The following is a 72,089-nucleotide window of genomic DNA, read 5'->3' as shown; positions in this document are numbered from 1 at the left end:
TACCTTCAAGGAGTTCAAAAGTTACAGCGAGGACACAAAATCGTTAACGAACGGACAGACGAAAGTACGGACAGACGGGCACCAGCGTCATAACATAATACGTCCGTTTGGACGTATAATAACTAGATGCCCACTTGCAACATGTCGAGCCCGCCAGCTATCAAAAGGACATGGAGTTGCACACAACACTCTGTCTCATTGAGGCAAACATTCATGCCAAATTAAAAAAAAAAGATTGCTTTATGCATGGCAAAATTATGGCCTGGACAAGCTTTAAAATGACTTTTGACCCCTAACTGTGACCTTGACCTTTGAGATAGGAACCTGAGGTTTGCACATGACACTCCGTCTCATTGAGTTAAACATTCATATCAAATATAAACAAGATTCCTCAATGAAAGTCAATTATGGACCGGACAAGATCTGACATGACATTTGACCTCCAACTGTGAACTTGACCTTTGAGATAGGAACCTGGTGTTTACGCATGACACTCTGTCTCACTCAGGTTAACATTCATGCCAAATAAAACATGATTGCTCCGTCAAAGGTATGATCCGGACAAACAAATTCGGACGCACGCACGGACGCACGCACATACACCGAACATACAAAACTAATAAATCAAACCTAAACAAGTTTTACGAGACTCTTCTACATATACAGGGTGGCAAACTCACATGACTTCGCGAATCGTTCGATTCAGGAAACATTTTGCTTATAATTTCCTTGTTGCTTGACAGATTTAGATAAAATAATGTAAAGTTAATATTTTTACAGAAAAACACATAATTCATAAATAAACTGATTACCGAACCCACTGGCACCAGAGCAGAAAGAAAATGCCTCTGTACATGTTATACCAACCCCCTAGGTATTCTATAAGAACCATAGTCATGAACGGGAAAATATACTAACCCGTTTCAATCGTAAATTTCTCAACTTAAACGCGCAGTTCGGTGAATGGGTACCTAGTATATTGAACAAGCGATAATTTATCTTCCATCGTGCACCAGTCACATTGTGTCAATATTCCATATTGCTGAGATGATCAGCATATTTTATGCTTTCGTCAACATTACAGAAAAAACTTGCTTGACCTTCCCTAATGAGCATCCGGTCTAAAGGTCACGGCAGTGTGCACATGTTTGGCGAAATGTAAACAAACAAAAACAGAATTCAACAAGAAATATCTTTAAAAATGATGGTCGGCGAATTGTAATAAGGAAAGAAGTTTATGAATTTTTCATCTAACATTCATCTTTCATCTAACATTTTTCAAATTGCAAAACTAAACACCGCACTTTAACAATTTAAATGGTTCTCTTTTAATTTTTCGCAAAGGTTTCGTAGGTTGCAATTTTGTTTCGTTTATCCTTAGACGAATAATTACAGCAGTAGTTTGATGAAGATTCATGAAGCGGTTCATGAGAAGAGGTCATTAAACGTGTTTATAATTTTAGCTAAATTGGTCCCTATCCCCATTTGTAACAAAATAGCAGGAGACCTTACGATATTGTTACACATCGAGTTTGATCAAAATCCATTACATTTTAGTGGTTAATGCGAAGAAAGGCATATCTACTTTTAGCTATAGTGGTCCCTTATAGGGCCCAAGTTCCTATATAAATAAATTTGGAAGAGGACCTTATAATGATGCTCCAGACCAAGTATGGCAAAGATCCACCAAGCTGTTCATGAGACGCTGTATAAAGGCATTTCTAGTTTTAGCTCAAGCAGTCCCTAAAAGGGGTCAAATGACCCAGCTGAACAAAGTTGGCTGCGGGCCTAATAAAGATGCTAAAAATCAAGTTTGATTAGAATACATGAGAAAAAATCAATTAAAGGATTTTTTTATTTATTATTTTTATTTATTTCTAAAATAGGCCAACTGACCCCGCTTTAACAAATAGCATATCCGCTATTCATGAATCTTTGGACAATGACGTCACACCTATAAAAAAGTGAAGGTCAAGCAAAACATACAATTGTAATTATTTCAATATTGCTGTATCATAAGCAAAGTTTGACCGTAGTCATATCACATAGATAAACTGTATGCAGCGTACCTTCGTTTCAGTGTAATGAGATTCAGTCATTATATAGAATATATATAATAAATCAGATTTCAACTGAGTTCAATATTTGCATACCATACTAAAGAAAAATATTCATATATAATAAATCAGTTAAATAATTTATAACAAATATATCAAAGCAAACAAGTACTCATTTTAATATGCAATCTGAATAAGTCACAAAAGCAAGAAACCTTTTCATATACAGACGACAATTGTAACAAGGAAAATCTTTTAAAAAGCACTTCTCTACATAAAAGACTCTTATCACACCCTTATTCACGTGATACGCAGACCGTATTCAGCTTTTTCTTTAATTTGATATATGTTGGTATTTGAACAGGTTTTTGTCATATTTATTAAACTTACTTATCATTTTGAGATATATCAATATTCTTGCTAAATATACTGAGCCAAAGTTAGCTTTAAAACTGTGAACAGCGTCGTTTAGGATAAACGCTTTGTCTACATTTCACTCAGCGTAGCACAATCAACAGAGTGAAAGAAATTGACACTCTCGTCCAATCAGGCAGAGTGTTGCATAAATCTTCCATTTTGATAAATTATCTATAATGCGTTATCAAGTAGTTTGATTTGCAAACTGAAGTCACGTGGCATAGGTAACGAAAACGAATATAGACGGCGTCGCCGAAAAAATTCACATTTGTACAATAAAACACGAAATGATGAATGAAATTCATCTTGTATATGATCTTTAATTTGAAATCGTGCATTAGTCTGCATCTGTTCTGTTTATTTTATTCATTTTGTACATTTATGCTGCATTTTCACATTTTAGCGAACACGTGTAGTAAAAGGACCACAGTGTAGAAACAGTGAACAACCCAAACGGAAATAGCGATGTGATTATACGACATACACAGTATCTGGGTTTACACGCCGCTGCTATTTTCATTTATTTTTACACTATAGTGGAGTTTAGGCGTCTTTATCTGTAAGTAGTCAATAAATTATACATTGAAGAGATAATTCGTCTTAGATTTCATCAGTATGTGTGTTAAATACCGTCGTTATGCTACCGTAATCAAAAGTAATCACCGATTTCTGTTGAAACTTCAGAAAGTGTCACACGAATAAACAAAGTTTTCCCTTCTAGTTGATAATGGACGTGTATAAGATTCATATTAAAGAAGTCCTGCATTGTCAATAAATTGTTCTTAAACTCATGCGTTACAAGGTATTTATCATTTGCGTAGAAATATACCGATATCTGTAGTCAATATGTCATTTCATATTGAACGATTTATTGGAAACTGTCTACAATGATGTGAACGATTTGTTGCGATTTTATTGAAAATTTATAGCGATTAACTGGGAATAATTATAGTAATTCTTTTTCATTTAACTGTTGAAACTGGAGAGATTTTGTAGACAGTGCCAGTGGCATTGGGCGTGAAAGAACTTAAAACATTTATAATGCAGTTTTAGCAAATACAAATGTACATACAATAATTAATTTGTGCAATATGTGTTTGAAACTTGGCAGCTGTTAGGTTTGAGCGACAATTATTCATGACTATGTTGGGTATAGTTTAGATATAGTTATAGTTTACTAAATATGTAAGAACAAAATCTCAATTAGATTTTTCGGCCATCTAGTTCACTTTACATTTTACATTTCTGTGCTTTAAGTCCATTGCCTTCCATAATTTTTGTTATGAGAGAGTATTTTGTGTGTTTGTCATCAGGCTATTTGTTTTGGGATGAGGGCTTAGTGGCTTTCTTTTTCTTCCCGGGTTAATCTTTTTAACACATGTTTTAGGTTGAGGGCTATAAATAAGTGGCATTCTTTCTCTTCCTAGGTTGATATTTTTGTCAAATGACGGAAACACGCAATGTAGACGCTGGCACTACCTCATTCTCGTGTAATATAGCCTTCACTATGAGTGGTATTACAACATAATTATACATCATGCTTTGCATTTTAAAAATCTAAGTAGTTTTAAAACACTTTCTCACCTTTTTTCCTTTTCTCATGTTATTCTGACTAAGCAGCTTTTGTTCGAGTGTTGTTAATTTAGACTACATAATTTACCTAAGCGGGGCCTCCGTGGTCGAGTGGTTATGGTCGCTGACTTGAATCACTTGCCCCTCATCGATGTGAGCCTCACTCGGGACGTTGAATTCTTCATGTGAGGAAGCCATCCAGCTGGCTTACGGAAGGTCGGTGATTCTACCCAGGTGCCCGCTCGTGATGAAATAATGCACGGAGGGGCACCTGGGGCCTTCCTCCACTATTACAGCTGGAAAGTCGCCATATGACCTATCATGTGTCGGTGCGACGTTAAATCCAAAAAAAAAACTTGCCTTAGCCTTATTTTTCACTTTAAACATATTTTATTCCCAGTAATCCATGTACAGATTAAATACATACATCGTAGTTTATACAAAATAATTTAGAAAGGATAATAATGAAACACACATTCTTACAGAATTCTTCTCCTTAATAATTTTTTCGAGTGTCATTATTTTAAATTTGGATTGCTAAACTTGCTTAAGCCTCTGTATTCGTTTGCTGAGCACAATTATTATTTGGTACTTTTTTCAAGGGCGATTCTAATTTATTAGCGGATTCTTTTTTATTTTTATTGTTGTTTTTTCTTTAATTGGTATCATCATTATATTGCTATTGTTAACTTCTTTTGGGATTACTTTGAAATCTTTCGTGAATAAAACTTTCTTATTGTCAATGTTGTCGTGTGTTTCGATTTTAATTTGTATGTTTTCGTCAGTTTGGAATAAAGTTGTGTTTAATTATGTTTTCAAAGTCTGGTGTCGTTTCTTTATATTCAATATGGACAAAATCGTATTAAAATATTTGCAATAAGTAGTACAATCGTGTGTGTAAAATCGAAATAAGTCGTTCACTATCATTTCAGTAAGGCGTACAATACAATACAATACACAGCACCGTAAATTTGAGTTTAAAACGAAATACGGGATGAATTAAGGTTGAAATCGTTATCAATGAAAAAGAAAATACACTAAATTCTTATAATGTGACATGCATTCAGAAATTTGCTTTATTTTTTTATAAAACTCATTTAATGTTGGTATGCATGATCTAAACATTCACCGTGTAATCAACTGATTTCACCTTACCTACCGCTCATGTAAGTCATTCTGGACTTATATTGACTGGGGAAATTTTGAAACATGCCTTTCGAAACACATCTCAAGGAATAAACATACCTTTATTTGACATTTATCCAAATATCAATCGAAAAAGTTAGACCACGTTTATCATAGTTCAACAAATGATTGAAATCACATCGCTATTTCCGTTTTGGTTGTTCAATCGTTTCTACACTGTGAGGACGATTGACATACATTGTCACATTAGTCAATCAGAATGGTTTTGTAATCTAGAACGGAACTTCACCAGGGAAGTTCAAGCAAGTTTTTTGTGTAACGTTGAAATTACTATAAACTACGCGTTGTTTTTCTAAGATAAGATGTATTGAAGAAATGTGACCGGTACACAATAAATTACCACCTGTTTGATATCCATAGTACACATTTACCAAACTGCGTGTTTTAGGTATGAAATGCACGATTGAAACGGGTTAGTATATTTTCCACCTCATGACCATGGTTCTTATAGAATACCTAGGGGGTTGGTATAACATGTACAGAGGCATTTTCTTTCTGTTCTGGTGCCAGTGACCGAACCCTATACGACAGGCTAGGCGTCCGGTTACAGTGATGGTGTACGCGTTACTTCACTTCAGTGATGGTGTACAGGTTACTTCGCTTCAGTAATGGTGTACGCGTATGTTTGCTTCAGTGATGCTGAAGAGGTAACTTTGCTTCAGTGATTGTGTACGTAAAACAACGCTTCAATGATGGTCTGGGCGTAAGTTATCTTCCTTAATAGTGTACAAGTAACTTCGCTTCAGTGGTGGTTTACGCGTAAGTTCGTGTCAGTGACGGTGTACACATAACTTCGCTTTAGTGGTTGTGTACATGTAACGATGTACACATAACGTCGCTTCAAGCCTCCGTTAAGGAACCAGCGTGGAAGCCATCTGGTCGGCGGACAGGTTTTTGAACACTAATTTTTACTTGGCATGGTCACAGAGGTCTAAATTAAAGCTGGTTTGTGTTTAAATTTCATTGTGGGTGTATTTTTGACATTTTGGAAAAATGGGAGAGGAGGTTGTATTTGGTGAAGTGAAACTCAATCTTAGTATGAGTAGTAGGCCTACTTCCAGGTCACAGCAGTGTGATTTTGATGTGATTTTACAGTAAGCAAATGTGACAAGAGAAATCTCTCTTAGAGGATACATAACCCCTACTTTTCTCTTCATTTTATATCAGTTTTATCATAACTCTTTAAAATGAGGTAAGGATTTGTTCTCTGAAATGGGTCTAGCTATGTTTAGTAGCTCTTTAAGAAATGTCAGTTATATATAGAATATAAAGGGAATAATATTTGCTGGTGTGTAACCTTCAGTGACGATGTGTATGTAACTTCGCTTCAGTGATGGTGTACAGGTAACTTTGCTTCAGTGATGGTGTACGCATAAGTTCTGTTCATTACGGGTGTAAAATAATTTCGCTTCAACGATGGTGTACCCGCAAGTTCGTGTCAGTGACGGTGTACACATAACTTCGCTTCAGTGGTTGTGTACATATAGCGGTGTACATGTAACTTTGCTTCAGTGACGATGTACGCGTAAGTTCTGTTCATTACGGGTGTAAAATAATTTCGCTTCAACGATGGTGTACCCGCAAGTTCGTGTCAGTGACGGTGTACACATAACTTCGCTTCAGTGGTTGTGTACATATAGCGGTGTACATGTAACTTTGCTTCAGTGATGGTGTACGCGTAAGTTCGCTTCAGTGATGGTGTACGCGTAAGTACGCTTCAGTGATGGTGTACGCGTAAGTACGCTTCAGTGATGGTGTACGCGTAAGTTCTCTTCCTTAATGATTTACAAGTGACTTCGCTTCAGTGATGGTGTACGCGGTAGTTCTCTTCCTTAATGGTTTACAAGTAACTTCGCTTCAGTGATGGTGTACGCGTTAGTTCGTGTCAGTGACGGTATACACTAAGCTTCGCTTCGGTGGTTGTGTACATGTAACATAGGAAAAATATTTCTTCTTGTTTGTTGATGATTTCACTACGGAAAATGTTATTTATTCCCCAGGGAAATCCGAGATTTGATCTTTATGTTGTTTTCCTTTCTGACTACAGACCAATTAAAGCTTTAGCTTAAATCATGCATACTTTTATCATGCTAAGAGGTAATAAGTGCACAGTTTTCAGGAGATGAAATGTACCTATTAACCTAAGTTTACAGTAAAGTTTTAGCGGCGGTGCCTCCATTTTTTCTCCGCATTTTTACGAAAGCTCAAATAACTCTTTTCTTGAAACTGATCCTTTAATCATACTTTTTCAGATGTGCACTTGAAGAACTTGAAAAAAAAAACAGTGTCCTACTTAAAGTTTGTATTTTAAGTTACACTGGGTAAAATATAGTACTTTAATTTTCATTTCACTTACATTTATCAAAGATCGTATTGCATATTTAGGATAATGATCAAAGAATTCCCTGCAATGAGAAAGTCATATACCAACGGACACGTGTGGAAAGTTGGAAGGTTATCGGCATTTGATATTGTAACTTCTAAGATAAAATTCATTTAATATATAAATAAGAAATGAAGAAGCGAGAAAATTGTCAGCCTTTTCCCCATTCTCGTTGCTATTTTTCTACTCTCACTAAATTATGCATTAACAAAAATTAGCAGATTGAAGTAGTCGTTAGTGTGGGCATAATTAAATAGAAGCACGAAGCAAGCCATAAAAATGTCACGCCAAAGGGAATATTTAGCACTTCTTCTTCCATAGAAACTGTCCCGATAACATCCTATCATGTTACAATAGATTAGTATGATAATAGTTTCTGTAAAACCCTCCAAAACTCTTTGTTTATACATGTTATAGAAGATGTTTAGAAAGAGTCCTAGGGATATGTTTACATTTAACATTGTAACACATTTCATTTTCCTTGAGTTTTTGTTTTTGTTTTTTTTTTAACCTTTTTTCAGAAAATTGAGCAATTGGCAAGCTGAGCACCCCACTAACATATCGCAATTAACCAAGAGAGACTCTTTATAAAGGAACGTTGTTTGTTTTGGATCATATGCCGTTTATATGATTGTAAAAAACTTGTACTGTGTTGGCTTTGGTAATGATCGTGTGACAAAAATTTTGTGAAAATATCTTGATTACAGTGAATACTTATGTCAGACATATAAATCTGACACTTTTATAGATAAAAAGTTTGCCTTCAAAGACTATTTACATCAAAAAAGGAATTGATTATACGGTGTTACATGTGAGGTCTCAATATTTAATATTGTTAATATGAAAACAGAAGAAACTTTATTAGAATGATATAACCTAAGGAGTTCCATAGAAGAAGTTTAGGATACGGAAGGCTAGTACAGACAGATAGAGAAATGTCGAGTTCCACAGATGTTGTGCAAGTAGCAGCAGCTGCGGCTGGTGTTCATAGATCAGATCTTTGACGTATGTTGTCGGAAGCCTGAGAGAGTTTGCAACACAATTTGTTTTAACTTAGATTTTGCTTTTGTTCAGAAATAGCACCAGAGGTGAGAATGAACTAGATGTTTTCATGCCTATGAGCTGCACGGCAGTTAATGAAATATTCTTGTCAAGTAGTTTCTGAACCAACAGTTTCAACTCTCAGTTATTGGTAAGTATTTTCCTTGACAACTCTTAAGGTTACATTATTTCTCGACAAACACTCTTTCTGTCCTCAAACGGTTATCTTTAAATGTATGTCTTTTATGAACCATTCACATTTTTTTCTACAGTCCTGCGAGAAATGCGGTAGGGTGATTCGGGTCTAGAACATTCCTTTGTTCGTTTTGTACCATAGAGATAGTGCATTTAAGATAACATATTAAATATTTTAGAGGCGTTTTTGAAGATTTTTCGATATTTAAATTGAAATAATTGGGTTTGTTTTCATAAAGAATATAAGACACGAGTAGACTCTCTGATAGCAACGAGGATAGCAAACACATCTGATGCCACACTTTGCAGACGACAACAAGAAGAAGCAGTGGAAAAGTATAATAGGGGTGACTAAACATTTCTAGAATATGATTAACTTTCATTTCAGTCCAGAATCAATCTTCCCCGATATTCTTCAAATCCACACAAATTCACCATTCATTCATGTTTAGTAACTGGTTTCATTTTAATACATACATACATACATACATACATACATACATACATGTTTATATTTAATTAAGAAATAATTTATAGCAAAAGAGTGCTTTAACGCTATTTATGCACGATGGGTGGTTATACGTCGGGCGTAATAATTTCACGAGGACGCAGCCCGAGTGAAATTCTTTGTACTACGTATTACCACCCGAGTGTTAAAACACGGTTGTGCTATAAATTATTTCGATTCTAATAGGCCCTCAATCTAAACAAGAGGGTCATGATGACCCTGGATCGCTCACTTGAGTAATATGAGCTACATGTTTCAAATGTCAAACTAATGATAAAAATTTTAAGAAAGTCAGTAGGTCACATTCATGGTCAATGAAATTCAGTTTTACGATTTGTGTGCAAAACCATCTTAGGCACTAACCTATTATTCTATTTATCTTGTCATTACTTCATTTTCCGATATTTGGCAATTTATTTTACAAAAATAAGTGTGCGACAACCGCTTTAATAACGTCATATTCGTAATGACGTCACTTATATAATGACGTGATTACCGTCAAAATCGCAATAACTTCTTCGTTTTTGAATGAAAACTCATTATTTGACCACTCATTTTCTTAGTTCGGACATTTCCAACACATTGATGATGGTTTCGTTGGAAATTTCTTATGACAACAATATCGATCATAAGGTCACATGATCAACTGACCGTATATCACTGGTCACATGATCAACTGACGGTATATCAAGAAAGATGTACGGCACCCTGATATCGGGTCGAAAATACTGCAAGTGACAGGATAAAACAAGAAAGTAGGTCTGTAGGTCAAGGTCACAGTCAAGTGACATCATATTACTTTGGGTCATCTGGTAATTATAATTAAACAGTCTTGGAAATAGGATCAGATGATTTTTTAAAGTATTTTTCCTATATAACTCACATAATAACTAAGTGACCCCAGGGCGGGGCCTCTTTTAACCCGAGGGGCATAATTTACGCAATTTTGGTAGAGGACTACTAGACAATGCATCATACCAAATATCAAAAGCCTAGGTCGTATGGTTTCAGACAAGAAGATTTTTAAATCTTTTTCCTATATAAGTCTATATAAAACTTGGGACCCCCAGGGCAGGGCCTCTTTTCATCCAATGGGTACAATTTGAACAATCTTGGTTGAGGACCAAAAGACAATGCTACAAACAAAATATCAAAGGTCTAAGTGTTGTGGTTTCAGACAAGAAGATTTTTAAACTTTTTTTCACTATATAAGTCTATGTAAAACTTGGGACCCCCGGGGCGGGGCCATGTTTGACCCTAGGGGGATAATTTGAACAATCTAGGTAGAGGACCACTAGATGATGCTACATACCGTACCAAATATCAAAGCACTAGGCCATGTGGTTTTGTACAAGTGTTCCCTATATAAGTCTATATAAAACATGTGACCCCGGGGCGGGGCCATATTTGACCCTAGGGGGATAATTTGAATAATTTGGTAGAGGGCCACTAGATGATGCTACACACCAGATATCAAAGCCCTAGGCCCTGTGGTTTTGGACAAGAAGATTTTTTCTTTCGGTTGCCATGGCAACCAGGGTTCTGAATGGAATGAAATTCTTATAACAATTTTGAAAGGGGTTTTCAAGAAGAAGATTTTTTTAGAAAATGTTGACGGACACACGACGGACGACTGACACCATGCGACGGACGACGGACATTGACCAGTCACAAAAACTCCTCATGAGCCTTTGGCTCAGGTGAGCTTAAAAGTAAATAAAATATAGAAGCGCTCTTTCTTGGTCGCAACAAAAACTTTGACGTCACCGCACCTTAACGTGACGTCATTCTAGCGCAAGGGTGTTTTAACAGAGACAAACATATTAGAATTAATGTTAAACATCCGTAAAACACGTAAATTTATCCTTTACCAGTTTATTTTTCTTGTATCTTTTCGACAAAATGAAATAGCATTTAACAGTAGTATAGGGGTCTCTTTGGGGTCACGACTGCGCATGCGTGAGAATGACGTCATGCGCGGCGGCCATTTTGAATTTTATTTTTAGAATGACATCATCTTCCTATTTTAAGGATGACTTCACTCTGCTATTTATATCTCCCAGAAGTATATAGAGCTGACTTATATACCTATCTAGGGCGTGTTCACGCACATTGAGGGTCAGGTGCTCAGCCCTAGACGGGGAGATATCATGAAAACAAAATATTTCAAGAAAATCAAATAAATATTATTTATATTTGAACATATAGATTTATCTATAACCTAAATGAATAAATACATTGTATGGTAAACAAAGAACTAATTAATGATAATTTAAAGCATTATATTTAAACCATTAAGCTTTATTTAAAATAGCTACGTTAGAAATAACGTTAACTGAAAATAAAGTATTATATTTTTGTCGACGATGTTTCCTCCTTGGCGTCTACTGACAAAATGACTCCAATCATAAGCGTATTTTCCCTAAATGCGCATGCTCGGACCTATTTTTACAATGACTTCATAAGCTATATTTAGATAAGGTCATGAGTGCATCAAACGTGATCATGGTCAGAATGTCTAGCGTGTGTTGATTTAGGCCGGGATAGACGGATAATAAAAAGTAAACATGTCAAAGTTAATCCCTTTAAAGTCGCCACAATGTCTGGCGTTTATTTATTTAAGAGCGGATGCGTGAACAATAGCCTATTCAACTGTCAAAGTTAATCCCTTTAAAGTCGTCGTAGTGTCTGGCGTGTATTTATTTAAGAGCGGACGCAGTATAATGGATATTGATTTTATCAATAGAAGTATTGACATAAAGATTTAATCCTCTAACAAAGAGAATTGTACTTTTTTCAACTTGTCCATTCTGTGACGGTTCATGTTTGACTAGTTTAAACCAGTATTACTATTTTAACTGCCCAAATCGAATTAAGATAAATGACGTTCTTACTAAAAATACAAGCCTCGTTTTGAAATGCTTTTTTGGCGAGTATATAAGAACGCGCTCGAGTCAGTTTAATCATTCTAACTTTAGAATTCATACCGGCAACATGGAAAATATAGCAGCGACGTTTGAGATGATAGTGAATACTTTCACCGACGCAGATGAGCTTATGAATTTTGCGGCGACGTGGGGGATACAGGATTCCCCGGGGGTGCGGTTCCGTTTGTTTCAATTGAGGAACCCGCAATATGGTAATGACTTTGTCGAGGAAGAGCTGAATAACATACTTCAACATTTGGAGAGCCAACTGACCAGAACACAAACGATATGGAGTTGGCCCTGGAATACGTAAGAGAGCAGAAAAGTTGAAGAGTGTATTAAAGCGTTACTATTTGATGACGAGATGGAAGAAACGGCGGCTGCTTGTATTCCCAAGATGGGGATTGGCGCCCTACATCACCAGGTTACAGATAGGTGGCGGAGAAGAACCCCAGCCGGTCCGTCTCATAGACCCGACCCCAAAGGGACTCCAGTATACCATACGAAAGAAAAATGAGAGAACATATGCGAAAAGTGCTGCAGTCGATCGTACGTATCAAGTCAAAGTGGACGAACAATATAAAGGACAAAATTTAATAGATGTGAGACAAGGTCTTCACCAGATGTTTGACCACGTGTTGGAGGAAACCCGGGGCGATTTGGCGGGGAACGATTTAGGGCGTGTTGTTATTCATCATCAAGGACTGCACGACCCAATTGTCATTCCCCTCCAGCCCTGGGACGAACTGAATGCCGATAAAGTGATGGGAACTATTGAGAAAGTGCTGAATAGCAACAAAGACTTGTCCATCGACGAAAGTTTTGACATTTCAGTAGGATCCATTGATTTACCTAAAGGAGGAGCTAAAACGAAGAATCACTAAACTCAAAGGAAAAAACAATTCGTTACAGTTGAAAAAAATCTATAGTCACCATAGAAAATGACGACCAGATGTGTATGGCCAGAGCGATTGGAGTCAGCTGGGCCAAATTAAAAAGATGTACGCAAGAAGAATGGAAAGAAATAACCAAAAACAGACAAAAGAAGAGTAATCTACAGCTCATACTAGAAAATCAGAAAGTACCAGAAAGTTATTATATGAACTTAAGAAAAAAGAAAAGAGACGAACAACGACAGTTGGCGGCTGCAATAAGTCAATTAGCTCAAATACCATTGGATAGACCAGCGAGTTTAGAAGATATCACGGCGTTTGAAGAAGTCCTGGGAGTACGTGTGATAGTAGTTAGCGCCATGTTGGGTAACAAATTCATTACAAGTCCCAGTTCCGACAAGCGTCCATGCATCTACATATACTTAGTGGACGACAATCACTTCCATGACCAGTATAACGGGCTTCCTCAGCGCCATGTATTTTTGCGAAAAATGTCTTAAACATTACAACAACAAAGAAAGACATCAGTGCGAAACACACTGTCTCATCTGTAAAAGAGCCCAAATGTCCCAAAACTGAAAATGAAGTGACTTGCGGAGATTGTAAAAATGGACTGTAGATCAGAAGAGTGCTATCAAAAACATAAACAAATACCAGTACATAAGAAAGGAAAAATAAAGGAAAACCCAGGGGAACCTCACAGTGCGACAAATGTGGAAGTCCCCCTTTAAATGCTATAAAGTGTTAAGATTAGATCAACGCAAGAAAGAAGAACACCAGTGCGGAGAGTATATGTGTAGTTCGTGTAATGAATATGTATTGGAGGGGCATTTGTGTTATTTAAGAGCCACCCCAGCAAAAGAAGATCACATACCAAAGTTTATATTTTTTGATTTTGAATGTAGCCAGGATGAAACATCAATGTGTGAAAATGGATATGTACCAAATAGGAAATTGATTGTAAAGACTGCCAATCGCAACAGGTATGTAAATCTTGCTCCAAATGTCAAAATTGTAAAACGTCATGGTGCGGTAAGAACACGCATCGTCCCAATTTTGTAGTAGCCCATACGGTGTGTCCAGAATGCATTAATAAAGACTTACGTCCGAGTCTAAAATGTAAAAAATGCGGTTCCCGTTGCGACGAATGTGACAACTCTGAGTTGCCTGCTAACGAAGATGAAGGGCCATGCCCTGGAACTTGTGGGTTTAGAGAAAGTCACGTTTGAAGGAATGGATACCGTGAACAAATTTGGCGAATGGTTGTTTTCCTGATCAACATAAATACTTTAAAGTTGTTGCCCACAATAGAAAGGCTACGACGTTATTTCCTTTTAGAATACCTTATAGACCAATCCCTTAGACCCGACAAAATCATTTATAGCGGATCCAAAATTATGTATATGACGTTGGAGCAAGATTTGCATATTAAAGTGATTGACAGTCTCAATTTTTTACCCATGAAATTATCTGCATTACCGAAACCCTTTTGGGATTAGATGAATTGAAAAAGGGGTGGTTCCCTCATTATTTTAATACAAAAGAAAACCAAAATTATATAGGACCCTACCCAGGGGCTAAATTTTACGGACATGATTTTATGAGTGAGAAAGAGAGATCTGATTTGTTAGCATGGTTGAGTGAGAAAAAGAATGATGTGTTTGATTTTAGAAAAGAAATGTTAGAATATTGTAGAAGTGATGTTGATATTTTGAGACAAGCGTGTTTAAAATTTAGAGAATTATTGATGAATGCTACGGTGAAAGAGAGTTTGAAATAAATGAGAAAGGGCAGGAAGAAGAAAAGTTAGTACGGTCCGTAGATCCATTCGATTCCGTGACTATAGCTTCCGTCTGCATGAACGTATTTAGAACCAAATTTTTAGAAGAAAATGAAAGTAAAATTAGAGGATGAAACTGATTGGTACCCGCAAAATTAGTAGATGGAAAGCTGTATGTATTACACGAAAATGAATGGATCCACGAAACCGAACTGACCGGAAAGGAAGTGAGAGAAAAAAAATTTGTACGTACAATGATAGCAAAAATTCCTCCTGGTGGTTACAATGATCAATATAGTAAGGTCTCTATAGAATGGTTAGAATGGTTGGCACATACTAAAAATATCAAAATTCAACATGCATTAAATATTGGCGAAAAATCTTTACCAGGTACACAAAATAAATTAGATGGGTATTGTGAAGAAACAAACACAGCGTATGAGTTCAACGGGTGCATCTTCCATGGATGCCGAGATTGTTTCACTGATAATCGCGAAAATACGTGTCATCCACTCGCCAATCAATCTTTAGACGAACTATTAGCATTGACATAAAAAGAAAGCTTACATAGAACAATTAGGAATGAAATATGTTTGTATTGGGACCACGAATTCAGAAAACAAAAGAATCAAAATTCTGAGATGAAGCGTTTCATTGATAATTTAGATTTAACAGACAGATTAGATCCTAGGGAAAGTTTCTTCGGGGGGCGCACCAATCCCAGTAAACTCTACTACCAAGTTGATGAAAGCGAGCAAGTCAAATATGTGGATTTCACTAGTTTGTATCCTTGGTCAACAATATTGCCAGTATCCTGTAGGTCACCCCGTCAAAATAACGAAAGATTTTAATGACTTAAAGGAGTACTTTGGTATTGCCAAAGTAAAAATAGTACCACCAAGAGGTCTATACCATCCCGTCCTTCCTTATGGGTCAAATGCAAACTGAAATTCCCTTTATGTAGGACCTGCGCAGATAATGAAAACCAAAACCCCTGTGATTGCCCGGATGATGATAGAGCGTAACTGGCACGTGGTGTACTCCAGAGATCCAGACCGCTTTAAGATTAGTTATACCATTATGAAAAAAATGAAGTATACCACTGGAGGAAACCACTCAATATGATCCTAAAACCAGTGAAGGGGACTGTTTGCCAATTACATAAACACATTTTAAAGTTTAACAAGAGGCAAGCGGCTCCCCTGACGGGATACAAAATGAACACGACATGAAGAATTACATAACTCAATATATGGAGAAAGAGGGTGTTTCATTGGATCGGTCAAACATTAGGAAGAATCCGGGTTTGAGAGCGCTGCTAAACTATGTCTCAATAGCTTTTGGGGTAAGTTTGGTCAACGTCTCAATATGCGTCAGACAGAGTTCTTTCACGAAACGCAGGCAAACCTTTTCTTCCAATTGTTTTCCGATCCAAACGAAACAACCACTCAATTTTCATATCCTTTCCAATGACATGTTACAAGTAGAATGGCAATTCAAACAAGACTGTCAACCCGAAGATAATAAAACAAACATCTATTTAGCTACTTTTACAACTTGTTGGGCCAGACTTAAATTTTACAGTGTGCTTGAAAAGCTCAATAGAGGTCTGTATTATGATACAGACAGTGTGATATATGAAAGTCCCCCGGGGACAGTATGAATCCTCCATTAGGTGATTACTTGGGGGAGCTTGCGGATGACTTGACGGGGGAGTACATTGTAGAGTTTGTGTCTGGTGGCCCTAAAAATTACGCTTACAAAACCAGTAAAAATAAAGAGACGTGTAAGGTTAGGGGTTTTACTTTGAATTATAAGAATAGTCAGTTGATCAATTTTGAAAGTGTAAAACACATTGTTACCGATCCGAAAGGTTGTCCGAACATTACAGTGACTAATCCGCATAAAATTTGTAGAGATAAGAGAAAAAGAAAAATAGTCAATCGAGAAGAAAACAAAAAAATCAAGAGGTGTACACAAAACGTAGAAAAATAGCAGATTTTGACACTGAACCATATGGATATTAAGTTAGATACAATGTATTGATTTTTAATAGTGTTAAAATTTAATTTTTGTCATCTGCTTTACACGTTTTTTGTCATCTGCGTTACAGTATTTGTAATCCGCGTTACAGTTTTTGTCATCTGTGTTATTGTTTTGTCATCTACATTTCAGTTTCTGTTACCTACGTTTCAGGTTTTGCACTTTAACATGTAATTTTCCATAGGTCTTTTTCAGTTTTGTCATCTGTGTTACCGTTTCTGTCATCTTTGTTACAGTTTTTGTCTTCGTGTTATTGTTTTTGTCATCTTTGTTACAGTTTTTGTCTTCTGTGTTAATGTTTTTGTCATCAAAAATTTTAAGTTTTGTCTACACTGTTTCAATTTTTGTCTATGATGATTGAAAGAATTGTATAACTATGTTATTGTCTTATATCATGAAAAAAAATTTTTGTAAGAACAACCTATCTTCTCGATTTTATTGTTCCAATTTGTACGTAAGAATATGAATACTACCGAGTATCATGAGCCTGAAAGGGAAGCCTTTATATGTTTTCCTGACATCCGAGGGTGATCGTTGGCATTTATTAGGAACTCGTGTTCCACAAGCGAAATCGTCTACTTTTGCCAAATGATCATTGTGTATGTAATAATCATCACCTCGATTGTCAACCTATCCCTTCGAAACGGCACTAGCGAATTGTGGATAAGTTTACTAAGCAGTTGTATCGGGTACGCATTGCCAAGTCCTAAACTAAAGAAATAATGAAATCGTCTCTACCTTTCGAACCTTGTTCCAGTATATGTATTAGTGGTTTCAAACTGGAAGCGGTAAAAACGCAATGGTGTATAACTTTTTGAAACATTTAAAAGACATGTATTCGAGAGATCCACCTTCGCACGTATTATACTGTTACGGTATACATCAAGACTAGTCTGCTGACTTGGAAAGGTCTATTCCAAACTTTTATAGTAAACAAGGACTGCTAACATGTGAAGAAGTGGATGACTTTACCCGTGACAAGAGGCACAAGTTGATTATTATTGATGATCTCATACACGAAGTTATGCAAAACAAAGACACGGAGTTGCTTTTCACGCAAGGTTGTCATCATAGGAGAGTATCTGTCATACCTATTACCCAGAACATATACCCCAGAGGTAAGCACGCCAGAACGATTGCTTGAATACATGGTATATGCTGCTTATGAAAAATTTGAGAGACATATCACGGGTGGGCATTCTAGGTCGTCAACTCTACCCTGGTAAACAAAGGATTCATGAAAGCCTATCAAGATGCGTTAACCACAAAACACGGTTACTTTTGGTGGATATAAAGCCCTCACGCCGAGGATAAATATCGTCTAAAAACCCCATATTTTTCCGGGAGAAGACCCTATCGTTTATAAATTAACGTAAGAAGGAAGACGAAATCAGCGTAAGAGTAACCATGGTTGAACTAATCAAACAGCAACGTCATTTCTTAAACTTACTTGTGTACACTACAGCGTCGCAAAGGAAGGCACTGTTGAGTACGTTACTAGAAATCAACTGAAAGCCCTCACTCAGATTGCCTACAATATTCTCAGTTTAAAATACGTCTGACACCTTCTGAAAAAGCTCGTCTTAAACGTCAAAGACGGTTCATTCATCTTTGGGAAACAGAAAAATTGGATTCAAACAAAAGAAAGAAGCAATTCAACATAAGGTACGAACGGTCAATATTTTGGTGAAATTGCTTTTGTCTATTTGGAACCTGTGCTACAATAATGGAGAAAGTTTATTTTGGTTCCCTATGAAAAATATCAGCGTATGCAGCAGTTCAAGTATACAGGATCTGGAGAAACAAAGGATGATGAGCCCATATCTCCTAAAGTGAGCAGAACCTCATTAACTCCACCGGGGGAACGCGCGATCAAGAAAGAGAAAAAAACTAAAAAAACAATATAGACTGGATCTCGTTTTAAAACAAAGACAATATTTGTTTTTGATTTCTATTTTATTGTTATATACATACAAAATAAACGAATATAATAGATTCTATAGTTTGTTTTTGTTTACAATTCTGTCAATGTAGATATCATTCCATTTTCTATCATACACATTTAAAGGTTTGAACATGTCTTTAAAGTCATTCCTGTACATCTAGTCATGACGTAATACACGCAATAAAGTCCACGGGTGTCCGATTTAGAGTCTTGAATAGGATCACTAATCACTCAGTATTTGTTTGTCAGTATGGTTTCAAAGCCGGTATCGTAGTCGTTAGGCATTTTTCCTAGAGAACCAAAGAAATCATAAGGTCCTTGTATCAGAAAGTAAAAGTCACCCAGTGCTTTCCTGCTCCATAACTCGTATCCGTGTTAGAAATAACAAACTGTCCTTTTTGAACTTTAATTTGATCAGAGCGCATACAGTTACTGGATATCCTATAGTAAACGTTCAAGTTCTATATTATTCATTTGAAATAGACTCCCCTGGCTTCTGTTGATATGGAGTACTTCTGGGAACGTGCGTACATAATCAGTGTCACACTCTCTGTAATGCCTCAGCAAATTTGATTTCTAGTCGACAATGTCCCTTCTTTTTAGTGCTAATGAGTAGTAAGGATCTACATCAAGAGCGTACAGACAATATCCCTTCTTATAATCTTGGTTTGAAATGTTAATGTCGTTTCTAAACAGAGTCAATGCTCTGTAACACTCCATGTATTGATCCGCCGAATAATTTGATTGCATCGGTTGTGAAGGCACGGATTGTCCATCGACGTATAGCCGAGGGAACTACAGTTATAATGCTTGAAGTTGAATGGGTTGTGTGCATAATCGCCATTAAATGCCACACTAGGAACGAGGCCTACTATCAATTTACATGGTACAAGTCCATTGAAATATATCGTCTGCGCTGTAACTAAATTGACCCAAGCAATGGACGTCGTCTTGATCTCTGTACGTAAGTAAGGGTAAATGGCTGACATGTCTTGAATGAGATTGTCGTGCGCTACTAATACGTCACTTTTCATCCGCTGAATACAGAGTTTGAAATAAGCGTCCGCTATTTTCACGCGATAGTCAGGAGAAGGGCTGTCAGTGATTAATGTGAAGGCGTCACGGTTAAGATGTAGTTTAATGCCTACAGCGACTCCATTGATGAGTAATCTGGGTTGTTGAAACAAATCAATATGTAATGGTCCTTCCATTTCCACAATTTTACTACCTTTAAATAGCGCACATCTGAGAAACAACCCGTTATTATTTCCTGTTTTACCGTCATTGGTGCCAACGTTTCCGGTATCTTTATAATACTGTTGACTTGTTAACAGATTTTCCTGTATGTTTCGGTTTGACTTTAAAATCGTGTCTATGTAGGCTTTGTAGGGGTAATTGATTCCTGTATGTGACAAAGGGGTCTGCTGTAAAGATACATCAACCTGACTGAAAACGGTGTGAAATGGTAGATTGATTGGACCAACTATTTCGTCGGCGCTAACAGCGGCGCCATCGCCTTTCACAATTTGCAGTTTAAGGTTCAACACGCTTCTTTTCAGATCCAAATACGCCGAAGACTGACCGGGTATGTTAAATTCAAGTGCCGATAAGGTGGTGACTTGATTTACTGGACGATAAGTGATCCACTCTCTCGATTGTACTGTCGTGGCTGCTGGGGGTGAAGTGAACAAAGATAACTCTTCTTTATGAAAATCTTCCATGTTGTTTTAGAGCTGAAAGTCAGGATTTGCAAAGTTTGATCTCTTTGGCTTAGTATACGTTATTGGTGACGTATTCTTACGTTTTTTCGTGTTTCCACTGCCCTTCTTACGAGTTTCACCCTCTTCTTCCTTCTTACGTTTTACTTCTGACTTGGCGATTTCGGTCGCCTGTGCTACGGGGGATACCAGTTGTACTGCTGGCTGCTGTTTCATTTCGGCCATTTTCCTAAGATGAGCACCGCTACCCACAATGTAACGACCCATATGATCAGGCCGTACGTATCCTCCCTGAGGTCTTTGAAATGCTGTATCCATTTTTCGGGTCCGGTTTACTGGTACCCATTTTTCTTGTTTATAATCGTACACTTCTATGGAGCCCATACCTTTTTGAAATGTAATACGCAGTGAAGATCGTTTGCTTTAAATTCCACAGGTTGTAAATCTTCGTCTTCAAATAGAGTCTCACCGATTAAAGTAATTCACAGTCACAGGTAGGTACACAGGACGAATATATTCTATATATTTAAGCTTCTTGATCTGGTTTCTATCTCTATGTTTCTTTAGTACGGGTATAAAGTGTCTCTAACGTAAGATTCTCGCACCAAATCGCAGCACAAATACAGTCGTTTACTTCTGGTGTAAAATCGCAGGGAAGTGAAATTTCAGTCACAGCGCATGTCCCAGCGATCCTCTAAAGTGTATGACTTGGGAAACTGAATGTAAAAATCTGAAGGTTGGTTGTTCTTACGTATGTTCTGAGAGTCCCTACTGCTAAGATAAAGGTAAAAGTTGGTCATGTTTTCATTTGTATTCGTTTGATATTTGGCTTCTTACGCTTCTCTGTTCGTCCTGACTTCGTCCAGAATAGTGTCAAAAAGATGGGGAGCTCTCAACAACATAGGTATAAGTGAGTGATGGCGTCTAAACAATGTTTTCTTTCTAGTTAATGATACGTTTCCAGAAGACAGGGACCGTAGCAAAAGTCTTTTCCTTTCAAGTAACTGTACATATCTTCTTGCTGGATTAATCGTTCCATTAATCACTCTCCTGGCCACTTGAGCTATAGCCTGCATTTGACTCGTCGTCATATTGATGATCATGTTTTTTCTAACTGCTACAGTAGCATCTTTCAGTTGGAGAAGATAGTTGAGTTTAAGGTACACTTGAGACTGATTCATGTTTGTTTATTGGTTTCGTTACTCTCACTCCTTCTTACGCGTGTAGAGTTCCAGTTCAATTAATACTGGGTAGACCACATCATCTAGTTGAGTGTGATCTTTGATTCCAGTAATGACCACTTTACCACTGTGAAAACAACAAAAATTGACTCCATCATTTTTTAAATTCACCGCTGACAATAGTTCGGGTTCATACACGGTCTGTCTTTCTTTTACCAACTGATTTAAGTCTAGGGTGGTACTTAAGGTGTGACTGGCTGACACGGTTATGCATTTGATCTCTTTCAGACACACTGTGTACCCTAATCGCTGTATACGTCTGGCATAACGTCTTAGTCTTTGACGTCCCTGTTGAATACTGGTCGCTTTTTCCATTACAGTTGATAACGCCGTTGGAGAAGACTAAGCAATTTCCTCCTATGGTCTTGTGTTCCAGATCAGTCCAGGAATGTTCTAGGATCGTAACGACGTTTGATAACGATAACACAAGCGCCTCAAGTCAATAGCACAGTCAAATGGGCACTGTACACAACGTTGGTGATAATCATGGTGTTGACTCTCCAATAGCTCGGCTAAAATGAAGATAAATGAAACTTATCTGTCATATAAATACAAGTCGATCACGTGGTCTAGGAGTACTGCGTCACGTCTTTTTCGGGAATCCAACTATCGTATTTCGTTGGCCAGTGTAACCACCTTACAAGGACTTGTCTTTGTTTGTTTCGAACTCTTTCTTTAGTATTTTTTCAACATGGTACTCTGTGGTTTCGTCAACGTTGACCGCTTGTATTTCCTGTTCACAAAATGTCCTGTCTACCTGATCGTCATTATCCCAGTCAGCTAGAGTATACACAGGTATACCTTCTCTTTTGAAACGCGTTTTAATCTTGAATATTTCACCCGTCCACTTTTGTGAATATTCCCTATCGAACACACTTTTCACGTGAGATACAGCGTACCGTTGACCTATTTTGACTTGTACTTTTTCTGATTAGTTTTGTTTTACCCCCTTTGGTTCTAATTAAATATTGCTGAAGCCTACTTTCTCCTTCTTTCTCTTTCGTATGTTCTACGGGTCTCTTTCCGAGGCTCCTGTGAATTGTGGCGGTTATATCCTTTTAATGTTTTTTGGAGGACACTTATATAGCGCTGTGTTCTGTTATGTAACATGTACCTGAATAGCCTGTGCTTTAGATTTTTGATTAGTATTTCCGCGTAGTTAGCCTTTGTCTCAGTGTTTAGGGCGTAAAAATGATGAATTCCTTCATGTTGAAGATACTTATTGACCTCCTTGCTTCTAAATTCCATACCCCTGTCGGTTCTCACCGTATTAGGTTTTCTTGGGCCTGATAGTATTCGCTCTAGTGCGTTCACTATTTCCGTACCTTTTTTACTTTTAATTGGATGACAATAAGCAAAACGGGAGAAAATGTCTATGGACACCAACACGTATTTGTAGCCTTCATTTTGTTTGGCTAAGTCAACCATGTCCATTAGATCCATATCCCATTGGCTGTCTATCCCTTGGACAATTACACGAGATCGAGGAAATTTACGTCTGGCCCCTCTAGTCAGGGAATAAGACTGTTGACTTTGAAGCCATTTCCTTATTCTATGTCTTCCGATTTTATATTTACCTTCGGACTTGATATATTGGTACACTTTTTCAACACCCGAAAAACTAGCGGGGTGTTTGGGGTCAAAATACAGAGAAGATAAGTACTCCTTCCAGTTAGACATCTTTTATTATTGATAACATATAACAAGTTTATTCATACAAAGTTACAACAAATGTAGAGCATATTCTTACAAAGTTGTTATTAATATATTATAATACAGTAGAATACAGAGTAGGTGTTGTTCTACAGTTTTCTAAATACTGTTCCAAAATATCGAGTAAATGTTCAGCAGCTTCACAATATTCTTGTCTAAACTGATACTGTCTAATCCAGCCATTTATCATTGTCACAGTCATATAAACAAATGCAAACATATCTTGTTTTTATAAGTTTGTTGCGTTATTTGTACTGCATCTATTATTGACAAATAAATTTGCCCCTGTAGTAGTTGAACTGAATGCTCCAAACCCACCAGATGGTCTCGTTGCTGTTATTGTTCCAAAGCCACTATACTGTATTTGTTGAGGGGCTCCCACTATTCTTATATATTCGCAGTTTGGAGACCATTTAAAGTGTTCCCTCAATGCACAGTCCGCCCTTTCCCAAGCGCTCAACTTCACGTGACATCGAAAACATTCACACATGTCCGATTTTCCGCTGTAAAACAGTCCGGCACTTGCCAGCTCATACTTGTTTGGAAGCATTTGTTTCGGGTAAGTTTCGAACGTCTTCAGCCTATTTTCATAATATTCCATATTTTTGTTGAGGGGTGTGCAGTCGATAACGTTCATTTTGTCAATGATACAGCCTTGTAGTACATTCGTTTATATACATTCAAACCGATTTCTGATTGGTGTCTTATTTTAGAACTTCTGTCTCACTGGTTGCTATTTTTTAGACATGGTACATCATTGTTTTTTTTTAGAATATGACCTCAGTAGTTCCCATAATCATTTGGATTACATTCTGTACATTGAAGCGCCCCTAACTGATTCATATGATCGCTTTGTAGATAACAGGGTACCACTGCGTCTAATTCAGGGAGCGTCCTTCCTATCTGTGACACAACTTCTTTCAAACAGACATACTCTTTTGGTCGCAAACATATACCTTTCTTTGTCGGTACCACTTCATTTTCGGGCTTCCAGTACTGTCTTATGTCCACGCATACGCTGTTTTCTGTAATGTTACAATAAACATTACCTCCAAGGTGACTCCAATAGGACTGCTTATCTTGTAACGCCTTATCCGCATAGGTTAGTTGGTCTACAAAATTCCTCCATCGCATTAATGTTAAACTGATACCTTTCTTCGTTGGTTTGTTGCCTTGCCACTCCCTAATGTCAACTCTCATTTCCCCTTTCCACTCGTTCACCTGCACATAACGATCATTTCCCAAAGCGAAATAACATCTGGAAGTTGCCATGTTTCTTGGTTGAGTATCAAAACTCTAATGACGAGAAGAAATATTACAGCGTATTATATACAATGAGCCCGCATTTGATTGGTCCATAAATACGAGTATTTGATTGGTTGTCTATTTATAGGTATTCCGTTCTTTCATTGGTGGATATCTTTAGAAACCGATGTCATATCTATTTATAAAATGACAAGTTCAAACATGTGCTGGCAATAAAATCAGGCAATGGGATAGGCCGTAATGACAAAAAGTACCTTCTTTGTTTTGGTGTACACAACTTTTATTTTGTGAGTCGGCTGATCTGTGTATCCCTGAATTCCAATATCATAATTAAACCGTTTTGTAAGTTCGAAACGTTTTCCACGTTTAATCACAACATCAGGTTCTTTCAAACAGCTCTCAATTGCAGTATACATAACACGCTCGTTAAAAAAGACAGAAGCTTTTAAGTTATTTACATCCAAATGCTTTTCTACCGCATGAGTAGAAAGTTTTAACGTAGTCATGTTGAAGGGTAAACAACAAGTAATGTGTAATGGACCTAATTGAAGGATTAAATACATTAGATAACCAATCAAAATGACGATATTTATGCCAGTTACAACAAGTAGGTTTAAGAAAGTTCTCAAGCGTAACATTATTTGACGTCTCAAACAGAGATATTAAGGTCAGTTAGTCATTTAATAGCTAAACAATTACTCAGTTGGGTCAAAAGAAGTATTTAAATGTCATAATTTGTGCATGAATGCAATAAACGTTTAGTTCTCGTTCAGACCTTCATTTTAATACCAAAACCAAGAGAATCGGTTCATAAATATGCAAGATATAACATTTTAAAGATTGAAACCATAAATTTTGAATTTACCGCCAAAACGTGACGTCACAAATGTGTACTACCATTTTTAAACCTGAATATTTTGGAAACAGTAGAAGATAGACCCTCTTTAGTTAATATATTTGGAATCAGAATGAAAAGAACTTTCAAATGAAATTAGTTTTAAATTAATCTGAGAACATTTAAAAAAAAGTGGTTTAAGGGCAATAACTCAAAAACGGTCAAAAATAAAATCGACAACCCCACATTTATTTTGAAGATTATGACTTATTCTATCGATTGAGGGTAACAATTTTAAATTCGATATCATAAACGGTTGTTCTAGAGACAAAAATCTGTTCTGGAGATTTAAACGTTCTTTTCATCAAATATAAACTATACTATCGTAAAGCTCACACAATTCTGCGAATTTTGGTGTATCATACTTGCCCATACCTATATCAATGACAAAAATATAAAGAAACAGCAATTTGGGTATCCAAACTCATATATAACCCAAGATATGAAACATTAAAAATTTCACTAAAAGTTGCAAAATTGATCAAAATTTAATCCATTACTATAGTTATATTGAAAGCATTCTGTCAACATTGGCCAGCTCCCTTTATGATTTATCTTAAGCTGATCTCAAGTCAAAAAATATTAATACCTAATGTCCGTAGAAGGTTGAATTTCATGATTGATCATGTAAAATCTTGTTCAATCTTGTGAAAGACATTACTCAAAAAGGAACGACTTTTTAATTCAATTTAATTATTTTAGATAATGATGGATATCATTAATTTTACTTCAGCACTTTTGATTGCACCTTTAATTACCATAATTGTAAAGTTAAGGGATGCAGTGGATTTTTTGGGGTTTTCTGGGGTTGGTAATAATCATTTTGGCCAGGTAAGTGTATCTTTAGTCTTAATGTCTGAAGACAATTTAATAGTAGAAGAGCAGGTGCAAGCTTGTGATTTAGTGGTGTTTTCTGAAGATGAATTGTGCTCTGTTGACGTGACAAAGACAAATAACGAGAGTGCCTCTGGAAAAGTGGACTATTTAAGGGCCATAACTCTTTGTAGAAGTACATTACAATATCTTCTACCGTTTTTGACAAAAAGAAAGACGAGTATTACAACATTAAAAATAGAACTTTTAAATGGTTATAGTTCTTTAACAAATGCATATGGTGTTACCGAGTTTCATCATGATAACACTATCGATATTAAATTGGACATTCAAAAACATCATTCCGAGATGCATGTAATTGGAACTCTGTTACATGAAATCGCGCATGCTATGTTACCTTACTGTATGCAACATAACAATCTTTGGTTAACGACATTAACTTGTTTGATTTCAATTGTAAAGTCATCTATATGTATCAAAGTAAAAGAATATGAATATCAAACACTTTTGGCCTCTGTGATTGGTTGCAATTTTAAAGCCAAATTGTTTTTAGGAAACAACATTACATCCACTGCTTGCAAATTTTACTGCTTTTAGAAAACTGTACATGACAACATAAATCCACTGCTTCGGAAAAGTGGGATATTACAAAATAATATCCACTGCGTCTGAATTTTCACTGTTTTAGAAAATTGTATATAACTGACTTGAATTTTAGAATAAACTCGTTCCTTTTTCAATAAATGTATGTGCGTGTGTGTGTGTGTGTGTGTGTGTGTGTGTGTGTGTGTGTGTGTGTGATACAAACAAAAAGAAATTACTGCAATAGTGATTTAATATGGAGTAGCAGTCCTGTATATGACATTGGTAAGTGTGATTTTTGTTTATATTTACTTGTTAGTCAAAATATACATTTCTTTATATAAGCGTAGCATATATCATTAAGAGTAATTAGACTGATAATAACATAATGTGTTGTTTAGAAAATACAATCTTATAAGACCTAGTAAAACATGATTAGTTAGGAAACAACACTCCAACGTTTGACCATCTTTTTAATAGACCATTGGACCTTAACATATGTCAGACATTGTGACTAGTTCAAAAAGGGAATTTATTTTGACAGTTAAATAGGTATTGTTAAGCATCCGCTCTTAAATAAATACACGCCAGACACTACGACGACTTTGAAGGGATTAAATTTGACAGTTGAATACGCTTTTTTAACGCATCCGTCCATAAATCAACATAAGCCAGACATTTTGGCGACTTTAAAGGGATTAAATTTGACAGTTGAATAGGCTATTGTTCACGCATCCGCTCTTAAATAAATAAACGCCAGACATTGTGGCGACTTTAAAGGGATTAACTTTGACATGTTTACTTTTTATTGTCCGTCTATCCGGCCTTAAATCAACACACGCTAGACATTCTGACCATGATCACGTTTGATGCACTCATGACCTTATCTAAATATAGCTTATGAAGTCATTGTAAAAATAGGTCCGAGCATGCGCATTTAGGGAAAATACGCTTATGATTGGGGTCATTTTGTCAGTAGACGCCAAGGAGGAAACATCGTCGACAAAAATATAATACTTTATTTTCAGTTAACGTTATTTCTAACGTAGCTATTTTTAAAAAAAGCTTAATGGTTTAAAAAATAATGCTTTAAATTATCATTAATTAGTTCTTTGTTTACCATACAATGTTTTATTCATTTAGGTTATAGATAAATCTATATGTTCAAATATAATTAATATTTATTTGATTTTCTTGAAATATTTTGTTTTCATGATATCTCCCCGTCTAGGGCTGAGCACCTGACCCTCAATGTGCGTGAACACGCCCTAGATAGGTATATAAGTCAGCTCTATATACTTCTGGGAGATATAAATAGCAGAGTGAAGTCATCCTTAAAATAGGAAGATGATGTCATTCTAAAAATAAAATTCAAAATGGCCGCCGCGCATGACGTCATTCTCACGCATGCGCAGTCGTGACCCCAAAGAGACCCCTATACTACTTTTAACAATACTTACACAAATAATTTCATAAAAGTATCAAATAAGAAGTCTATTTGAGAACATGACTTTTGTATAGACTATACGCAAACCAGTTACTAGTAAGTGAAAAAAATACATTTTTGCTACAAACCAATCGTTTGAAACGTAGTGTTTTAAAAGTGAAAAAGACAACGAAAGTTAAAGTGAAAAGGTAAAAATTTAAAGATTTCCCAATGGTTCGATTTTACAAAAAGAAAATGAAAACAAGAAAATATCGGTAAAACCGATAGATGCCTCCGAAAGTATGATCACACAAATGCGCCGTTCATAGACTGGACACATAACTCGTTTTACTAGTGAAGCTTCCGCAAAAGTTCCATAGAAATTCGTGGGCCTCCGTGGCCGAGTGGTTAAGGCCGCTGACTTCAAATCACTTGCCTCTCATCGATGTGGCTTCAAGCCTCACTCGAGGCGTTGAATTTTTCATGTGAGGAAGCCATATGACGTATAATTGTGTTGGTGCGACGTTAAACCCAACAAAATAAATTCATAGAAATCCTGCGTGTAGTTATTGAAAAAGGCACCCAAAAGATATACAACATCTTGTGAATTAGCTTCCTATGAAGTTTCGCTGAATATTAGACAGTGGTTTCTGGGGTACTATCCGGACAAGAAGAGCACTATACTTTACAAATGCTGAATTATCAAAGGGCAATTTTTATGTGAAAAATCATCCGGTTATCATCACTTCAACGTTTTCAATTTTTCAGGAACGGACTCATCTGGTTTAATGGTTTGATGCATATGTTCCCTGATATTATCTTGAGAAAACCAGATAAATCTCACGGATACTGAATGCAGAGGTTGCTCATAGAAAAATAACTTACAAAAACTTTTTGTTGATTCAGGTCTTGAAATTTGGAAACGGGTTCTTTTAATTTGAACATTCAGCATGCTCAATGATGAGTTTAAAGTCGGCGAATGTAACGGTAATGGCAAAAATCGGTGGTGCTGATGCATGTGTGCACCATTGATCATAGCAAAGGGCAGAGCAAATCATTTTTCTTCAGTGCTTTAATGTTCGCGAGACACCCGATAATTGTGTGTGGTCTTTCCAATAGCATGACTGGATCGGTGATGAAATCGGAGGAAAGCGGTTTTTAGTAAGTTTTTCTAATATAATGTGGACCAGAGAGGCCAGAGTTTCTAATATTAGATGGCCATGGCTCGCATGAGACTCTAACAATTATAGAGCGGGGTGTTGCCAATACCATAATCATGATTTCTCTACCCCCACCTTGCACACATGCAATACAACCACTTGATCCATGGCTTTTGGACGGCTCATGGTGTCATTCAATGAACCGTGTTCTGGCTTCTTCGTAGAATATTCATTTCACGCTGTCAATAAGTGAACATTTCTAACCCTTTGTAAAGTATCTTAGAGCAGTACGTTATTAGTAGATACCATCAAAACGAGTTCCACGCATACTGCATAGTTCATTTAAACCTAAATGATGTCCATCTGTTGGCGTAAACCAACAGATATAACGAAGCTTCGGGCTACTCTCAGAATACAGACGTCACCCAAAATACTTCTGAGGCAACTGTTCAACATGCAAATTTCTCATCCATAGCTCGCCGCCTGTGGAGAATTAGATACTAGTAGTGATCTCCTAATATCTAGTGATCTCCAGCAGGTGCTACAATTAATGAACAACGGATAATTTCTTGCAGAAGACATCTCTGCACTTATTGAGACTTCAGACAACCAGTAAAGCTTCTGATATTGCTCCTGGAAATCAATCAGGAAATCAATCAGGAGTTCCAGTAACGCTGGAAAGTTGTGTCACGTCTCTCTTATTGCACCCAGTTTTAGAAAATCTGTCGACAAAAATACAAACATATTGGCAAGTCACAAAAATTACTGTTGATTTCCGTTTATAAAACAAACAAAAAATTGCTTTAACTCTAGTAACGGAACAAAAGACAAGTTTTTTTGTATGAATAATGTCAGTTACAGTTAAAAACATATTGTCTTTACAGTCATGGTATTTATTTGTAAAATGCCATAAATATAATTAGTTAATTGCGTAATTATTTGCTCCTTATACAACAGCATACATTTCTTAGCGACGTTCTTCTAGTTCCCGGAAAAGAGCTCAAGTTGCAGCCGCCATCGAAAAGGTAACTTTCAGTTTCAATGCCGTTGATTTTACTTGTTTTTACTGTATGTCAAATTTGTGACAAGTGATTGAATTAGATTACTATTTAGCCAGTGAATGTTTAAGTGTTCTGGTCATTTTAAATGCAAATTACAGCGTCATAAGTTTGATGTGTTATGTAGACATGATAACACATTACTCTTAAAATGTGTTGTAACCGTCACAGATTAACCGCTACGTTACGGTAACGTTAGCTTAAGACGTTAATATGGCGTCTTATCTATAAAACATATTCGATTATTCAGTTAAATCATAAATCAAATTTTCACAAAATTTATGAAAACTTTTAAAACGAAATTGCTAATTATCTGTCTTATTGTTTAAAAAGTTTAATGATGACAAAAAACTTTATTCGACATAAATATTTCAATTTCTTACAGGTCGAGTCAGACATTGGCACTAGAAAATGAAGCTTGGAAGCATTTATTGAGAAAAACGAACTTTGGAACAAAGATGTGTACTAAATGAAATGGAAAGTACAAATATGCACCAAAGAAGTACAGAATTACTTAAACACTTGAGTGAAATAAAAGAAATAAAGTCTCATGTTTTCTCTTACCGAAATATTACAGAAAATATGGCTCTCACGGCGGCCGAGAGTGCGAAGAGATACAGAGACAATAAAAGGAAAAATTCTGATACACACGCCGCATATCTTCAAAAGGAGATAGAACGCTACAGATAGCGTAAAGCAAAATGAGAATATGGTAATAGTACTGAAGTTCAAGGGAAATAAAATTAAGACGAAGTCCAGAAACGAAAAGAAAGAGAGAGAAAGAATAGACCAAGAGAAAAGCAGTGGACGTTGTAAATCAGAATACGCCAAACACGTCAACCGCAAGATTAGAAGTGCCTTTGGAGTACTTCCGCAAGAAAGAAAAACAGCAATTATTAAAAACAAAGCTAACAAGGTTCTTCTATTAAGCTAAACACTCCAAACCAGCCGTATTCTCATCAAACATTGTAAGGCGAGAAAAAACCTTAACAGAGCGAAAATATGCCGACAGCTACACTACAATACCAGAAATAGCGTTACAGAAAACTGGGAAAGTATAAGAAAAAAGTTGCAACGACTTAGCAAACCTATGGAGAGAATGAAACCATATAATTTTGCGAAACGACAGAGAGAATTGAGAAAGATAGTATGTCGTATTTCATTTCCTTGAGGAGAATATTAATAGTATACATGCCCCTGGAAAGACAGATACGATAGCATTGATGCAAATTAAAAAGCAGAAACGTTATTTAAAGGACACACGCCGCAATTTGTACGAGAAATTTGTAGCAAACTATGCTGCATTTAAGATGCATTACGTAAGCTCCAGTCATTTACCTCCTTTTGGAGTGTTCAACGGGTTGAAAGTAGAGAAACTTGTCTTTTTAAACTACAAAATGTAAAATTGCGAGATGAGAAAATGAAATTTATTTTAGGTAATAAAGGGCAGGCATGCAGACGAAATAAAATAACAACCAGTTTGTTCTATAAATTACGTAATAATTGATTAAATGTCAAAATTGTTAGATTAAAGTAATATTGGATGAACAACAGTTAACTTGGGAATGTATTAATATCGTTATAATGCTGCTGTTGACAGTTTTAACCTTCGGTAACCATAGTTACGGAAAGAAATCAACATTAAATGAATCATTCAGACATTAAAATAATGATATATATTAAACTCTTTCCCCATTTATTAACGTATATGCTACAAAAACAAATGAATTTGTGCAAAATTGCAATTTTCAGATGTTAATGTAGACTGGTTGCCATGGTAACCATATTTCAGGTATTAAATTGAATGTTTCGTATTCGGGTCAATTTCTTGAAGTTCCGTGATACAGCCAAAAACAGTCATTATGTGACCAGTGTATAATGCCAAAATTTATCATGTACTTGTAAGAGCAGTAGGTCAAGTAGGTAACGGTAATTTAACTAGTAAACTTACAAACTTTTGTCACATGTGTGAATATAATTAGTTCGGTTACACATTATATCATCATATGTGTAAATTTAACAAGTAGGCATACACTTCATGTCACATATGTTAATATAATTGGTAAGCTTATACATTATGGCACGTGGGCATATTTCAAGTAAGCATCAAATTATGTCACATGCGTAAATATAAATTAAAAGCTGACACATTATGTAACATGTGTGAATATACTAGTCAGCATACAATGTATGTCGTAGGATGTAATACAGCTAGTTTACACTTTATGCCACATGAGAGAAAAACACTAGTTAGTATATTCTTCAAAAATACTCGCAGCAGATTTTATAGACACGACATGTGAAAAGACATCGGGTACACCAGTTTCACAAATGACTTATATAAGCATATAAAACAGCACCATCACATAAAGTTACGACGAGTTGCTGTTCGCTGTACTGTCAGTAATTAGTTTTGTCTCTCTGGCTGTGTTTGGGCTGCTCTGTGTTTCTGGGAAATCTTCCCTAACCTTTTATTTTTGGATCTGTTATAAACGGTAGTAGTTAAACCTGTTTACTTTTCCTTCTAAGTGCAGGCTTGGATAAAAAAAAATGGATACACTAGTTAAGAACAAAGGCATCCCAGACGTAGTGCTGAGTAGAAAGGTGCGGGATGAAGGGAGGCTAATTATGTGAGGGGGATACGCCTCCTGGGGTTACCCTCTATATATTAGAAATAATTGAATGCAAACTTAGCTTTGGTGCTATTTTTGTCTTAATTCTGAGTTGTCTAAGACTAGCTAGTTCTATCTTGTGTCCAATCTATTGTTACGTTACATTCGTCTGCATCCTGTTATGATTTGCATATTTTATAAATATAAAGAAGCCATGTGAATAACTGACATTCAGAAATATTAAGCTTTAATTCCATTTTCTAGACAACAATTTAACTTTCAAAATTTCTAGAGGATGAATTGATAGACAATAGTTGCAACGGAAGGGGAAGTGATTTATACATTCAAATCTTCTTTTTATATTTCCGTGTTTTTTCGGGGATTTATTTTTTTGTTTGATTTGCTTTTTCTTTTTAGGGAAAAAAACTGTCTAGTGATGGTTGGAAGTAATTGAAGCCACCAATGAAGTATTTTAAATTCTATACTTAAGACATTGAACTATTTCGTTTGTTTGTTTTTTGTTTTTGTTTTTTTCAGTTTTTCTTCTTTTATATGTTTTAGATAACCAAAGAAGAGAGCGATTGATGTAGTTCCAAAATAAGACTGAAAGAAGCGACGTCAAGCTGTTAGCATTAATTTGTTATGTCAGAACTGTACTGGCACTATTTTAGTACCAATGATTGTACATTTACCTGTACGTATACGCAAACAAGTTAAACTCCCATTTCTGTTCTGTACTATAGTGTGACACCCTGATGTGTTACCCTAAACAAATGCTCCTCTCTTTTAATAATTTCACATGAATATGCAGGTATATAAGATATTTGATGTTTCGCTGGAATTGATTTAAATCTCGTGAATGGAGTTAAAACTACATGTTTGTGAAGTTGTAGCTTAGCAAAATATTCAGATTATATATTGATATGTGCAAGTTTTTTACTGCCATGAATTATATTCGGTAGAGTTTAAGTGGTTAATAAACGTAGGCTATTGGATTTGTATAGAGAGTATGCACGAGTTTTGCAGCACAACTATTTCGCAACATTAAGTTCGCAGTATTATGCCGCGAAAGAAAGAGTGTATATTTCTGAATACAAAGCTAATAATAAACCGTTATATTATGCACACATGCTTTTTATTAACTAATTATAATCATAAAATCAATATTTAGTCTGAATTAAACTGAAGACGTCGCCCTTAAGACCGTTTCACATAAACATCGAACAAAAACTGAGTCCGACCTAATGTCAGATTTTTTTTCTCTCTGTTTTCTTCTTTTCGGAATCGACTGGAGCTTTCATATACACACCGAATATCTGAGCGAAAATGTGTAAATCGACCAACTTGTGGAAAAGTGTGACAATTTTCACCCATTTCGGTTCGAACTCGGTATCCCAGCTATAGGATTTCAATTTGTGCATATTCGTTTAGCAATCCTTTCCGTTCGGCGTATAAGTGAAGTGGCCATTTGATTGCAATTTGTTTTCCATTAATTCGATTTATTTATGAAATGGCCTTAAATGAACATTTATACGCGACGACTCACATTGAAGTCATAACTGAAGTCAATATGCGAAAATATTCCAATTTCAGATCCTATTGTACACACAGACTGGAAATGTGTATGTGATAAGCTCTGTACTGATATATCATTGTGAATGTTTATCTTTTAGCACATGCATCTTGCATTTAGCGGTTGTCTATTTTTTGTTTTATTTGCCGACCACATGGAAACATTACTTTGACAAAGAATAATTACATACAAATCAACCTTATGTTACGAACAGTTTATGATTGGTGCATGATTGCTGTACTAATAAACTGCACGTATAACACAGTTTATTCTGAAATCTATTATCTAATGAGGAACTAAGCTGAACATCATTAATTTTATGCCATTATTTAAAACGTTATTTATTTAGCCTGATCCATGAAACTACAAAGAGAACAATTTATAACATTAGCAAGGAAACTGAAGAAAAATGATACATATATAAAATATATATACGGTGTACCCCAAGGACATTCTATCGTTTAGCCTTAGACATATTCACCTCAACGAATAGGCCGTTGCTCAATCTATAAAAGGCGAAGGCACATCCATTTGTTTATGTCAAGACATTGACCTAATTTATATTTCCTACTTTATAAGGCAACAAAAAATTATAGTGATCATATAAAGGGATCTAATATGTTCATTTTCAGTTGTAATAAAACACGCACATATAATATATATGTATTATACTTTATTTTCCCGCCACTTTCTAAAAACGCAGTTTTTACTATGCAACGTTTACACGAAGAATTAAGCGTTTAATTGATTGTCAGGTCAATTTAGATACGTACTTATAATGTTGTTTGTGTAAAACCTGGTTTCTAACCATTCGAACTTGAAAGTGTTTTATCTAGCTCGTAAGTGAAACCTTTTACTTCTGACGGCGCAAAACATGGCCAAATTAAGATACGACAGAAAATGAACGATTTTGCCGCTATCTCAACATTCAATTGCAGTATAACTTTATGATCTGATATCTGTAGGTGATGTATATAAAATACTGTGCAATGTGTAAAATATTTTCTTATGCACACATGTGTTGATTGAAATTTGCATATATAAAAATGTACAGATGATTAGGTTATAACATGTATTAATATTATATAATATTGAAATAACATTTTATTTTTCTATTGATGGGCAAGATAAGACAGTAAATTATAATGAAATACTTCATCATAGTATACAGAAGTAATTTTGATGAAAATAAACCATCACTTTTTCAATTGGGTTCATATGACACATTAGCTTGTTATGTTGAATATCTATAAAAAACTATCTTAATAGCAATTCATAGACGAAAATCTTACATACATTACAAAAATATGTCCTAATTTATTTTATAGGCCTGACTTTTGACCTTCAAGTGTGACCCTGACTTTTGAGCTAGGGGACTTCGTGTTGCGCTTGAGAAGTCTTTTAGGGAACATTGATTCCAAGTAATCTTAAAATGCGAGGAACCATTTTGCAAATTTATAATCCCCCATTAGAATGCAGAGCTCTGGATTGGACTTGAAACAATCTGTGTTCATACCATTTTAACATTTGACTTCGGAGTGTAATTTTGACCTTTAAGCTATGGACTAGGTGTTGTGCGTGACACATATTCTTGTTACGGGGAATATGTACACCAAGTTGTTTTATGGACAGGACAAGAGAAAAACATACTGACATTTGACCTCCAAGTATGACTTTGACCTTGTAGCAATGAATTTGGGTGTTGCACTTGACAGGGGTACATCTGTGCTAAGTTTATATTATAATCCCTCATTTGATGGCAGAAATTTGGATCGAGCACGAAATAGACACTGTTAGTATCATGTTAACATTTGACCTGCAAGTGTTACATGTTCCTTTAAGCCAGTGGCAAGCCAGTTTTGCACAACACATTGCCTTATTATGAGGAACATTTACGCCAAGTAATAATATGACATTCCCTCGATCAATAGTCCTAATGTTGACCGCTCATCGATGTGGGTTCGAGCTTCATTCGGGACGTTGAATTCTTCATGTGAGGAAGCCATCCAGCTGACTTACGGAAGGTCAGTGGTTCTACCCAGGTGCTCGCTCGTGATAAAATAATGCACGGAGGGGCACCTGGTGTCTTCCTCCACCATCAAAGTTGAAAAGTCGCCATATGACCTGTAATTGTGTCGGTGCGACGTTAACCCACCAAAATAAAAATAGATAAATCGATTAGTGATTGAGTTTCAGACCCGACAGAAGAAAAAAGCTTTGTTGACCCTTGACCACCAAGTGTGACCTTTCTCTAAAAGTTAGGGTTCTGGTTTAGCGTATGGCACTTTGTCTTACTATAAGGAATATTTGCACCAAGCAATATTAAAATCCTTTGAGGGATGACAGCGTTATACACCGGACACGAAAGTAAGAACAGACGTAAAAAATGACGGAAGGAAAAGCATAATAATACTGTCCTCGAAACTGATTTTCAACCATAAAGAGAATATACGACATGTTTGCGCATTCTCGCCATAATGACACACAGTGCCTTAATTTTCCAAGGACTTTAATCCGACTGAGTTAATGAAACTTGGTGTGCCCCCGTTAGATGGCACGCTCCAGGCGTTTATCGACCTTGTTATTATACTCTCTTCAGTTTCATCTTATTATTTTCATTTTTTTTTTCATATTTTCCACAAATCTATAAGTATAATCTGTATTACTTTTTCATCCACAATGTCATAAATATTTGAGAATCAATCTGTAAAACAATTCAGCACGTTTTGACCTACCATAATAAGTTGCTACTTGTTGCCAATGTCAAAACACACCAAGATACCAAGGGTCATTATTTCTACGGCGTTGTAGGCACTTTTTGAGCATTATGGATTAATCAACAGCGATTCAGCGGCATTTCTGCTACAATTTACAGTGGAGAATAGAATAACAACTTTCAAGAAAAAAGTAAACAAAATAAAAATGGCCTAATAGGTGTTAAGTGTGCCTGTGAGAGTCATGCACCACCGATTACCCTTTCTATATCAAATGTCATTGAATACCGTTGAGTGCAATGGGTCCCAACTGTCAAATAACAATAACACTGAGTTCATTTTAAGAGCAATTTTCACACGGCTTAAAGCCTGTCATTGTGAACATTCAACGCCCAACAAGCCCACTAGTATCGACTTTAGTGGAAACTGTTAAAAACATAACATTTACTGGGGGCATATGTTGCTATTAATCATCACATTTAAGGATGTATGCTAGAATTTGGTGCGAAAATTTTCCCAATAACAGAAATTCTTCAAACTTTGGATATTGAAGGACAATTATCTAAGAAACAAAAAAATGCAATAAAAATCATAGGTTACCGGTATCAAAAAAAGAGTTATCTGCCCTTGAAAACGGCATTTCCCCCAAAAATGACGTTTTCAGGGGCAGATAACTCTTTTTCGATACCGGTAACCTATGATTTTTATTGCATATTTTTGTTTCTTAGATGATTGTCCTTCAATATCCAAAGTTTAAAGAAATTCTGTTATTGGGAAAATTTTCGCCCATCTCATATACAGGGAATTCTAGCGTACGCCTTTAATAGAAGGCATACAGATTGAAACTGCAATGCCAGGCAGAATATGTCCTTGACATACTAGATAATTTGGTGAACAATGATAAAAAAACTTGTTTATTTTTCTTTATTTGCTTCGTATTTTGTTTACCATATACTAAGCCCATGACAAAAAAAAAACGATTCTCCTGAACCTGTCACGTCTTAAGACTTCTGTATCGTAAACTCATTATTGTGCCCGATGTTTGTTCTTTTCACATCACAGGTATGTGAAAATTCTTTTTATCTATTTCATATCTATTTCATTAGGGGTGACGTTTGTTATAAATGGTCATAGAATTAAAATTCAATTCTGGACTCATAATATGCTCATAAAGGTTTGTCTTCGAGTGAGAGTTAATGCACGTGTAACACATACAGTGATGAGAGCATAATGTATATTAAATACATATATTTATATATCACAACGGTATATTCATGTTGTATTCAACTGCCCCTTTATGAAAACCCTCCATTCTACGTTTTCCTGGCTTTTGGAGGAATCCGTATTGACATTTTATCAGTTTCACGAATGTCTGCTTGAATGTGCAGTTGAACATTGTGTAGATGATAGGGTTTATTGTTGAACTTATCCAACCCAGCCACACAAAAGTTGAAAGCAAGATGGGATTAAATGAACACACTTTACACAAAACTGTTAAAATGTTAACTACAAAAAATGGTGTCCAACACATCACAAATATAGCAAACACGAATCCTAGAACTTTGGATGCCTTTTGCTCTGTCCGAACAGTTGTTTTGTCACTATTTTTATCTCTAGTCAAGTTCAGAATGCTAGAAGCTTTTACAATTATTTGTTTTGTCATGACGTCACGGAGAGATCGCTTTCCTGGGCTTTCTGTACCATTCACGTGAATATATGACCTACTTTCGTCATCAGATGTTGTCTCATTGTCACTGATTAGTGATTCTGATGACGTGCAATTTGTATGATGATTGGGTACACTTAGAAAGCACCTGTTTGCTTGTGAATTCTCTTTTGAAGTTGTGTAAATTGTTTCACATGACGCCGACTGAGAAATGATGCTTGGAATTCTTAAACTACGTCCACACTCCGCTATATTCATCTGACTTTTGCTTTTTATACACATCTCGTACATATTGTGGCCCCGTGTACCCGAAAAGCTTTGTCTTGAAGGAGTTGGGGAGGAGTTTGCTCTATTTTTGTGACGCCTAGATTTCACGCGGCGCAAAATCGGTTGGCCCGACTGAGCAACATTTCCATTAGGATCATATAGCTTCGACTGTTTATGCAGCAATCGGATTGTCAATCCATAGGAAACCACCATGATTATAAGCGGAATGAAAAAGGCAAGAATCGATCCATAGATAATAAATTCATTGTTTGTTAACGTGCATTGTCTATTATTGAATATATTGGATTCATCAAGCACTCCAAGGACCGTCACTGGGCTCGATATAGCAGCGGCTGCAGCCCATATAAGGCTTATCTTGAGAAGTACAATAGATTTAGATTTGTTTCGAGACTTTAAAGGGTTTCTAATTGCAAGATAGCGTTCTAACGAGATACTGCAAAGGTGTAAAATCGATGATGTACACATGAGGACGTCTGATGTTGTATACACGCTGCATAAAACGTGGCTGAATCTCCAGTACCCTGCAAATATATATATAACGTAGATAAAATCGAATAGAAGTATGTGAGGTATATCTTAATACAGATGATTTTTATTCTAAAAAAATGGAATGTTTGCTCTTGTTGCATTGGTCAACATGATCATCGCCTCCATTCTATATTACTTAACCTAAACATAACTGCAAAATACCATGGATATTCGTGCATTCCACCGACAGTTATTATTACTTGAAGTTCTACTGTGTCTGGGTTATTTGAAAACTCTGACAATATTTATAAATCTCTAGTTTTTCAGTATATTAGGAATCGTGTGTGGCAGTGTGAATTGAGTAAAGGACAACTAATTAACTCTATTTGCATTACATTCGTTTGTAAATCAAGGTCAATTTAAACCATTTGCTCAACCAGAGTTTCATCCAAGGGACATTTTTGCAGAATTTTTTTCAGCAAATTCAGAGGGATTTCTTTTTAATTTTAACCTATAGCCATTTAAGTTGAACTTCTTTTCAAGATTCAGTGATGTATTTGGAGTTGAAACTAAGTTGACTGGCAAGTGGAAGGTTCGGGCAGACGCTCATTACAATGTTTAATTGTTGAACAATTAACTGTGGTCAGCAACACAAAGTTGATAGTGTGGATATCAAGAGCTAGAGAATATTTGAGCCGCGCCATGAGAAAACCAACATAGTGGCTTTGCGACCAGCACTGATCCAGACCGAGCCTGCGCATCCGCGCAGTCTGGTCAGGATCCATGCTGTTCGCTAATGGTTTCTCTAATTACAATAGTCTTTGAAAGCGAAAAGCATGGATCCAGACCAGACTGCGCGGATGCGCAGGCTGGTCTGGATCCATGCTGGTCGCAAAGCCACTATGTTGATTTTCTAATGGCGCGGCTCATTTATTTGTGCCAGTGTAAGGTCAACACATATATTTCACCGAGTTGACAACAGATGCAATATTTTCGCGAGTGGAAATGCAAATTATGATGTTCTCGATGAAATATATTTCATTCGTACACGTAAAACAAACAATCAAATTTTTCTTTTTACTTTATGTTTTGACTAAATTAAACCATTTTTTACTAGTTTTTTTTACCAGTGATTTTTTTTTTCACTGTTAAAAATACCAGATATATTTCATCCTAATAGTTCGATAATTCCTTGAAGAGCATGTAATAAAACATATTTTTGCTATTAAATTGTATTTCATAAATAGTTAAAGCCCAAAATTGCTAATATGGATGATCATTATACAGTAAAGTAAGCATAATTCATATATCTCACATTTATCATTCATCAAGGCGGCATTTTAATTTCCCCTTATTATTGCTATTAGCATATATTCATTTACCATTAGCACGTTTTTCTCGTAATGGACAATTATGTACATACATATTCAATTTCCACTGACAAAGAACAAAAACGGTTTTCTTTCTCTTATGCAATGTAAGATGAAGTGTAAGAGACTATTTGTTTTTAAATATTTTAGCAATTTCAGAGTTGCCTGATATATCGTCTGTTACCGCACACACTTATCTTGACATATACTATCAAGAAAACTAATGGCGGGAATAAAACACTGTTTGTTTCAATTACTCAGTAGTTGTTGAGAAACGGCTTTATTTATCTGGTGATATATTTTTGTTATCGTAGAAAAGCATTTTAAAAACCACCATTCCCTATTTAATCATTCTGAGTGATAAGGCTTTATATAAATTCTCTTTTACGTTGATGTCAGATAGATATCTACTGTTTTCAAAGAACTGATAATAAAGATACAGATGTATTGGAAATAGAGTTTGTATACCTTGCCTGAGGTTCTTGTAAATTTCGTTACGTGATGCATGTTGTACTGCATATAAAAGGTAGGAGCGTGGAAAAATTAGCGTGAAAAGAATTCCTGGAATTTTAACATACATTTTGAAAAGCACCATTTATTTCCCAAGGTGTTAATAAAATGTCATATATCTTGATACTGAGTTGCTCCGTGTTTTATTGGTATACCTTAACTTTACTACCTTTTCATGTAAATAAAATAAATGTATGTTCTAAATTTTATAGTGACTTATTTGAACGCCCCGATAATTTAGAATCATTCTTAATCATGATATACCTTTAATAATATTCAACACTATATAATTATCTACAATCTTATTGCATTTTTGCATTATCCCAGTAAACCCAACCTTTGTGGCATGAAGATCGATTCTTTGTCGGTTATAGCATCTTTTCGTGTAATATTTACCTAGCTTTCAAGCAGAAATGGTTTGGCATTTAATTGCGAATAGAACAGTGAGATTTGTCCGCATATAATTATGTCTTTCATTTGTTAGTCATTCATAAATATAATGGTACACATTCACGCTCTTGGTGACAGTACTTATAAAACGAAGTACTGAAAGCAAGTGCTGTCAAAAGTATGGCACCCATAACGAGAATGATACCATAAACTGATAATTTATCATGTTAATAATAATCACGCAAGCTCACTAAATCATTCTTCTACAAACACATGTCTGTTTGTCGTCACTGTGGGAAAAACACACTGATCCTGTATCATCCGTCATTACTTTGTAATAAGTACTTAATCTCTGACTAGATGTACATTGTTCTTTTACTATTTCCTCCTGTTTTCCACTATCATAAAGTATCTGACTTGTACGTGGAGAAATATTCGTTCGATGATGTGTTTGGCAAGAGGCAAACATTTGTATGCTAGATTTTGTTATAAACTCCTATGTATTGATAAGGCTATTTCAACATGTTGTTTTTTCTGTGATTCAATGTCATTCTACTGTCACTATTTTTGTTTCTACATTCAGAATTGTTGACAACCGAGACAGAAAAAAAATATTTAAGAAACATTAAACTTTTCAAATATTCTAATATTTACAATAATCATTGGAACGTTTCTTGAATGTTTGTTTATATACGTTAAACATATCCCTTAGAGTGGTTTGTTGTTGAATAAAGTCATTGTTTGGAGTTCAGATGCGAAAGAATTATACCACAAGGGTGCATCCCGCAAGTTATAAAGATATCCATCTGAACCCCAAATAATGATTTTTATTCAAAAGACAATCACTGTTTGATATATACGTTATTTCGATTCTTACACGATATCAAAGATTAGTATCTACACACTTTACAACATCAACCAAATTAATTTGCCGTTTTTGTTTAGTTTTTTCTTCCAGCGTAACGATATGACGTTTGACGCTATGAAAATATAATTGTGACGCACGAACTATGCATTTATTGCATAATTATACACAGTTTCAGTCTTCTTTATTTGATAGGAAAATAAATCGGATTAGGTTAGAATGATTATCAAAATAAACGTAGAATGTATTGTACACCATATGTGAATTTAGACATAATCCTGCTGTAAAAGGGATTATATTTGATTTGTTGCAACGTAAATGGTGGTCTGTTACGCATAAACCCACAAGTCGTTTGCAGCCATAACCTTTCGATCGATTTTGTTAGGTAATACTATTATATTATTCTAGTAAAGGGAAGAATCACCTAAATATCTAGTGCTGGAAACAACACATGACGCAATTCTTACTACGTCTGTTATGCTTAAGTTAATTCGTATCATTTAGCAATATAACTGAATGAAAGTGTTTTAATCCTATTAAATATATGCTCGCTATAGCGCAAGTAATTCGCAGTAAAAGTTCAGGATAAGAAAGCTGTTCTTGACGTTTTAGATATTATTATTGGTTGCGGGTTTATCCCGCTACCAAAGTTAAGTGTATTTCTGACAATCATGTAGCATCTTTATTTGATTCCAAATCACATCCAAAGGAATTTGTTCATGTGCTACACAAAGTAGTCCCATTCATGAACAATGCGGATGAATTATCAATGATCAAGCAGTTCGTATTCATCCTCTATCCATTCATACTGGCCATTTAGATTATATAAGATCTGTCAATGATTAGGTATTCCAGCCCATAGTTACATCACTGAATTCCAGCTGTTCATGTAAGGTCAGGCAGAGTTTATCTTAGATATGAGGCACATAAGTATTTGTTTCTTATACATGTATATTTATAGATTGGCATTTAAAATGAAAATAACTCTAGCAAAACCCGCAACCACCAGACATCTCAAGGCTTTGATTATTATTAGTAGTAGTAGTATACCCGATTTATATAGCGCCCTTTTAATGACAAACACGTTCAAAGGCGCTTTAAATATACCAAACGTAGCCACACAGGGTGCGAAACATCCGACACAGAATAATGCATATGTTAATGCTTTCAATGATAATATTTCTATCCTTGAAGTTAAAAAGGCGGTAGATGAAGCAAACCGTGGTAAAGCAGTTGGTATAGATGGTATCCCAAGTGAAGTTTTGAAAAATGATACTGCTATTTTATTTCTACATGCACTTTTTAATACTTGTTTTAATAACGGCACTGTACCAACGGTTTGGGGTAAAAGTATTGTAAACCCAATTCCAAAATCTTCAGCTTCTGATCCTAGGGATCCTATGTCTTATAGAGGAATAGCACTTGCGTCAGCAATGTATAAGTTATATTGTTATGTTTTAAATGAAAGGTTGAATAAGTGGGTAGAACGCAATGGAATTTTGGTGGATGAACAGAATGGATTTAGGAAAAAGCGTGGTACAATAGACCAAGCTTCATCTTTATATAATGTAATAGATACCAGGAAAAAATTTAAACAATCAACTTTTGCAGCTTTTATAGATTTCCGAAAGGCCTACGACTTTATAAATAGAAGTAAATTATGGAATTGATTATGTAATACTGGTATAAATGGAAAAATGTTAAGTGCTATAAAATCTTTATACTCTACAGTTTCTGCTTCAATCAGGGTAAATTGTTTTTCTACCGAATGGTTTGATGTTAAATCAGGCTTAAGACAAGGGTGTATTTTATCGCCTTTACTATTTAATTTGTACATTAATGATCTTGCTGTTTTTCTTAAATCTTTAGACATAGGTGTAAAGATTGGTGATGAACTTTTATGCATTTTACTATATGCAGATGACATTGTATTACTAGCAGAAAATGCTGCTGATCTGCAAAAGCTGTTGAATGCGTTACGTGACTGGTGCAATTTAAATGATATGAACATTAATGTCTCTAAAAGTAAGATCATACATTTTAGGCCACCTAATTGTTCAAGAACTAATCAGGTTTTTACATGTGGTAATGACACACTTGAAATAGTTTATAGATATAGGTACCTTGGATTATTAATGCATGAACATCTGGACTTAAATGTTATGGTTAAAGCTGTAGCACAAAGTGCAAGCCGTGCTCTTGGACTTGTCATAGCCAAATGTAAAGTGATGGGTGGGGTTCCATATGACGTATTCACAAAGCTCTACGATACTGAAGTGTGGCCAGTTATTAGTTATGGTTCGGCCATTTGGGGGTACAGGTCATTTTCTTGTATTAATGCTGTTCACAATAGAGCCATGCGGTTCTATTTGGGAGTAGGGAGGTATACTCCTAATTTGGCTCTTGCGGGGGAGATGGTCTGGACTCCTACAATGGTCCGTCAATGGAAAACTGTCGCGGGCTTTGTGTGTCGTCTGTGTAACACCGCAATGACAAGAGTTAATAAACGGATTGCAGTCTGGGCTAGTTCTAAAGTTCGGTGCAAAAATTGGTTTTACTATGTGAAACAGAAATTCCAAGAGTGTAAAATTACTTTCAATATAATGAGCTATGTGTGTAAGTCAAATGTTGTTGGTAACATTGAGAAATGTATTATGGAAAAATATGTTCAAGACTGGTTTAATGGTATTAATAGAATAACTAGTAATAGTGGTAAAGGCAACAATAAATTAAGGACATACTGTACATTTAAATTTGAATTTATTGTTGAAGATTATTGTAAAATTATTCTGCCAAGAAAACATATGTCTGCCTTATGTAAATTTCGATGTGGTGTAGCACCAATACGTATAGAGAGTGGTAGATATGAAAATTTACAAGTTGAAAATAGAATTTGCCCGTTCTGTCCTAATATTGTGGAAGATGAAAAACATGTTATTTTGAAATGTACCTTGTATAATGATTTAAGGGAGTCTCTTTTCAGTTATGTTGTTAAAAACAATGAAAATTTCAAGAATTTGCCAGAACAAGAACAACTGAAATATCTGTTTACAAACCCATTGTTAGTAAGATCTGTTGCCAAAACCTGTTGTAAAATTGTAGACCGTCGTAAATTGTACTTATGTAAATAATTTTACATAGAATTTCAGTCTTTTTTCCACTAAATTTGATTAGTTTTAATCCCTTTCTGAATGAGGGTAAATTGTTATTTAGGAAGTTGGTATTAACCATGTTGCTCTAGATCTGATCTGAAGTATTATCCACTATCTTAAATACTTTGTTTAGTATTCTTTTTACTTTAACTTTCTTAGTACATCCTTTTAAACATGAACCAGTGAACCAGGCAGGATTAGTGCCAACTTCACAAATCTATCATTTGTCCATTAGTATGGTTTTTAGTACCAACTATGTCTATTAGTATGGTTTTTAGTACCAACTGTTATAATAAATACGTATCATTGGTAGAGTACGGTTTATATAAATGGTGTTTTAATATTTTATGGAATGTGACTGTCACGTTTTCATTAAATATGAATTTGACTTCCACACTTAGTGTATTAGTACACTCTGAGGTAACTTTATCTCATCAGATTCATACACACACACACAGACACACACACAGACACACACACACACACACACACACACTTGTCTGTATACTTTTAAGTAATGGATATACACTCACCAACACACGTAAGCACGCATAAACAATCACACACACAAAAAAAAAGACACACACACACACACACACACACACACACACACACTTGTCTGTATACTTTTTAAGTAATGGATATACACTCACCAACACACACAAGCACGCACAAACAATCACACAAAAAAAGCACACACAAGCACACATGCATTTACACACACGAGCACACTCATGCTTATACATATAAATACATTGTGTGTACTGTTTTAAGTTATCTGGTCGATTTTAATGTTTGTAGTATTGTTTTTTACCGTTTTATATGTCTCTTATAATTCTAAAATTGAATGGCCATTTACATATGTTTTAATGTTGTGTTGTATATTTGTATATACTTATTGTTTGTAAATGGAAGAGAATGAAATAAATATAAATAAAAAACAGAACGATCTGACCAGATCGATAAAGCCTCCAGAACAGATAGAGAGAAATCCTTTTTAGATACAGGCCTGTCTGACTACATTGTGTAACTTAGCCTAGGTCTTTGCGAATAGGTAATCTGGTTCTTTAACGTGTCCAGTGTATAGCACCGATACACGCGAAGCCGTGTTTCCTGTGAAGAACCATTACAGGCCTCTTAGTTAGGAGTGAGACACACGAAAGCATCTCAGAAATGTCCGGTGCCTGGACCATGATCAAATCAAAAGAATGGAAGATATTTGTAGTGGTTTTGTTTTGACAAAAAGCTTCATTTCAATCTAGGAATATGACATTTATTCTGCAAAATTATTTCTTAAAGATCAATTAATAAGTTCTTATAATGGGAGAGCTTCTTACATACTTTATCAATTAAGTCGGCTTTGATTGAAGTCAGTCTCTTTGAGGCCATATAATATCGTGTTTGACGTCATATCTAAATCCTGAGCTATAAACGTTTATACAGAATAAAAATAACTATTTAATAGCATGATTTAACCCGGGAACGAAGTCATATGGTAGCTGTTTGTTAATATTACGATTATCCACAGTAACCTTCATGCTGACTTGCTTTCAAAAGCTTTTGCTTCAAATATACATTGTCTGAAGATCCACCATAGATAGATGTAAGCAAGGTTAGCTTTTTTGTTAAAACTAGTCAACTACAAAAATTATTATTAGCTAATGACTTCTCAAAGGTACATACCATTAAATTAATGTAATGTCTTAAGGTAGTTCTGCACATTCGGGTAAACATGATCTACAGAATGTATAAAGTTTGTTTTAAACCTGAATTTTCAAAACTTTTAGAATATACTTAGATTATTCGGTAAATGAAAAAGGGAGGGTCGTGTGCTTAATTAGTTTTGCTAGACTGATTTCATATTGGGCGTCTATGAGAAAATTACGCTTTTGATAATATTTTCACTAACAGATATTTTTCCATAATGTAGATTTTAACGAAACTGCTAACAAAATAAATAAATGATCTACAATATGTAATAGAAAGAGTAGGGGTTCACGAGAATAATTATGTTATTTCGAGAAGGCGTAGCTTTCGGGAAATAACCTCATTATTCGAGTGGCCCCTACGCTTTCTGTTTTGTATCATGATCCGCCAATATGAACAACACATTCGGCTACTAATTTTGATTGACAAGTTAACATTCCATTTAAAGCATTGGTACTATCACGTGACAAGCGTACTCTAACTGAAAGAAAGAACGGTTTCAGAAAATTTAACATTTCGATACAGTATTCTATATGTAGGCGAGACCTAAGACATGTTCTTTAACTTAGTAAGAGTACGGCATATAGCCACGCCTCTTCCTCAGTTGATAGAAGTTAACAGTTATAATGACACTGCAGGTAAACCATGATACGTGGGAAATAGAATGTATAGGTCAGTGTGCATTTTCTTTTATTTTTAGATATTTACCCATGATTTAAGGGATCCATTTCTATAACATGGTTCCCTTCATTTTAGATTATGGTATAGAATGGGGTAACACTGATTGGCACAATGGTCATCTCTGCCTGATTTTGGTTCTCCGTGTCTTTATAAAGTCTATACTACTATGATCTTTTTTGTTTTAATTGTCTGGAATTTTTTTTTTAAAAAATCCAAAAACTGTTGGTTTATAGAACTCGTTCTGAATGTAATAAATAAGGTAAAAACTTTGGAAGACCTTTGGGTGAATCATTTTATGACGCGTTATAAGTCTCCTTAATCTAGAATGTTTCCAGCTCAAAACGTGAACAACATTATTATGATCCGACACAAACACATTCTCTTATATACTAGTAATTATCAAACACACTTTTTGATGTGATGTAACAAATAATTTTGGAGAAATGAATCAGGTATCAGAAAACAACTTCGACAAAGCCCAGTTTAAGCTGTATTCCCATGTTTATAAATCATTCTGATGATAAAAGAATAAATGCGTTTAAAAACTTGAATCCCTGTCTAGTAAGAGCTCTATTTCTCAAAAACAAAACATCGCCTTTATATAATATTTGACATTTTGCTGCTGTCTAGAAATTTGAAATTTACATTTATATTTATTCCGCTACCCACTTTTAAGACAATCAAAACCTTGTTAAATTTGGTTTCTATGCAAAATTTGGAACGTCAAGCATACAATAATCGAACGTCATTCTCTTAATACCACCTAGACAGAAGTCTATCTAATTCTTGGCGCCAGATTATTATTCTGTAAACAAATAAGCCAAAAGTTGAAGGCAAAAGGCGATAGAAAATATTCACACAAAAAGTTCATTATAACTGACGAACTATAATATATCAACTATGACGCTGTTCTGTATCTCACCGAAACAGTTGTTCTCTCAGATTATAGTCTGTGATAAGGTAATTTTTCACCTTGAATTCTTTCAACAATTTCAATTTTTACTGATCAAAACTTATTTAAAATTAAAAAAATTACTGTGAACTCATTAATATATTTTATGGACTATTTTCGTTGATTTCGTGACTGGATAAATCCACGGTATTAAAATCTTAACGAACACATAAAATATAAAATTTCATTTTACTTCATCTTTATTATTTACAAGCCACGAACTCGAACCCCCTGGAAAATGCGTTTTTAGACGAAACCACGTTATTGTATGTCCACGAAATTAAATGAATTCACAATATAGTATTTCTAAATGGTAGTATTTAAAAACATTACGACGATGAAATAGCTAATTTCTGTCTATCACATTCTGAACTAAGAAGCGCAGCTTTAAACTAAACTTTGACAGAACACGGGTTTTAGACAACGTCTCCGCGTAGGAAATGGAAGGGAATAGCAGAACTTTTCTAATACTGTCATCTATTTTTGTTCAGGCAGACATAACAAGGTACTGTATATCACTAAATTCTCAAGTACGTCATAATAACCTGTATTCATTTTCATAAGATTTTGTTGTTGTTTAAGTCTTTCTCAATTTAAATTTCACATCCTAAAACTTATATATATGTTTAAAGGAAATGCTGAATGACGCTTTTGTACCATTTCCATTGACATTTCTATGTTGAGGTAGAGTCCATGCTTTTCGTCAGCTGTTACAGTAGAAGAAGAATGATTCCAGATCACTTTTACAACAGCACTAAAACAAATACCTAATACAAAATAGAAAGCGTAAGGTTTTAACAATAGTGGATAGGGCTGTTTAAAAAAGGCAATTAATTTATCAGTATCGATAAAAGATATGGAGTATACTGGCTGATCCTGATACCAATTAGACAGAATATTGGTCACAAATAATTGGGATAGCTCTTAGAAATAACTTAACTATTTCTCTTGAACCGTATTCATTCTAATAATTGTACACTTATTCAGTAATTGTAAATTCGTTTATTTATTTATTTATTTACGTTTCATCAATTTACATTAATTATATATATATATATATATATATATATATATATATATATATATATATATATATATATATATATATATATATATATATATATATAAATAGTAAACAAATGTATTCAATTTTGAATAAAAAGAGACAATTTCTAATACAACCAATCTTTCATTTTATATAAACAACATTTTTTAAATGTAAAAATGTAGCATTTGGTATTTTAAGGAAGCATGTAAGGATAATGAGATATTATCTAGATTATAAGGAAATTATGTTATATATGTCTACCTTGTTAGAGACGACTAAGTCTTCAACGTTGACCTAATGTGTCGAAATTTTGCCATAACTGGAACGGTCGCCCATCAATGCAGATTCAGCTCAAATAAACCGAAAAAGTAAGCAGTAATTGGATACTTTTCACTGTAGCCTCATGTTAACAAATAACTTATACGCAGATAATACGGGACAGGTTTCAGTAGGTTGGCAATTTCAGTATTTTTGTCTCAAATCTTAGTGTGCTCTTCTGTTACTGGTAACTTTTATATAACTTTGTTTTGACCTTGTAAACGACTGCATTAATAGGTTGTGTGAAGTTCCATGTATATTTAATATATTTCCTAGACACTCTCCCCTAAAATCTCTCAACGTTCCATTAAGATATTTCTGCTGACTTTTTGCAATTATATACCGTTTCAATATCTGAAAATACTTTACTTTAATATGGTTAATGCGAAAGAAATCAGACATACATTGTAGTAAGGGAGTAAGGGCAACTTTTAATCTATTCTAATAAAAATCGTTTCGTCGTTATAGAATGAGCATATTAGTAATGTTTTCCAGTTGGAACACGTTAAAAGAACTTTCTCAAATAAGAGTTTCATATTTTATTCATTCAAACACATTAGGTATCGCGACAATGTAGATGATTGTACGATTATCTAAAGCAAACATGCATTAAGTAAATTAACTATTTAAACTGTTTTAGCTATGTTCATGTATCAGAAAATGCATTCGTGGCTGCGCATGCATCAGTGTGATTGACGTGACAGCATATTAGAAGAAACAGTCTGAAACTTGTATGTCGTCACCAAGGGAATTGTATTCTTGCTCTGTTCTTGTAAAAGATTATTTGAAGGCCTGCAGAGAATACTAGTACATGTTTGTTTTTAACTACAAACATGAGACAATAATGCATTTTTGTTTATACATGTACGATTCTATATTTGCTCTAAATATGCTATTCACGGAAACACATGCATACACTGTATATAATAACAAAAATTCATCTAGAACATTTCGAATATGATTTTAATCTAAATGAAGTGTATTCAATGCGTATATAGAGGTGAACTAAGCTCGCTCCTCACTGTACCAGGGCAATGTCTCATTTCTTTATAAAATGAACGTGTGGTATATAAAGCAGCTTTCTCATAGTACATAGTAATAACGAATCTAATACAAGAGGAATTCAGAATTTTTTTTAGATAGACTAACGCGTTTCCGTAGAAACAATTACAGGCACAAACTCGAATTTTCATGGACTTCTAGCGGGTTCCAATAGCCATGAATGGCAGTACAGTGAACATTTCAACACAACTGTTTTGTTTTTTAGCTGTTCTTCAAGTGTTTAAACACATACCACACTCATATACACTGGTGTTATTTTTTTTCGTAAGCATGGAGGCTCCAAGAAAAAAAGAAATTAGGACCTACGTAATAATGCGTTGTTCTTTGAATATACCAGCCAAGCAGATTCTGCAAGGATTACAAACCGTTTGCGATGATTCTTGTCCAATTAAGAGTAACTGTTCATAGGCGGGTAACGGTATTTACTAAGGGAGAATCTAGAGTCAAAGACCTACCTCATGTAGGGTGCCCTAAAATGTCAGTATCCTCACATCACATGCTGCTATAGCAGCATAGCATCATCAGTGGGCATTTGATCGGGAAATGTTCACGAAAGTCTGACTAAAATTTACCAAGGTGTGTGCAAGGTGGGCACCCCATCTTTTGACAAAAAATGAATAAACTCAAAGGGTGTAATGTTGTACAGCAACTTCTAAAAATCTATAGAAATACAGATAAAAGGAGCTTTACTTACTTTCTCACAGGGGATGAGACATGGGTATATTATTTCTAATCTCAACGGCGGATAAACAACAAACAGTTGCTTAGGAAAGGACAAGAACGACCAGTTATCGCAACAAGAAGTCAAAAGTTGCAAACGGGATCTTTCTTTCTTCTATTCCGAAAGCCATGTTGTGCACATACGCAGTGCACCAGGCAGATCTATTACCGCAAAGTTTTACAGGGACAGAGTTCTAAAATCAGTTAGAAAACATTACGTTAAATGTTTCCCACAAACTGACTTAAAGCTCATCTGCCTTATTCATGACAATGCATCTACAAAAAAGAGCGATATTAAACAGCAGTATTTACAGGACCAGTAAGTCAAGCAATTCCCGCACTCTCCATATTCTCCCGCACCCAGACCTTAGTCCCCGTGATTACTTTCTTTGCTGAAAGAAAAACTGGGTGGACGTTGCTACAATTTGAGAAGCACCACGAGTAGCGCCATATATATATCAGTGTCTGCATAGTATACTAATTGTATACTACTGTGCGACTTTCAGGTCATGGAAAGCCCGGATAGAAAGTGCGTTTCTGTCAAGGGTGTATATTTGAGGAACTTATTATTGCAATATGCTTAGGTACCGATTTTTGTATATTTTATATTAACAGTCTCAAAATTTTCTGAATTCCCCTAGTACTGGGTCTACTTACTACGTTTGATGGTCCGGTCGGGCATTAAATACGAGCATTCATGATAGATTAAACTATATATGTAATTTTTCATCGTTGAAGTGTTTCAGCTGCATAACAGAGATGTAGAAAAATTTGAAAATTTCCATGAAAAGAATAATCTAATTTTTGGTTTCTTAATGACAGTATTCGTGATTTCAGAAATATTTGTTTCCACTTGGTTAGGTGTTCCCGAATTTGTATTTGCATAATGCGCTATAAACCAAACGTACTTTAGAAGTGCCAACATCTTTAAATAAACTGTGTTTTCAATATTACAATCTCAGTACATGTAAATCATTTCCACAAAACTACAAACGGAGCAACCGTTGCCGAGTGGTTAAGGTCACTCACTGCATCGTGCCACTACAGGTTCGAAACCTCGCCTTGGGTGTAGCATTGTCTCATGCGGGGACGCTATCAAGCTAGCATATGGAATGTCGCCTGTTCTACCCAAGTTCTCGCCTTTCCATGAAATGGGGCATCTTGGGTTTTCTTCCTCCATTTAAAAGCTGGAAAGCCGCCATATAATCTGGATTTTGCTGATGTGACTAACAGCCAAACCCTACACCGAATATTAATCTCATCGGACAACTTAGTTTTCTTGACAAATGGCATTGGCGTTAGATCAAAACTTTTGGCGCAATCTCGAATCTACTTTAAAATACTATGTGCCATTCTGACCATTTTTTCCGTTTTCTGAAAGTCTGGATGTCAATGCTATACCGACTAATGACTACGCTTTGCAGTTTGTTACATCTAATTCAGAAATAAATATACTCAGTTCCAAAAGAAAGTGTGCACTTTTTAAGTTTAAATATTTCAAAAAATTCCCCGACGTTTTTTTTTTTTTCATTTTTTCATACACTAACTCTCAGGTATAACTCAAAATCTAAAATGCACACCAATTTGTTTACGAACTGATTTAAATTTTGGTACCAAACATTATAAGTTTTCATGAAAATAACCGAGAAAAAATAACAGAAAACTAAGTGCACACTTTCTTTTGGAACTGAGTGTATACCTTTTATCTAATTACAACATATGATACAATTTGTACATTTGCATAGGCCCCTGGCGGTTTTTAAAGCCATTCTTAAGTCACTAAGAATCCTGTCTGTTTTACAATATCCGCTTGATTAAATACATTATTCTGTATTTTTATGTATGTCTATGAATACAAACTTCCGGGAAACACTTGTAATATAGCATGCGCATTTATTCTGAGTTAAAAGATCTCAGTACCAACAATTTCTTTATGTGTTAAGCAATAGCAGATTTTTGCATGAGTTCGTCAAAACAGATGTACATAAACTGCATATGATTTTACATATAAAGCAAATCCTCAGCTAATGCTACCTCCGCAGAGCAAATATCTCTTCTTTCTTCCCAGTAGTGTTCGCTTAAATGAGATTAAACTGTATTTGCATAAAATCTACAAATAATGAAATATTTAATGTGTAGATCTAGAAATAATTACATCGATTTATTGAGAAATACGTTCAACATGGACTGTTATTTACTCGGTTAACAATAATCCCTAAAGAACACTTGGAATAAATGACCTAATTAGGACGTGGATATAGCATTAACGTATGCTGTTAATTGACTTTAAAATATCACCAACCCTGTCGATACAGCGGCATTCAGACTGACACAGTAAAAGATAAAAAGAAACGGTGATCAATATAATTACAATATCTATTTCTTACATTTATTACTGTAATATACATTGATTCTAACTATTGCATGCAAGGTGCAGACCGCAATATTGGTTGGTATTTTGTTATATATAACGTAACATCTAAGAAAATAATCTACAGACATACAGACAGACATGCAGGACAGCAAGTAGAAAGGCAATGCAGCCAAGTCAGGCAGGCAAGTAAACAGACAGGAAGGCAATGCAGGCAGACAGGAAAACAAACAGGAAGGCAATACAGGCAGACAGGTAGGAAGGCAGGCAAAAAGGCAATGCAGACATGGCAGACAAACAGGCAAAGATTATGCTGAAGAAAGGAAAATATGAAGGCAGGCATGCAAGCTTGGCAGGACAGACGTGCAAGAAAGACAGACAGGTAATGCAAGACAGGCAACAAAGTTTGTAAGATTTCTTATTTGTATGGACACAAAGTAGACGTCAGATTTTTATACTGTACTTCAGTATTATCGAATACTTTTTAAGATTTCAACAAGTTTGACAGTATCTTTCACAAAGTTATGGCTCTGGACACTATGTTTCGTCTCTGGAAGAAGTGATACTACTACTACTATTAGTAGTAGTAGTAGTAGTAGTAGTAGTAGTAGTAGTATCATCATTAATAGAGAGTTTGAGATTTCAACCTTCGCCTCCCCCTTCAACGTCTCTTGTGAAGTTAACGTATGAAGTTGAAGTTCGATTAAAATTCCTTGAGATTTCAAACATTAAAATGAAACTTACTTCTTTTAGTCCGCCCATTCAATTTATACGTAATTATGATCGTTTTTTTTTTTTCGTTCATTTTGATACCAATTGTCCGAAAGGGCAGGAATTTTACAAGAGGTTTTAAAAATGAAAAGAATGAAAATTAAATGAAAAAAAACATTTCAATTAATATAATCATCGCATGGATATTAGAGCGATTACCTAAAAAACAACATCAAAAAACACAAAACAAAAAAATAATAATTAAAAAAACCACGATAAAACAATGTGAACAATGTAAATACTCGTTAGTGTTGCTCCAAACATTTAGGTTTTATATAAAATTATGTCAGTATAGTCAGTATACAATGCACGATTGTAAATCATACACGAGAGGAAATAAAAATGATTATTACATACCTAAACTTATTTTCCATCGGGTTTCAATGGACCGCGATCGTGCAATAGTTTTCCATATCATGACGTTGAACGCTTTCATATCGGACTAGTCCCAATCCGTGACTCTAGTTACCTCCCCTGACGGTCCGTCCATTGCGAATCTCGTTTCTTTAGATTTTTGTTGTTATTGTGTATTTGTTTAATTTGTAATTTATGCAACATTTTGTTTACTTTTACTCTTTGATTAATCTGACCTATTAGATACTGGCACGTAGTAATTTATCAGACTGAAATGAAATGAAAGTTATACTTACGTCATGAGTTGGACTAAGACTGTGACTCAATGCAGACTTGGAGCGCCGGTATAAATTACAGACTCCGGTACACACCGGATTAACTAAATTTGAACGAAAATATCTTAAATGTTTATATTTTGTAACCATGGTGATACTAACCCTTACCTTTAGTCAGTATTTTATGCATATTATACACTTAATGCATGCGGACATGCAAAAATATGCATATTTTTGCCGTGCGCTACAATTGATAATCACTTTCGGGCATGCGCAGAAGACCGCTCCAAGTCTGCAATGAGTTACATCGGTTGGACTAATATAGGACGTGGAATGTTTTCTTAACGTTGTAATGGAAAGAATCGCGTGACGTCCATGGCCTCCACGCGCACGTTGCGACAACAAGTTGACGTCATTTTCGCGGAAAATATTAATGCGCGTCAGTTTGATTTGTTTATTGCATTTTCGGAGAATTTTTTTACGTATTTTTTCCTGTCTTTCGTGACAGAACGATAATTTAGATATAAATTAATCATTTGATAGTGGATATGTAATAAAAAGATTATCAACTTTGTATGTGGATATATGCACTCGTTCTTTCGCGAACAATATTGCGCTCCTAAAGTCGCGCAATATTACTGCTACAAAACTCGTGCATATATCCACATACAAAGTTAATAGCCTATTATGATCAAAGTGATAATGACACTCTGTATGACTCTGTATAATGCCAAACTCTCAGACAGCACAATATGATTTTAATATACTATTTTATAAGTAAAGCATCTGCGGATCCAGGACTTTTTGTTAGAGGGACACCAACATTAAAGAGGGGGTCACCCATTTCAGGGGGGAGGGTAGGGTCACACCGAGTTTCAAGACTGACTTTCTTTGTAAAATGTAAGAACCAAAGGGGGAATTAACCCACAATGTCTCTCTGCTAGGCTCTGGTTCCGTCCATTTAAAAAATGGAATTATCCCATACGGCCAACAGGAAATGTCTCTCATCATGATATCATAAATCTGAAATTATCGATACTTCAAAAGAATTTTCCGTCTTACTAGTACCATTTTATGTTTATAATTAAAACCCAGTTGTCGTATTAAGTGTCCGACAGAAACAGATTGATTTTATTTGGATGTGAAAATAATATGTTCCATCAAATGATAATCGCGCGTAATTATTTATTTTTCAAGTAAAATGACTGTCATGCCATGTGCCTCCATCCAGATTTCAGTCTTTGATGCCGAGTATGTGGACAGAGTAGATGTAAAAAGAATGAAGTTTCGACTTTCGTGATATCACATCTTCTGACGTTCAAAACTTCACTTCATACGACAAAAAGGCCCATCTGGTATAATCGATACCGCCTGGGGACACAACTATGCCGTAGAAGTTAAAGTTTGAACAAAATCTCAAAGTTTCTCAAAATCAGTTGATAACTTTATACTTCCAGGTTCAATTCAATGTATTTAGTTAAAATCATTAGCCATACAAAACTTCATTATTCTTATACCTATTGATAGTGTTTCGCATCAAATTTAGTCTAATTATATATATATGGATAATCAAATAACTTAAAGGGATTTCCTATAGTTTTTAATGCGCATCTTTCTGCGCAGCCGACACTTTCTATGGAAAACTGAACTGAAGTCAACATTTGTTGAACATGTTACAGACAATCTTAAATATGAGGAATCTTGAATGAAATAACATTTTTGATAAGTTAATCAGTAATCAAATGTTGATACTGTTTATGTTCTATTGACAAGTATCTTGCCTGACGGTATCTTGCTATTTTTGTGGTTGTGTTTTCACATCGCATTTTAGTATAAAGACAGTGTTGTTCATATAATGTAAGATAATTGACTTAGTACTGATAAGACAATATCACCTTTCAGATTATTTAGTATGCAATTATAGAAAGAATTAAGAATTTTTAAAACTTTTTTTTAAACTTTTAGCAGACATACATGTAATCAATTTGGGCAGGTTCGCGCCATTTCCGTCCGAACAGTGTTTGTATTCTAGCGGTCTTAACATAAAATTTAGCCTGGTGACCCATACATTTTTAGCCATTTTTATGCTCACAATACAATTATCTATACACAAAAAAAAAGAAAAAATTCTATGAAAGAGTTTTTTCAAATTTAAAAAATATTCTTCACTATGGGTATTTTTCATTGAAAAAAGTTCACAAAAGCAATATGAAACAATATTTTTTTTTCATTTGTACCCATCATTGTAAGATGAGTATTACAAATATGAGTATGATATCAGTAATATATGATAAAATCTGTAATAAGCAAAAACCAATGGCTGCCCGATTAATTTTGGTTGATTATAAAAAAGCAGAAATTAAAGAAGATGTCAAAATCGCGACAGTTTACAACATGGGTCAAGCATTTTCACAAAAACAAGCCTGTACCTAATTTTATTGTATCAATGTTTTCAGCACACATTCCTATCATATATATGAATTTAAAAATCTATGAAAGAAAAAATATCGAATCTCTTTAATAAGCAGAATCCTGAACAGCTTTTTCGCATAGTAAACGAAGTCTAGGCTAGATATACTGGAATTAACACGGGATAAAAAAGCTGTTTACCCAAATTATGAGAGACGTGAGGAAGCAAGTTTGAAATCTCAAACTCTCTACTATTATCAATAGCCCGCCCGCTTAGCTCAATAGGGAGAGTGGAGATCTACGGATATATAGATATTTATAATCGAGACAGTTTACCTTGGGTAAAAGCGTGACAATTTCATCGTAAAAAGTAGTAAAAACAGCAAATTCTCATGTGTTTCCGTAACATAAAGTTTGTCAGTAATTAAGTTTTAAAGCCTTCTTAAGAAATATAGCATTTATTTCAAGATATCTAAAAAATCTTCTTTTTGTTGTCGAACGATCTGGAGGCATGCCGCTTTAATTGACATTTTATTACACTAAGTTATTTGTAAAATTAGATTTAATACATAGATATTGCAGCAACATTTGCCCAGATATATAAATATTGAACAAATTATATCACGCAATGAACCATTCATTAAATCTATCAACATATATACGGTAAAATTAGCACAATATAATGATTGGCAAGATATAATAATAACATTGAAGGTATATTAGATCCAATTTTCATATTAATAACCATGAACAGTTACTTCATATAGTTTTATGTAAACATAAAATTAACAAGTTTATGTGTATTAACTGCTCATTGCTTTATGTTTAAAAAGTACACACTATATCAACACACTACATACATATATAGATAAAAACTGTATAAAGGTGTACAGCCGCTAAAATACTGGCTGCTTTTTAACAATCAGCTGTTTTTTGCATGACATTTAATTATGAATTTGGCTCAAAATGCAAATTTAATTGATATTTCTAGTAAATTTAAATACATTTGAAGCAGATTTTATATATTTGAAGTAAATATATAAATATAAAATATTTCAGTGAAAGATGGCCATTAGATATCTTTAAAAGTAGAATCCGCATTGGCTGTATAAATAGTATATAATATATCATAACATATCACAACATCAGTCACATTAGCAATATTGAGGTGAATATCGCATCATATTAAATGGACTAAGAGTCGATAGCTGTATAAAGTAGAAGACGCGTGCATATATTTCAAACAGTTTGATTTATAGAAAATGACTTCTAAATACATACTTATTTTGCACGTATTGTGAAACAACTTAATAGATAAGTTACCCTGTGTTATTTCATAAAAATTCGATAAGCAGATAATTATCAAATTATCACAGTTAAATAGTGAATCTAACTTTGCATGGGTTTTTGAAAGTTTTGACAGGGGTATTGAATGGTATTTTATCGTAAAGGATGTAACATCTAAGGAGATAGTTTCTTGGATTGAAAATAGAACCGAGCCAAGTTTTTTTTCATTACTTCACTGTCAATGATTTGATAGGAAGGGATTGATAATAAAAATGGGTGGTGAATATGAAATTGTAGACACATTTTTATCATAGTTGGCTGCGTCATATACATGTATATGGATTGATTAGAAAAAAAAATTGGCAATGGAAATAGATTGGAAGTCTGACTGACATGTATCGAGAGAAAGAGAGAAGAGAAGAAAGGTAGAGAGAGAGCTAGATAAATGGTCTGTCAATAAGTAACCGTTAGGTAGATTTATGTTTTTGATTATTTCAGAGCGAGGAGATTATGAACGTTTTGTTGGTCGGCTAACAAAAAGTTCACAATTTTGGCGGTTTTCTTCTCCCAATTTTGACTAAAGTTCTCAATAAAAATATTATAGTCAGATATCTTAATATACAATCTATTATTTTGTTATGGTAATATGTTTAGTGTAGTATACAGTTATCCGTCATTTTATCAATAAACTGGCAATATTTCAATTCATCTAAGTGTTTGTCTTTTCTTTCATTGCTAATCAAACAGAGCAAAGCTCATCTTGATGAGATGGATTCATTAAAATCGTTTTATTTCTGAATCATTAACTTTGGAAGACATTGCCCACATTTCTAGCTCAAATAAAGTGAAAGAACTTCATGATGACACTTTTAATGATATTCTGTTCAATTATTGACCTATTCATAAAAGAAATCGAACATGTAATGTCTTAACCCTTAGCGTGCTAAATTTCTAAAATGGACTGGTCCATCATTCAGTTTGGGCAGAACCACTTATTATTCAAAGGGGTGTTCATTGAAAATTTACTGACTGAACACCTTTGACCATGATCAGCCTGAACTGGTCGCAATGGCAGAGCCAGCAGGCTAAAGGTTAAACAAGTAAAGTTATAGCTTATCTAAAGATGACGTTCGAGTAAAGAAAGAGGACAGATGTAGACAAGGCTATAATAATAAATGAACCATTATCGACCATAATAAGCAGCTTTGTAGTTGTGTCAGATTTCCTTTCATATTTATAAATATGGCAATGTGTTATCTGCTCCTATACAACAAAATTGATCATGATACAAACTAATTTAGCTGCAGCATCGGTGGCATTACACGGAGTGAGCAAAATCATGCCGTCCGGTATCGCTGCCAAAGTTATCTAGAAGTCATCCTTAGTTTAGGTATTAGTATTAAAGTTTTCGGAAAAAAATGAATTACTCCTTTCTGGAGATATATTACTGACATAATTTGATCATGAAGACACCATTACAATAAAAATTACACAACCAATAAAATTCATTTATTGCTTTCACCAAAAGATGAATTGTGTAAAAATTGTGTTCGTAAATAACGGGTTACATTCAGCTTATTCTTTAAAATTTTATCATGCTGGGAATGACATCTCAGATATCCCTCAAACAATGTTAGTATCATATAATTGTGCTTTTTCTGACGTCGGGAAATCAGTGCATATAGGATGAATATAAGCCAAAATCACACTGTCAGTTGAGTGCAGTTTAGCAAGTACAATCCATTGTTATCTATATCTCAAAACGTTTCTACAACAACCACAGCGAATACGACTTTGTGCTCCAAACTATGGCTCCAAATTACAGCGACGGAGCATATTAAATATTCATTATTATTTATACCATCAGCAAATAAAAAGACATCGTGTGACGTAGGCAAGTATACAGACAGAGGTGCCATTTTTATAAAGCTTATTTCATGTAATGCGTGTTTTGGAATGCAGTACATGCGTTCTCTAATAATACCTTACAAGATATAACATAATTTCTGTCAAGTATATTTTGCCTAAGAGCTGTACTTTCGGCAGTATGGATAGCCACCTTTGACTCATTCACTTTCTACATCTTTTCGTAGTACATTGTACTTACTTGTTTTGGGTCCAATTACTATGATGTTTCATTTTCCTGGGACAAAACACTTACAGCACTACATTGTGTTATCTTATACCGAGTCGAGATTTATAAGGATTTTGTTAGCCTAGCTTAATATATGGAGCTGGAACAGGGTATGTTTTCATGAAATATATTCTCAAATATTATGCCAGCTTTCTATTTAAGAAGCACTGAATTAAGTGACTTTCATACTTTGATCAACCAAATGTCTTTTATACAAACCCTTCTATTTAGAATGATTTTCGATCAATAGGTGTGAGAGAGCAATAAACAAATGATTGAAATATCTATCTGGCCTAAACAGAATGAACAGCAACACCTGCACGCCCTTAATAAATACTGCCATTTCAGCTGAGAGAATTAATCTGTACAGTAAGATCAATAGAAAAGCTAGTGTTAAATAAGTGGTACGTCTTTGATGTCAGTACTATATTATTCAAAAAGCATAAAAGTGTCTGGTACTTTCGGCTGAATTATTGAAAGCAATGTTATGATAATCTACATTGTATGTATAAATGTGGAATTATTCAGCTGACGTTTGAAACACAGTAGAATGCTGAACTACCACTGAAATATAGATACTTTCCTTTTCTTTTATATTGTCGGAATCAGTGAATGGCCTCTACAATGGTCTTGCTGTAAATTTGTTATTCGTCTGTTTTGAAGAATGCTATAATGAAGGCTTTGTATTCAGTTACATTATTTAATTTTTAGAAAAGAGGTAATATTTCAATCACTGTGCACATTAATTAACTAACATTTAATTCATATTTGCGTGCCATCAATGTAACAGAAACATTATTTACATGGACATTGGTTTTATAATGCCTCAGAAAGTAAACCACTGGGAAGCTGCTAATTATATCATTACACTGTTAGGAAAACGTGCTTGTTCATCCGCATTTGAAGTCATTTTATTTTAACATAAATTATTTCAAACACGGTATACAATATTTACAATAAAAAGAAGCTGAATGTAAGAAAAAAGACTCCGCCGAAAGCTAAAGCTTATAAAATGTTTCTGCTATTACATTAATGCAGTACTGTACTAAATACGTTATGGCAGTGTTTGAAATGATAAATTTCAAGACGGAAAAGTATGTATAGTACATTCTTAAGTAATGAGATGCAAGTTAGGAGAAACAAATTAAAGAGAAATTAGAATCAAGAGTATGGAATGATTTACAAGCGCACTCAAACTGGCAAATGGAAACAACTGCTACTTGGCATGATATGAAATGATAATGTTCACAAGTCAATACCACAAACAAATGGTTCACGCGTTTAATTTTGACGCACCTATAAAACAACTGTTAGACATTTGAAATCATTGCATCTGCAACGCCGTTTTACGGATAATCAATTGCCCATCAATTACGCTTTATGCGGAAATTATTTACGTTCGAATATAAACTTATGATATCAATTTATATGTTTTGCTTGAAGTGGAGATTCATTTTCCCACAAATTTTTAAAGTGCAGTGCAAACAATTATATTAGGTTCTATATATGGTAAATCCACATTGCATCAATAACACAAAACGCTTGTGTTTTTCGAGATGAAACAGCTTATTAGTTAATCACAAGACACCACTGATGCATAAAAAGCAAGCAACAGCAGTGCGTATTGAAAACATACAAAACAAAGAAGATTAATATAATAGGTTCATCCAATTATTTCTGAGTAATTAAAACTCTGTTAATGTTATATAAAGTCAGTTTGTCATTTATACGGCTTTAGAGCGGACGCAGTGGTCCAGTGGTAACAGTTTGACAACGAAACCAGGGGTCGTAAGTTCGAACCCCCACTCCTCCAACTAAAAATTACTAACATTGGGATAAGTATCCCGTGTATGGGTGCTTTACACCTGACACGCTAAAGAAAATGGAAGCTTCTGGAATTGGAGCGTCTTCTGTATCTTGCACTATCCTCCCACTAACATTACAGACAGTGTACTGTAGGAGTACATGTGGCGGCTATAAATAAACTTATAAACAAACAAATACAGCTAGTCAGTATACTGATTATATATGTGATTGCCTAGATGTTGTCAACAGAGCTGTGGTCTATATATGCCTGAAGAAAATCTATGTTTTAACATAATGAAATAAGTAAAGTATAACTTGGTAAGAAACACGCTGAAGAGCATTTACAAAACTTTGTTTTCCAAAACTACCACCGTATAACAAACATAATTCTTTGGGAGTGTTTGCACTATGCTGTTATTTGTATTGTGTTATTATGAACTAATGTGTGCTTATCAGCAAAATTTAATAGAAGACTGTCAAAACTTCTCCTCCTTATCGTTTGATTTACAGAAGCATCCTATGTCCATTTATGTCCATTTGTTGTTTGTTAAAATAGTTCATGTACATTGATGGTTATACTGGAAAGCATTGTTATTTTCAAATATACCTATTTCAAGGAAGCGTTTAGAAATTACACTTCTCTTAGGTTAATTCCATTAAAATATTTTAAAATATAATAATTATTAAGATCAGAGAAAAGGCCATAACAGTAAGTTCAACAGGAAATGGCCTGAACAGTACGTCTGTTTCAAATCAAGATGACATTCCTGTGCTGCAAATTCAATTGCACTAGCCATAAACCAGAACTGAGACCATCATTTGAAGCATCTCTGGATAAATTAAGCTATGAAATAGCAGTCTTTACAACATCATAGGGTTTGCAGTTTAGATGCGAAATAATAATGGTCATCGTAGTGGGAATTGTACTTTACTAGATGCCAAATAAGATAAAAATGGTCAACATGAATTTGTATTGTTTGTTCGTTGCAGCAAATAAAATGATATCACATATTTAGAAAGGGCTTAAAAGACTGTGTAACAAATACATGTATCTTTTTACCTAAAAAGGATTTGCTCTAGAATCGTCAAAAATTAACTATGTGTGTATTATTTAGCATGTATCGTTGTGCCCCTGAGAACTCGCCCCAAGACTAGAGTTATGTCAAAGTTATGAGCCTTGACTTGGTCAAAGGCAAAAGGACTTGAACGTTTCTGCCACATGTATCTCCAAAAAGTGTTTTACCTAAAATCATGAAACTTTTTACGAATGTTTTAGCATGCGACAAACCCCAGCGTTGCCCTATAAGACATTTTTGTTCTAAGAGACTTCCAGGGTCTTAAATTTCGTGTATCTTTAAAAATATCCTTGGGCCTTCTTTCACTAAAATAATTTCTTTCAAGATATTTACTTCAAACATCAAATGAATATAACTTTACAAAATACATAAATTAATTGTGTATGTAGAGCTGACCTACATCCTTAAATATATGTCATGCAGTAACCTTCGTTCGGGGTTACTAAACTTCCAATGTTTAATTGTACATATTGTACACATGTATACTGTATTTAGCTATATAGGTATTAAGCCTCTAATGCATTCAAATAAGTTCAAATGTTCCATTTCCACAAAAACAAAACTATACCAAATTTCACACTATTTATTCTACCAGTATGACAAAAATTATACTCTCAGTCAATTTGGACAAGTCTAAGCTTGTCTGACATATTTAATCAAAACCAAATGCTACGAATATTACTCTGTACTTTTAAGATGTTTTGTAGTATCCTGACTCAGCCAACCCCCATCCCGCGACCGTCACCTCATTGTCAGTAACGTATGACCTTACAGTGACAGTAAGTGAAGGCAGATCCAGTTAACCTACATGTCATCATCAACATACCGAATATTTTAACGTTTTATCCAGTGTTTGCCACGGACGCACCTCGTCGAATTAGTTATATAGAAGAACATAGTAATAGGTCTTCCGTAGCCGTAAGTTCATGCGTGCATACACTAGCTTGTTAAATGGATTTTTACAGGTATGCGTAAAATGTAATCTGTTTGCAATGATACTAGTGCGGTTCGTATTTCTGAAAATACGTTCAAATGTTCCATTTCAACAAAAAAAAAACTATATCAAATTTTATACTATTTATTCCACCAGTATGACAAAAAAATATACTCTCAATCAATGTAGTCTTAACTTGTCTAACGTATTTAATCAAAACCAAATGCTAAGAATTTTACTCTAGACCAAGAATGTGCACCTAAACGTAAATAAGTTATGATGGTTGAGCAACTTCACAAATTATGTTGCACAACCCTTTCTTCATTTTAGATCTTTGTCCTGCCCTAGTCTAACTACAAACTTTTGACGTTAAGTTCAATCTACAATACCAAATATGTTGTAAACGTATTTTTTAATACTCATAAAGAAATCGTATCCCGATACAATATTTATTTACTGGTGAAATAAGTCTTACATTTTATTTTGTCTATGACTTCATCTTCTTAATTCTCTGGTATATATCATACTGTATATGTATGTGATAAGATAATAAATGAATGTGTCTGAATCTGTCTGAATGTGTCTGAATGTGTCTGAATTAATACAACCATTGAGAAATAATCATTTTTGAAACGGGATATTTTCTCTGATGGAGATTTGATAAGAGAACTCACACGTTACGTGTGTATCATAAAATAAAATCTTAAATATGTTCGGAATTCCCAAGCATAGTTATCTTTTTTAATCAAAGAAAATGAATTTCTTTTAAGTGAGTTATTTGAATTATAAAGCCAATGTTGGTTTGCCTTTTTTCTCTTGTTATAGTAGTATTTCGTTGTTGTTGTTGTTGTACTCTGGTTAATGTAAATGAGCCGCGCCATGAGAAAACCAACATAATGGGTTTGCGACCAGCATGGATCCAGACCAGCCTGCGCATCCGCGCAGTCTGGTCAGGATCCATGCTGTTCGCTAACAGTTTCTCCAGTTCCAATAGGCTTTAAAAGTGAACAGCATGGAGCCTGACCAGACTGCGCGGATGCGCAGGCTGGTCTGGATCCATGCTGGTCACACACCCACTATGTTGGTTTTCCCATGGCACGGCTCATATCATTTTACAATGTGCTGGAAACAAAAATGACGATTGTGATGCATCATGATTGTGGGTAATTTAATGTCACACTATTTAAGAAATTAGACAGGGGAAGTTCAGTACTACAGTTATGCTCGAAACACAATTATTTATACTTTACAGCATGATTTACACTAATTAACAAGTAAGTTTTTGAACTCAGGGTTTGTTCCATTTTTACTCACGAAAAACATTATTTAAAACGAATTATAATTATGTGTAACTGACCCTGTGACAACACCACTCAAAAAAGCGCATATACCCTCTACACAGATACATAAAATATATGTCGTAAAATATATATCTTTTAAAAAGTGTCGTAAAATATATATCTTTTTAAAAAGTCTATGAACAGACGTGTCGTAAAATATATATTTTTAAAAAGTCTATGAACCGACGTGTCGTAAAATATATATCTTTTAAAAAGTTTATGAACCGACGTGTCATAAAATATATATCTTTTAAAAAGTCTATGAACCGACGTGTCGTAAAATATATATCTTTTAAAAAGTCTATGAACAGACGTGCCGTAAAATATATATCTTTTAAAAGTCTATGAACAGACGTAATTTAGGGATCGAGGTTATAAAAGCTGTGGACTGTGGGCTACTTTGGGTTTTGCTTGAGTGATGACTCCTGTGCAATCGAGCTTGATATTTAAATATATGTAACTACAGACAATCAGAATAAAGATAAAATGAGAAAAAACATTTACCAAAGAAGTCATTCATGATGCTCATTGGCATAACTATGATGCAGACGTGCAGATCCGTAACAGCTAAAGAAAATAGGAAGTAGTTTGTCACAGTCTGTAAACGCTTTTCCATTGAAACCGCCATGCAAACTAAAATATTTCCCGTAATTCCAAACAGTACAATAGGTACTAAAAATAACACACCCCAGTTGTAGGTATCCGGCAAGTTATTGCCCATGTAACTCGAATTCAATGGCATTTTTGTCGAATAATTTTCATCACTTAAATAATGTTGGTATATGAAATCTGATGACCATGTGTAATTCGAAACCGACATGGGTACGAATTTAATCTATGTTATGAAATACTATTCATATATTCCGTTTTGTAATATCATATATTTTGAAAAATATTTTTTTCTTTATTCATATATATTATTATATAGCTCCTTGTATTGATTCAACTGTATTAGTTAATACGCTCAAAACTGTTTGAATATTTTACCTATGCGCATAAGTAGACATTGATCAGTGTATATATATAACTTATAAGTTATACTTTACTGAAAATGTTAATTGATATAGTAGCTTTCCGTTCTATTTAAACAAGTATAAATCCTGGCACACAAGATTCCAAATCTTTTACAAAGTTCTATGTCTCATTTCCAGCATGTCGATAAAATTCACAATGTTTCATCGCTAAGTCTTATTGATATCCCGTTTCGCTTGGCAACAATTGTTCTTTAGATATAACGCTCTGCATCAATGAACGCTCGAAAGCTGGTGAAACAATTTCACCCAATATCTTGACTGGATGCTGGAATAACAGTGTATATTGGTTACAATAAACAATATATCGGTCTATCCTATGACATCTGCTACACGTCAGCGATAGGTTATCAAACTTGTTAATGCTGAGACGTGAGCCTGATTTAACAAAAAAAAAAAAGAATTAGTCTGTAGTCCTGTGATTCAAAACTGTCATAGTAACAGGACTGGTTTATAGCATGTCCCAGTCAACTGGATATAGTCAGTTAAAGGCTACTGGTACCAAATATGTTACAGATAATTTTCTGTCACCCCTTTCTAGATATATTTTTACCAGTATGACCTGAAAATGTCTTTGTTCTATATAAGCTAACAGATGTACAATATAATACTATCAAATAGTGTAAGTAGTGAGCATTCTTTAAGCCTTTTTAAGCCTTACACGTATCTATACTTTACTCTGTGGAAAACGAAGACATTCAAAAGGCAAAAATGTCACAAAATATTGTTTAACTTCTTGCCCCCCCCCCCCCCCCCCCCCACACACACACACACACCTTTCTCTCTCATGTAAATACAGTCCTGAACCATTACACCCTTAAAAATATTTTTCCAAGGTAGAACTCTACCCTTACATTCTGTCCAATGTTTTCGTTTGATGCATTTCTATAACATAAAAAGACAGTAAGTTACTGAACTACAAACTCAAGACGCCAGTTTTCATCGTTACTCCCATACGTCAATATATTTTTCTTTATAACCCTTTGTTGGTGCAGCTAAAAATGTAAACATCTCTACGTATGTACGCAATTGTTCATTTAAAAAAAAAAACTTTTTTTGGGTCTAGGGAGGAGATAGTAGTTAAACATATTTTAAAAGGTTTACCGATTTAACAAGTAATGAAACAAACTGCCAAGTACAGACGGATCGCATTGACGACATAAAAATACTCGTATGATCTAAAACGCACGTTCTTCTTCTCCGCCAAACACATCTTTCATTAAAATTTAAATAACTTCAAATGATTAGTAGTTTCCGAAAAACAAACACTATTTGTAGACACAATGTTTATTGTGAACTTCTTAAGGTTAAGCTGTTTATCACAAATCAAACAACATCTTTACCAAAAATCTACCTAATAGTATCCAATACATATTTTACTGTATTGTCCCTCTCGAACAAATAGAAACAATTGTGAATAAAATCAAAACGATTTGTGAAAAACTAGGATGAATCAAGTTATATGAAATTCCAGCGCTAAAACATTAATGCAAATGCGTAAAACAAATATCTAACAGTTCTGTAAAAACAGTGCGTTATCATAGGCGATGAAAAAGTGTGGCCCCTTTATGTAGTCCTTTTTCGGAATCCTTTGTACATATCAATAAATTGACAATCGTTTTGTAGATTAATGTACCATGTTTTACAAACTTTTTAACTGTCGTGTAAAGCAAGTCTTTCTTTCTGTTATTTGGTGCTGTTAGATTGTTTGGGCCTAGACTTTAAATCGCTCACTACAGCGCTGTTTATACGTATTACGACTTTAAGTACAGCGTACAACACCGTCTTCCCACCGTTGTACAGGGTGAAACGGGTGCGAAGGAAAATGCTGAAAAGGTCACCAGAATCGATACACAGTGAAGTGTTGATGAAAACAAAGCATAAAATATGCATTCACAAAATGTCAGAGGACCAATTTCATGCTTTAATGTCAACGTAAATTCATTATCAGTGGTGTAATCATCTCAAATACACTGCACAGGTACCAGAAACCATTCCCAACGAGTATTAATCGGGCGTTTCCATACAGAAATATGCTTAATAAATCAGGGCATGATGGGACAGCGTCACGCTATCCCAAAACGTCACCGCGAAGCTCTGTGATATATATGTTATCCCATTCCTTTCAAAATGTTTCTCCAGCGGATAAAAGAAAGTGTATGCAAACGCCCGCCCCGGACAATGGAGCCAAGACAAAACCTGTCAGTCACGATAATCAATGTTTGGTTTGGAAAAATGTCCCGTCAAAACTATGCAGACAAATATTTCTTTCTTGAAACGCGCATTTGCATTTTCTAGACATAGTTCGTTTTTACATTTCAAATCAAATGAATCTTTCTAGTTTAGTAATATAAAAACCGAATTATGAGCGTTCCTGGTACATGGCGTCATATGGTTAGACAACTCATTCGTCAACGATTTGTCCAAGATATAACAAAACGCCCACATATACGCAACGATATACTTAAGCTCGCACTTATATATTGTTTTTATCGACATGTTGCTTTTAGCCTAGTCCGATTTTACAGATATCAGCTTATTTAAGAAGTTACAAGCATTTTGTTAGTATATGGTCCAACATACTTTTTTAACATATTTTGGGTATACTGAATCCAAAAATATATGTTGGCCATCTGGCAAATGCCTCTGAAAGTGTTAAAAATGGAGGCAAAAATGACCACTGTTTTTAACAAAAACTTTTTCATCGATATTACTTTATAATACAAATCTTTATCTTTAAATATGTTTCAACAAATTATTTCATGTTATTAGTATAATTGAGTAAATATTTATCAATAAAATATATCACAAGTTAAAAATGTGAACTTTAAGGGGTTTAAAAAGGGGAATTTGAAGACAGTTTTTTTAAAAAAAATATCCAACATCATTTATAGAATAGAAAAATGAGACTAAGTATTAGATTGAAAACTTCCGCTGGAATTTTATGTCAAAAAAGAAAATGATATTTTGATGAAATGGTTTTGCAGTTTTTAAATAGTCATTTAAGAAAAAATAAACAATGGGGAAGTTAAAACTTAATTAACATGACATTGTTTGTAATGAACATAATACCATGTAGAACGTATTTTATCCTGGTAAGATCATTTTATTTAATAATCAACATTTTAATACCTTAGCATCATAATAATTGAGGAAAATTAAGTGTGACAGGGATTAAGATTAAGGCTAATGTGAACTTAATTAGTATAAACAATCCAGGTCTCTATCACAATAACAATCTGAGTGAAATCATGTTTTTTAAAGTCCTTATCTAAACTCTTTGGAGTGTTTTACCTGTTATTTAATGTACATTTACTCTGTCAAGAACACACTCTTTCATGATCA

At 34.8% G+C, this 72,089-nt stretch overlaps 2 protein-coding genes across 2 annotated transcripts; both read right to left on the bottom strand.

The window, feature by feature from the left end:
* Positions 1 to 19,665: 19,665 nt before the first annotated feature.
* On the bottom strand, positions 19,666 to 20,688 carry LOC123546203 (uncharacterized protein F54H12.2-like). Its single transcript, XM_045332397.2, has one exon. It carries the CDS (start codon positions 20,686 to 20,688, stop codon positions 19,666 to 19,668), a length of 1,023 nt encoding a protein of 340 aa, XP_045188332.2.
* Positions 20,689 to 38,663: 17,975 nt separating this feature from the next.
* Positions 38,664 to 69,271, bottom strand: LOC123554264 (5-hydroxytryptamine receptor 2C-like). The gene is made up of 2 exons (XM_045344277.2): positions 68,218 to 69,271; positions 38,664 to 40,234 (listed from the first exon to the last, which is right to left on the bottom strand). The coding sequence occupies exons 1-2, from the start codon at positions 68,531 to 68,533 to the stop codon at positions 39,018 to 39,020; spliced, it is 1,533 nt and encodes a 510-aa protein (XP_045200212.1). The 5' UTR covers positions 68,534 to 69,271; the 3' UTR covers positions 38,664 to 39,017.
* Between the last annotated feature and the right edge of the window lie 2,818 nt (positions 69,272 to 72,089).

This window comes from Mercenaria mercenaria, chromosome 7 (assembly GCF_021730395.1).
Source record: "Mercenaria mercenaria strain notata chromosome 7, MADL_Memer_1, whole genome shotgun sequence".
NCBI classification, from domain to species: domain Eukaryota; kingdom Metazoa; phylum Mollusca; class Bivalvia; order Venerida; family Veneridae; genus Mercenaria; species Mercenaria mercenaria.
This window is presented reverse-complemented; position numbering and strand designations above follow the sequence as displayed.

Excerpts from the sequence above, each read along its gene's own strand:
- LOC123546203 (XM_045332397.2), bottom strand. The coding sequence starts at position 20,688 with ATGGAAGATTTTCATAAAGAAGAGTTATCTTTGTTCACTTCACCCCCA.
- LOC123554264 (XM_045344277.2), bottom strand. The coding sequence starts at position 68,533 with ATGTCGGTTTCGAATTACACATGGTCATCAGATTTCATATACCAACAT. Across the intron at positions 40,235-68,217 it reads CATCATGAATGACTTCTTTG|GGTACTGGAGATTCAGCCAC; the intron begins GTAAATGTTTTT and ends ATATATTTGCAG.